Source organism: Limanda limanda, chromosome 17 (assembly GCF_963576545.1).
Source record: "Limanda limanda chromosome 17, fLimLim1.1, whole genome shotgun sequence".
In the NCBI taxonomy this organism is placed as follows: Eukaryota; Metazoa; Chordata; class Actinopteri; order Pleuronectiformes; family Pleuronectidae; genus Limanda; species Limanda limanda.
In genome coordinates, this window is record NC_083652.1 from 21063252 (window position 1) to 21132410 (window position 69159).

At 41.9% G+C, this 69159-nt stretch overlaps 10 protein-coding genes across 11 annotated transcripts; 6 read left to right on the plus strand and 4 right to left on the minus strand.

Annotated features, from left to right (window-relative positions):
• The first annotated feature begins 464 nt into the window (after positions 1-464).
• On the plus strand, positions 465-11329 carry hid1a (HID1 domain containing a). Of its 2 annotated transcripts, XM_061090342.1 has the most exons (20): positions 465-530; positions 1700-1849; positions 3217-3387; positions 4827-4956; positions 5716-5812; positions 5945-6061; positions 6378-6585; positions 6674-6730; positions 6814-6954; positions 7634-7724; positions 7816-7967; positions 8858-8936; positions 9079-9243; positions 9352-9579; positions 9664-9746; positions 9792-9825; positions 9916-9983; positions 10236-10327; positions 10425-10583; positions 10671-11329. In XM_061090342.1, exons 1-20 carry the CDS (start codon positions 465-467, stop codon positions 10732-10734), a joined length of 2352 nt encoding a protein of 783 aa, XP_060946325.1. In that variant the 3' UTR covers positions 10735-11329. The 2 variants fall into 2 exon arrangements, with proteins under 2 accessions (XP_060946325.1, XP_060946324.1); XM_061090341.1 differs by having other exon boundaries at positions 9664-9815; positions 9897-9983.
• A 1110-nt stretch (positions 11330-12439) lies between these two features.
• LOC133023791 (proton channel OTOP2-like) lies at positions 12440-16094 on the minus strand. The gene is made up of 7 exons (XM_061090862.1): positions 16042-16094; positions 15036-15430; positions 14820-14956; positions 14670-14728; positions 14149-14273; positions 12710-13515; positions 12440-12610 (listed from the first exon to the last, which is right to left on the minus strand). Exons 1-7 carry the CDS (start codon positions 16092-16094, stop codon positions 12440-12442), a joined length of 1746 nt encoding a protein of 581 aa, XP_060946845.1.
• Positions 16095-17092: 998 nt separating this feature from the next.
• Positions 17093-18574, plus strand: amn (amnion associated transmembrane protein). The gene has a single exon (XM_061090911.1). It carries the CDS (start codon positions 17159-17161, stop codon positions 18572-18574), a length of 1416 nt encoding a protein of 471 aa, XP_060946894.1. The 5' UTR covers positions 17093-17158.
• A 1054-nt stretch (positions 18575-19628) lies between these two features.
• Positions 19629-22274, minus strand: LOC133023579 (E3 ubiquitin-protein ligase TRIM16-like). Its single transcript, XM_061090645.1, has 6 exons — positions 21791-22274; positions 21473-21568; positions 21144-21377; positions 20723-20894; positions 20271-20345; positions 19629-20195 (listed from the first exon to the last, which is right to left on the minus strand). The coding sequence occupies exons 1-6, from the start codon at positions 22193-22195 to the stop codon at positions 19660-19662; spliced, it is 1518 nt and encodes a 505-aa protein (XP_060946628.1). The 5' UTR covers positions 22196-22274; the 3' UTR covers positions 19629-19659.
• Positions 22275-24831: 2557 nt separating this feature from the next.
• Positions 24832-30329, minus strand: ush1ga (Usher syndrome 1Ga (autosomal recessive)). Its single transcript, XM_061090850.1, has 3 exons — positions 30166-30329; positions 26164-26617; positions 24832-25632 (listed from the first exon to the last, which is right to left on the minus strand). Exons 1-3 carry the CDS (start codon positions 30327-30329, stop codon positions 24832-24834), a joined length of 1419 nt encoding a protein of 472 aa, XP_060946833.1.
• Positions 30330-33541: 3212 nt separating this feature from the next.
• On the plus strand, positions 33542-36114 carry LOC133023784 (proton channel OTOP2-like). The gene is made up of 6 exons (XM_061090855.1): positions 33542-33977; positions 34073-34209; positions 34288-34346; positions 34769-34911; positions 35007-35854; positions 35944-36114. Exons 1-6 carry the CDS (start codon positions 33542-33544, stop codon positions 36112-36114), a joined length of 1794 nt encoding a protein of 597 aa, XP_060946838.1.
• A 977-nt stretch (positions 36115-37091) lies between these two features.
• On the plus strand, positions 37092-40719 carry LOC133022980 (Golgi apparatus membrane protein TVP23 homolog B-like). Its single transcript, XM_061089897.1, has 7 exons — positions 37092-37141; positions 37342-37409; positions 37491-37635; positions 39240-39329; positions 39503-39631; positions 39738-39866; positions 39944-40719. Exons 1-7 carry the CDS (start codon positions 37130-37132, stop codon positions 39968-39970), a joined length of 600 nt encoding a protein of 199 aa, XP_060945880.1. The 5' UTR covers positions 37092-37129; the 3' UTR covers positions 39971-40719.
• Positions 40720-41234: 515 nt separating this feature from the next.
• LOC133023714 (5-hydroxytryptamine receptor 3A-like) lies at positions 41235-44221 on the minus strand. Its single transcript, XM_061090782.1, has 8 exons — positions 44126-44221; positions 43857-43901; positions 43667-43773; positions 43418-43587; positions 42260-42375; positions 41857-42067; positions 41613-41771; positions 41235-41527 (listed from the first exon to the last, which is right to left on the minus strand). The coding sequence occupies exons 1-8, from the start codon at positions 44219-44221 to the stop codon at positions 41235-41237; spliced, it is 1197 nt and encodes a 398-aa protein (XP_060946765.1).
• Positions 44222-50021: 5800 nt separating this feature from the next.
• Positions 50022-51167, plus strand: LOC133023780 (inward rectifier potassium channel 16-like). Its single transcript, XM_061090852.1, has one exon. It carries the CDS (start codon positions 50022-50024, stop codon positions 51165-51167), a length of 1146 nt encoding a protein of 381 aa, XP_060946835.1.
• Positions 51168-56424: 5257 nt separating this feature from the next.
• Positions 56425-57747, plus strand: LOC133023129 (inward rectifier potassium channel 2-like). The gene has a single exon (XM_061090080.1). The coding sequence runs from the start codon at positions 56425-56427 to the stop codon at positions 57745-57747; it is 1323 nt and encodes a 440-aa protein (XP_060946063.1).
• The last annotated feature ends 11412 nt before the right edge of the window (positions 57748-69159 follow it).

Sequence of the window (69159 nt, forward strand, 5' to 3'; positions counted from 1 at the left end):
TAACACGATATGATTTTCCCCAAAAGAGGTCGCTGTTTACAATATAAATATGCTATTAGACACATTGTAGCCGGATATGAAAATAAAATAATAGCGAATTGTGTTTGCAATAAAAAATACATCTAGAGTGTAACATACAGGAGTCAGCAGCCCGTGTCCCTATAAAGGCAGGACGGCTCTTTTATGGCAAAATGTGGATCAATTTCCAACCTGCAATTACACTAGAAACTATATATTTTGGTTTTGTGTATAGCTGTTAAATGTATAACAGCAATACGTTTAATTGAATTGAAGTGTTGACATCTTCCCAACCCGGAAGTTACACCACGGATCCTGCCCGTCCAGTCAGCCAATCGTGCGTAAAAACGCCTCCGCCAATGACTCAAGCGCAGGACGGAGGTGAGATTATCAGGGATCCTCGGCGGCGGCAGCAGGTCCTGTTGGCGTGAAGGGAAATCATCGCCATGGGCAGCACCGACTCCAAGCTGAACTTCAGGAAAGCGGTGATTCAGCTGACGACCAAAACACAGGTAATATGCAGCGGGATGAAGGAGCGCACTCAGAGAGGGAGAGAGAGAGAGAGAGAGAGGAGGAGGAGGAGGCGAGGAGCGCATCATCACCGAGGAGGAGAGGAAATAACGTTTTTCATGTGGATCAACAACACATATCCAACAGTGTCATGTTGCATTCAGCATTTCAAATCCTCATGCGTTTATCCCGCATGATATAAATAATAATAATAAGACGGATGTTACATATTTGCATCCACCGCGTTGATCGTGGTTGGATTATTAAATGTCGAGTCTTCCATGATCCGCCACAAAACCTTCAACGCAGCCCTGAGGCGGAACGTGTAGTTTGGGGCGACAAGATAAACGATGGCGTAGCTGAATCCACGCTGATGACGTGGGTCTGCTAATGGTCACACTTTGCAGATGCGGCAGGTGCACCGTGCTGAGATCAGTGTGCCAGATAAAGCTGTGCTCCTCACTGCTGCCAGGGGAGAGGGGGGGGGGGGGGGCTGTGTTTACATTGCCATTAGGCAGGCCAGGCCTCTGGGTGAGTCGTGTAACACAAGACCAAGCAACCATGTGTGCATCATCGGGAGAATGACGTGGTGCTGCATTGCAATGAGATGCAATCAGAATCAGAATCAGAATCAGAATCAGAAGTATTTTATTGCCAAGTACGTTCACACATACAAGGAATTTGCTCTGGTTATTGGTGCATACAATGAACATAGAAACATAAAAACGCAATAAATACAGCATACATAGGAGAGCAATAAAAAATAGGAAACCAGTATATATTTACTCACTGTTTACTTCTTATTTACTCACTTTTTAACCAATATTTATACAAGGTAACATTTATTTTGACATAAACATTTCTGAATAAAAATATATAAAAGATAAAAGATATAAAAAGTGAAGTAAAATGTGAAATGCTAAATGCAAAACAGTGAACAGTGTCAGATTGCAATATGCAATGTAATGCAGTATAATATAATATGATATGATATAATGTGTTCATTTAACACATCCTAGAGGTGTGGGGGTGGATTAAAAGTCAGAGTCAGGTGGGGGTCCCGGGCCATTGTATTTGAGAGCTCACTGACATGAAATGTTTACTCAGCTATAATGGAAGTGAAATGTTAGAATCATACAGTATATGTGTGTGTGTGTGTGTGTTTCTGCAGCCAGTGGAAGCCACAGACGATGCCTTCTGGGACCAGTTCTGGGCAGACACCACCACCACAGTCCAGGATGTTTTTGCACTGGTTCCAGCTGCAGAGATAAGAGCTGTTCGAGAAGAGTCCCCCTCAAATTTAGCAACCCTCTGCTATAAGGTAACAGCACCAATGACGTCAGTGCAATGTATTTTTCGTGGATGTGCTTACTTTAAAAACTACCTCGTGGGAGAATATTATTTTTGAATCAATGCAGGGTTGTGTGTGTTAGAGCACAGCACTGGCGTCTATCAGTGCCTCTCAGATGTGGGAACAAGTGAGTCAACTCCCCTTCCTCTCCCCTGGCTTCCTGTCTCTTGCTCCCAGCTTCCATTCTAGGCCGCCTGTCCAAATCAAAACAGACATTCTGGTTATACTCACAGCCTAATTAAATAAAGAGGAGGAGAGGAGAGCCCTCGAATCAGAGCCGATTCAAAGGGGTTTGTTTACCTAGTTCAGACAGAGGCTGCAGCCGTCTGCTGATTAAAGGCAGACGATTAATCACTTTCAACAGTGAATCTTAAAGGCTCCAAAACAAGAGCCCATGTCCTTATCTCATAGACAAAATATTTGAATTGTGAAAAGAAAAGTGTAGATATTTAGTGTTCTTTCCAGTGTAAATGATATAAGGGATAGACAAAAACCTTAATGAGGCGCTTGTTGGTAAAAATCAAGACTCTTCAGGTTTGTTGACAGTTGCCTCTGATCAGATGCTGCATCTTCGTTCTCCAAAAACAAAATAGTTAGTGTCATGTTAATGGATCATGAATGAGAGACAAGAGCCCAACGATATCTCTATATGACATTTGCCAATGATCCCTCATATGGATACAAACTAGAAATAAAAAGAAGACTAAATTTAACCAAATATATAAAACATCGATTAAGAAAGTAAACATAATTTATGTAACGTGAATAACATATCATACATAACAGTCTTATATGTCTATAGTTTTGATGGATAAACACGCAGAAACAATGTGTTGTTATGCTGTGCAGAGTAGAGACAACAGGGTGATGCCTCATTAACCAACTGAGAATGAGCTTGATGTTGCTGAAGCAAATTGGATTACAAACAATTCAATAAAAACATGAACATTTATCTGTCTTGACATGAACTAATCTCATTGTGTGTCCTGCTCAGTCGACGTGTTCCCATGCTACACATACTCATCAGACTTTGACTTTATCTGTGTAGCACTTCTCATACAACCAATGAAACACAAAGTGCTACACAAAATAATACAAATAATAAAAACTATATGCCCAGCCATCCACCCATTCCCATCCACGTACATGAGAAAGACAATATTAACATGAGCAAGTCAATAAGTGAATAAATATAGAATAAAATGATATTTCTGTAAAAACAGGCTTAGATGTATATATCAATAGAGAGATAAATTAATAAAATCCAAATTAAGAGCTAGGTCTTGACTTTGCTCCGATCCCCATGTTGTTCCTCACCGTGTTTCCTGACTCTTCAGGCCGTGGAGAAGCTGGTGCAGGGTGCAGAGTCCGGCTGCCCATCAGAGCGAGAGAAGCAGGTGATCCTGAACTGCACTCGCATCCTGACCCGCATCCTCCCTTACATCTTTGAGGACCAGGACTGGAGAGGATTCTTCTGGTCGACCGTGCCTGGCGCTGGGCGGGCCGGGGTGAGTGGGCACAAGAAAAGGGACACTTACTTCAACACAAACCAAAAAGACATAAATATAAATATTTATAAGCATCAAAACAAGGGGGGTACATCTCTTTTTCAAACATCAGTGACCTCCACCAAGCTAAAAATAAAAATCTGGATCTAGTCTGATTAAAAAGTGAGTTAATCAGGTGGAGGTATGCACTATACTGAGTGCCATCCCAGATTTCAGAAAGCAATAGATAGATAGATAGATAGATAGATAGATAGATAGATAGATAGATAGATAGATAGATAGATAGATAGATAGATAGATAGATAGATAGATAGATAGATAGATAGATAGATAGATAGATAGATAGATAGATAGATAGATAGATAGATAGATAGATAGATAGATAGATAGATAGATAGATAGATAGATAGATAGATTACTTTATTCATCCCCGAAGGGAAATTAAGTCGTCATAGCAGCTGGTATATTTGAATACAATAAAATACAATACAATAGAATAAAATAAAAAATATTGAGGTAGAAAGAATAAAAACAGAAACATAAGATAAATAGGTAGAAAAGGTGCAGTGGCAAGATGATGGTAATAGTACTGATGATATGATGGTAATGTTATTGTTAGACAGTATATAAAAATAGTACAGTATATATAGTATATAATATAACATAATATATATTTATATATGATAGTAATTATACCAATATAATAGCAGTATATAGTAATAATGGCAGCAACAGTATATATAATAATAATAGTAAATATAATAATAATAACATGTACACATGTATAAATATGTGTATATAGACTTGTATATACAAAGAATATACAAAGAGTATGATATAGTATGATATGATATATAGTAGAGGTATAAATATAAGTATTTGACTATACAATAGATAATATAATATACTATGAGTGTAAGAATATGTAGACAGAGTGTGTAAAAGACAATATTATTGTATAAAATGATATATAATATCAATATGGTTTATATTAACACAAATCACATATGATGTGAAGTAAGTGTTCCAGTATATGGAGCGGAGTGTTGTACAGGGTACATACACAGTGCAAGGAGACAGGTAATGCTGTTGTTTGCGCAATCTTACCTTGAACATAATGTGCTTTTGTTTGTTACAGAGACATAATAGCTCAGTTACAAAGGTTCTATGTTCTCAGATGCTTATTCAGTCCGGTGATGCAATGCAATGAATGTGCAGAGGTCACCAGCCCGTCCTTGTCATGAATACATCTGTCACTCAGCTCATTCCACCTGAAAAGAGATAGTTTTCAGGGAATATAATGCTGCAAGGTAATTTCAGATGTATGGAGACATTACTTCTCAGCCATAATGCCTTTTTCATTTATTTTTTTCAAGGAATTGCAAAGAATAATGTTTAAGATCTGGATTTATTCTCAGAAATCTATCCTCCCTTTATAGACGGATGAGCTGGACGACGATGACGGAGCTCGACCACTGGCCGAGTCGCTGCTCCTGGCCATCGCCGACCTTCTCTTCTGCCCCGACTTCACGGTGCACAGCCACAGGAGAGGCCCAGTGAGTACTCGGAGTCCTGAAGCAAAGTGTTATCTACTGTCATCAGCTCGTCACCATCAACGACATAACAAAAACTGCTGCTCACACGTCGAGACAACAGAGGGTCACACACATACACAAATATTTCCCTATTGTCTTGTCCCAGGTCCTAATCTTTCACCTGTTAGACACACTTTGTCAGCACTGTTTCCTTCTTCCTGCTCTAAAGTTGCTCAACCACCCCATTGACGTAGAAGTGTCACCAGGAAGAATTCCTCGTCCCTCAAGAAGAACACTGAAGCTTTGCTGATCACAGTGAATGTTTTTGAAGGTCTTAAAAAGTCTCACATTTCATAATCTGAATTTTAGGCCTTAAAAAGTCTTGTACTTCACCTTATCTTTAATTATGGGGGAAGTGGAATTACAGGGACTCTGAAATTCCTTCTTATGTGTCGTACTTGAGATAAGTGTTTCCTGAAAAGAAACTCTGGTCATTGATGATGCGTCAGTAGGAGGAAGTTTAAGTGGAAAAACAAGGGGATGGATAAAGCCTTTGTCTTTAGAGGCCGATGTGCTTTTTTAATTTCTTACCGACAGTCTCCATTTAACAATAATAACGACTATCATTCCTTTATCTTTCCAATATCTGGATATTTTTTGTTGATTTAATCTGGTAGTTTTAGTTGCAAAAACATATCTGTGCTTCAGTTAGACACAGCAGAAAACACACATGATGGCCCAAACTGTCATCCAACATTGTGTCATGTGGTTTGTCTCATCTAGGACTCGGTAGAGAGCATGCAGTCTATAGACAGCTGTGAGTACATCTGGGAGGCAGGGGTGGGCTTTGCACAGTCCCCCCCCCTCAACTACATCCATGACCTGAACAGGTGAGTCTGCTGGCCGGTGTCTTACCTGTGCTTCGAGTGCGACACCATCAAACTCTCCTCTCTCATCCACATGTTGGATTTAGAAGCTTTTGGTTTGTCCACCTCTGAATCTTTGTCTCTGATCGTCTTCAGGACCGAGTTGCTGAGATTGTTACTAACCTGCTTCTCGGAGGCCATGTACCTGCCTCTGTCATCGGACAACAGCGTCCTCAACCCCTGGGTGACTTTCTTCTGCTCCACGGAAAATAGGTAACGTGCAAAAGCGCTGGATTGGACAACATCCCTCAAACTGTCAAGTGGTTTGTTCATTTTGTTTCATCAGACTTTTGATTTAAAGAGATACAACCTGGCTTTTATGAGGTGATTATGTTGCTTCCACCACATTTGAGATCAAGTTAAGATGTGAAGATCTCAAGTTATTATATGTGTCTCTCTTTATGTCAAACTACTCTCTTCATAGTCAGAAACTAAAAATGTCCAATGTCTGTACTTAATCGTTATATTGTTTTAATGCAGGAATTATGCTGAGATGTATTTTCATTTCCCATAATGTCCTTGTCCCTAGACATGCTCTGCCTCTGTTCACCTCTCTGCTGAATGTGGTGTGCGCCTATGACCCAGTGGGCTACGGCATCCCGTACAACCACCTGCTCTTCTCGGACTACCGGGAGCAGCTGGTGGAGCAGGCGGTGCAGATCCTCATAGTGACGCTGGAGCACGATGGAGGGGTTTCCCACCGCCCTCCGTCGCCATCCAGCATCGAGGAACAAGAGGTACGACGCCAAGAACCCGAAAGAGAAATCCAATCCGATGTGGGATGTGCTCAGTGTCCTTTAAATTAATCTCTGTATCTTTGTGCAGTCGACAGGGCCTGAGAACCTGTTTGTGAATTACCTGTCGAGGATTCACAGGGAGGAGGTACTGATCATTTCTATTAGAACATGTAGATCGTCCCTGAAAAAGATCAATCGATAAAACTTTTTCTCTTCTCACGCCCACAGGACTTTGACTTTGTGTTGAAGGGCCTAGCTCGTCTGCTCACCAACCCTCTGACTCAGACCTATCTGCCAAACTCCACAAAGAAGATCCAGTTCCATCAAGAGCTGTTGGTTCTCTTCTGGAAGCTCTGCGACTTCAATAAGGTTGGAAAGACCTTAGAGTTTCTTTTGTAAAAATACATCAGAGTGCAGCTCGGGCCGCAGAAAAAAACTATCTATCTATCTATCTATCTATCTATCTATCTATCTATCTATCTATCTATCCATCTATCCATCTATCCATCTATCTATCTATCTATCTATCTATCTATCTATCTATCTATCTATCTATCTATCTATCTATCTATCTATCTATCCATCTATCCATCTATCCATCTATCTATCTATCTATCTATCTATCTATCTATCTATCTATCTATCTATCTATCTATCTATCTATCTATCTATCTATCTATCTATCTATCTATATATCTATGTATCTATCTATGTATCTATCTATGTATCTATCTATGTATCTATCTACCTATCTATCCATCCATCTATCTATCTATCTATCTATCTATCTATCTATCTATCTATCTATCTATCTATCTATCTATCTATCTATCTATCTATCTATCTATCTATCTATCTATCTATCTATCTATCTATCTGTCTGTCTGTCTGTCTATCTATCTATCTATCTATCTATCTATCTATCTATATATCTATCTATCTATCTATCTATCTATCTATCTATCTATCTATCTATCTTTAAATCAATTAGGCATTTAAAGTCTGTCCTTCTTTCTTCAATTCCCTCTCTTTTGTTTTTCCATTGCAGAAGTTCCTGTTTTTTGTTCTAAAGAGCAGTGATGTGCTGGATATTCTGGTTCCCATACTCTTCTACCTGAATGATGCCAGGGCTGACCAGTGTAAGTCTCATCCCACAGTTTTTCCTGCAGCACATTAAACACGGCCTCGCCTGTGTTCATTTTAATCTGTGGTGTGTTTTCTCTGTTGTAGCCCGTGTTGGACTCATGCACATCGGCGTGTTCATTTTGCTGCTGTTGAGCGGGGAGAGGAACTTTGGCGTGCGCTTGAATAAGCCCTACACCGTCCATGTGCCGATGGACATCCCGGTGTTCACAGGGACTCACGCTGACCTGCTCATAGTGGTGAGACACCTACGTAACGTTATCTTAAGAGACAAGCGATTCAAGAGTCTTTGAGGTCGTTGTACTGCTGCAGACAACAATACTGCAGAATCGCGATGGCATTTTGAAAATGGTATTATGCTGCTTTCAGACATGCATTGGAATCTGAACAATAACTAACGCAAATGTTAGTTGCTGTAGACATTTTATAGATTTTTTCTGCCAGCCTCCTCGTAAAATGTCAAGAAAATCAATCAATCAATCAATCAGGAACATTGCTGGAAAATCCCTTGAGCGTGTCGATGACGTTTCTAACACGGGACGGACATGAAACTGAAAGGATACAAATATCTTAGAATCAAAATAAATGCCATGCACTTGGAAGATTCATATGAATCAGAATCAGAATCAGAAGGTATTTATTGCCAAGTAGGTTTACACCTACCTGGAAATTGCTCTGGTTATTGGTGCATACAATGAACATAGAAACATAACACAATAAATGTAACACACATAAGAAACATACAATACAAAACAGTGTATAAAATAAAAATATATAAAAGATAAAAGAGTAAAGTAAAGTAAAAAGTGAAGACCTCAACTTTTAAAGACATCTTTGAAAACAGCTTCAGAAAAGTAAATAAAGAGAAAAACGCTACAAGTATAGAAATATACAAATATACAAATAAAGTATAGAAAGGAAATAAAAGAAACTATCTACATATATAAACAAATAAGGCATTATTTTTCCAAAAGGAAGGAACTGTATTTTCAGTCATGAGGTGTGTGATGCTCATAATGTCCTGTATCTCCCACCGGAGGGGGAGGGGTTTCAAGTGGTGACGCTCTTTATTGCTGGTGACTTATTAAAAGACGCTGTGCTCACATCTGTCTCTCTCTTTGTTTTGTAGGTGTTTCACAAGATTATCACCACAGGCCACCAGCGTCTCCAGCCCCTGTTTGACTGCCTGCTCACCATCATTGTGAATGGTGAATTTCTCTGGCGCCATCTGTTGGGCAAAGCTCAGATTTGATTTGCAACATCCACTATGATAAAGCTGTCCAAAAGTAGTCATCATTTCTACGTTTTTCGATTTTTACGTTTATTATTTTTCTTCTGCTTGTTCTGCAGTGTCTCCCTACTTGAAGAGCCTTTCCATGGTGGCAGCAAACAAACTGCTCCACCTGCTGGAGGCCTTCTCCACCGGCTGGTTCCTGTTCTCTTCAGCCCAGAACCACCACCTTGTGTTCTTCCTTCTTGAGGCTTTTAACAACATTATCCAGTACCAGTTTGACGGTGAGGGAAACCTGACCCAGTGAAAAGAGCATTGTTTGCTTTTGCAGATGCAGCCGTTTGTATAAATCCATCCTACTTATTCATTCGCCCCCCCCTCTCCCCCGCTAGGAAACTGCAACCTGGTGTACGCCATAATCCGCAAACGTAACGTGTTCCACCAGCTGGCCAACCTTCCAACTGATCCCGCTTCCATTCAAAAGGCTTTGCAGAGGAAGAGGAAGTCACCGGACGTCATTTCCCGCACGAGCTCCCAGGAGACGGTGTCCATGGAGGGCTCTCGTCCTGCTGTGCCGGCGGAGCCTGGTACTCTGAAGACCAGTCTGGTCGCCATACCAGGTACAGTCATAGATATTAATATTTCAATGTCAGTTGGTGAATTTATTGCATTTTTCACGTTTGTTGAAAACCCATTTCCTGCAGCCATTGATAAACTCACAGAGAAGTCCCAGGTGTCAGAGGATGGCACCATGGTGTCCATCCCAAAGGCCGACCGCACACACGCTGTCCACCCGGACCAGAGTGCAGCCGCAGGGACCAGCGACACGGAGTCCAACTCAGGCCGAGACAATGAAGTGAGTGCGCGTGTCTCTGTCTGTGTGCGTGTCCATTTAGGGAATATGCACGTTTGTAAATCTCTTTCTTCACATTTTCAGGATGTTTTCTACACTGAAGCTGAAATGGAGAGGAGACGTTTGTCGAGTGCGTCTTCAACGTCATCTTGGGCTGCGACACCAGACTGGGTCAGTTCCATCCCGTCCTCTCATCCTTGCCTTTGTTTTGGGATAGATCAGAATTATGCTGCTTATCCTCCACAAATGATCCGATCTGTAAAGGGTGACATGTGATTTCCACAGCTGAATTCATACGCATTTTATTTTTAAACCAAGTTCTTCATATGTAAAAGGAAAAGTGTGGACAAAGTTCTGATATTTTCCAGTTCCAAAAAAAAAAGGTTTTAGCAATTGATGCAGATTTTCCTCTTTTGACCTCAGGTTCTCTCCTGGAAGTGTAAGCTACCCTTGCAGACCATCATGCGTCTTCTACAAGTGTTAGTTCCTCAGGTGGAGAAGATCTGCATTGACAAGTATGTGAACACATCTTTTATCTGATGTCAAATCAACATCCTGGGCTGAGATTCAATTTTTTTTTTTTTTTTTAATTGTGCTCACTTTTTCCTGCAGGGGTCTGACAGATGAATCCGAGATCCTGAAGTTTCTCCAGCATGGCACGTTAGTGGGCCTGCTGCCTGTTCCTCACCCCATCCTCATCCGAAAGTATCAGGCCAACGCAGGCACGGCCATGTGGTTTCGCACTTACATGTGGGGTGTCGTCTATTTGCGGTGAGTCCCACGTGAGAGCTGGGTAAAAATCGTTGTCTCTTCACTCTGAAAACAAGTCATATCTTATTGTTTTTTTGATTTTTCCAGCAATGTGGACCCTCCTATCTGGTACGACACTGATGTCCGCCTGTTCGAGATTCAGAAGATGTAGACAGAAAAAAGAACTGCTCAACGCCAGGGGTTCCTCTTCCCTTCATTATCTGCTGGTTTCCCAGTAAACCTCACTGTGTTTAACTTGCCTCCGTAATCTTCGTTTTTCAAAATGCTTGTCCCGTACGCCACTGACTTGGGAAGGAGAGTCATTCAAATGAGTGAGGAGATAATGTTCAGAAAAAGAGGACAAACGATTGAAGTATCGGCCATTGGTAGTAACTGATTTCTTCAGACCTCAAGACCACAGAATGTCTATCAAGGCGCCGAGACGACTGGCGCTGAAAGCTGAGGCGCTTCTCTTGACAGCGTAGACGTGAACACGGAAAAGTGGTTTCACTTTTCAGTCAGACTTGTTATAGGAGATATGTTTTTTTCCAACCGAGGCTTGTATCATACGTATCCTGAATGGCACAGTAGTGTTGTTTCACGTTGTCGTACTTGCCATGCTTTAAAGTGAACTTGCACTCTTTATAAGTAGTCTTATTATGGTTGTGGTTTTAACGTGATGATGTAAATCTGAGATTAGAGACGATTCTACAGATGTTTTTATGTATATGAGAAGGTTTACGTTAAGAGTCGGCTGGATATGCTTATAATGCTTGATGTTGAAACTGTATTTTCCTTAAATTTTCCTGAAAATATATATTGGTAAGCATCTGAATTTTGTATTATTTACCATCAACCCTCAGTATGTAACGCACCACAGACCATAGAATAGACATGATGAAAAGAGTAATTTTTTCTCAAACATGGTTTCTGTCATTTTAGCTCAGTCTTACACTGATTTATGTTCAAGTGCAAATTTTTCCATTAAGTTATTTGATGCTCAATAAGGGTTTAAACATGATTGACAGCTGAGCCTGTGGAAGTTTTCACTTTGAAGTACCAGCTCCACACACTGACAATTGAAAGCCAGCTGACGTGACAGAATTCTCTCTGCAGCCTGACCTAAATATTGAGTGGGTATAATAATACTGCTGTGAATAAGCATTTAAGCATTGAATTTCAGCTTGAGTCGGACAAAGACTCCACAGGAACACAAATCATGTCTTTAGAGACATATCATTGAAGAGTCAAGGACGCTGTCAAAAATATGAGACAAAATTACTGTGATACTAGATCCTTATACCCCTCCATCAGAAAAATAAACTAAATATGTAGCTGTCACAAGCAAATATTTGAAGGGGGCACACAATAAAAGTGTTAAGAACCTATGGCCACCATTAGTTTTTGCAAAGTTCAATATCAGAAAGTATTTTGAACAAAGTTAAAGAACCAGTTAATACAATATAATATACATTTATATATTTTAATGTTTAAATGGGGAAGCAAATCAACAGTTAAGACTTAATTTTTGCTGATGGGAATTCCTCAATTCTCCAAGATTACAGTACAATGGAATAAAATAGTGTATCAAGTACCAAAAAATATGACGATATATAAATAAAGCGTATATCGAGTAAATGTAGAACCTGTGCTGAGAATTTACAATAGGAATAAAAGTTACATGCAAAGGTGAACTAAGTAATATTGCACATAATGTGCTGAACATGAATAGAAATATTGCACAAAACTTCATGTGCAATATCAATGACAACTAAATCCCATTTAATAATAAAAGATGCATTTAAAATTAGTGACATTTGTCACCTAATATACTTTTTATAAATTACTCAATTATATACAGTGAAAAATGCACAAAGCTACGAGATCAAGTAGACTTCAAACAGACTGGCCACTGAGTGCATGCGGTAGAAGATCCCGAAAGGAAGTCCAACGTTCACAATGGCGGCCCACGCTGTGAACCTGTAGAGTTTTGCCTCGGCCGGGTGATCGAACTGAGGACGAGCGCCGAACGCAGGCATGATCCACATCTGTCAGAGAACCGGTGAATGAGCCGGACACAGGAAAAAACTGGGTTGGTTGCATTTATACTCGATATTTTTTTTGAAACAAGCAAAAATACAACTTACCATGATGTTGGCGAGCAGCAGGAAGGCACACACTTCCTTCAGTATTCTCCTCTTCCAGTTTGGCTTGTCGTCACTCGAGTTCAGGATGTAGTTGGACTTGCTGCCCTCCATCACAACCATCGTCTCCATGTGTTGGTGGAAGCTGTGAGCGTTTGTGTGCAGAGCCGCCTCCTGCATCCCGTGGAAGGGCTCCCGGTGCAAGCCCTCGATGATGAAGTAGTTCTGGAGGCCGAGCTCGAGCACCATCAGCACGGCCCACGCCAGGTTGAGGGCGTTCAGGTAGCCCCTGGCTCCCGTCGCCACCACCGCCACGATAGAGAAGTAGCTGATGACCAGCTGTCCCATCGAGGCTCCCACCAGCAGCGCCTTGTCCAGGGTCCGAGTCGGGTTCTTCTCCGACACGTGCTCCCGGCGGTCCAGCCTGTAGACGACGCAGCCGATGGCGGCGGCGACGGACATCAGGCTCACTATCACGACATTGGTGATGAAATGAATCATCAAGGCCTCGTTTCTCCTCTCCTTCTCCTCTGCCAGTACGCCCACCTCGTACACTATGAACGTCACAAGTCCCGACAGAACCAGGAGAATTCCCGTCACGGGTCCCAAACACACATCCTTAGGACGAAACTTGACGTTGTGGTGGCCGTGGTCGTCCACGAGTCGACCCACGTTCTTCCACATGACGTACGCCATGGCAGAGGCAAAGAGGCTGTACTCGATGTTGAAGGGGTACAGGTAGTAGAAGGCCTCTTTGAAGGTGTCGCACATGGAGTGGCTGCATTTGCAACTTCTGTCCCCGTAGCTCGCTGAAATGTTGACGACAGGTTAGAGTTATTTTTCACGGAGTTGTGACGGGAATTTTTGTATTTAGATATGTTTAACGAATCAAATTACATTTATTTAGAAGAAGGTTACTGAAAGATGTATTTCTGTGATTCAAGGCTTTAAGTCAAGGGAGTTGCTAATAAACTTAGGTGTCGCTAAGCACACAACAGGGGTCACTGAAGGAGATGATGCTTCAGAGGCTCTGGGGTGTGACAGACCAGAGACCGGGGTCTTTGGAAAACAGGTTTACGGGCAAGAGCCTCTCTTGAGTCTGAGCAGAATCAACATGCCATTGTGTTGTAAAACTTCAAGGTAGATCATTTGTAGATTGAGGGAGACCAGTTGTCTGACCTTCCCGGTCAGGACATTCAGAGAAGCTGATAGGTCTGCTGTATTCTGATGTGTGAGGAGGAGTTTAACCAGTATAAATGTATGCATTTCCCATTGTTCATTGCCATTGCCTCATATCTGTCACCGTGGTATGAGCTTTGCGCCACGACTGCAGTTGTTGAATTAAACTTACAGAATGATAATTGTCTTGCTTGTCCTTGTACAGAAATTCCCATAACAGAGTGATCGCAAATGTATCCGATTACAAATGACAACACCGATACCTCTGTACATCTTGTGAGAGACGCTGGTATTTAAATCGGGAAGCTCAGTCTGGTGAATGGATTCCTCGGTCACTGCTGCCATCCACACGACCAGGTTCGTTGACAGTGTAAGAGTGAGCCCACAGCTGAAAGAGTCAAACACATCCTGAATCTGAAGGGCACATGGCAGCGTGCAAAACTCCACCAAGGCCCAACAGCCCCCTTAAGTAAAATTGAGCTGCACCAAATTTCACACACCCATAGATCTGTCCCTGAAATGGGCCTGTTCTATTTTGAAAATCAAGAACCATTAATTATTCCTTGTAAACTGTCTCTCTCCCTCTCTCTCAAAAATGGAAATATTTCCTGGATCCGACCCCTGATCAACACCAAAATTTAACGAGGTCTTCCCTAACCCACACTGCATCATTCCACCAATGTTCAAGGAAATCTGTTCTATTTTTGTGTAATCTTGCTTAAAAACAAACAAACGGGTGAAAAAATAACCTCCCTGGCAGAGTTACTGAGTTGACTGGACTTACCGAGTAAAATTTGTTTGTATCTGTACACAGTCTTTCGCATAAGTCCACAGGAAGTATGTCTACAAATAAATAAAAACAAATTATTAGGTTTTCACAACTCATCCAAAGTCTAATATTCCTTAATGTTCTTAATATTGAGTTGTAACCAACCTGGGAAAGCAAAAACACAGCTTGTACGACAGGGAAAGCGACTTTAACAGCCGATTCACAGTGAATGAAGCCCACATAGTTGACGATCTTGAATGAGTCCATGAGGAGACTGAGCACGCCGAACAGCACAAGTCCAACTGTGAAATAACACAAAAAAGGTGATCAGGCCTTGAAATGAATCTCATCTAAAAACTTGGGATCCCAGAGAGTTCTCACCTCTGAGCCACACCGGCCCTGCATGGCTGTCCTTGAACTGGGCTTCATCCTTTCGAGAGGTGAAGACGGTGTAGATGAACATCCACAGCATTGTGAGGAGGAGGAGGACGATGATGAAGATTTGCTGGTGCACGGTGGTGATGACCCCGCTGATCGCACTGCCGCTGACCAAAGCACAGCCCACTATCAGGATGTTCATGCAGATGATGCCCGACAGGAGCCAGCCGCCTCCGTGGTGGGCCCGCTCCATCACGGCCTCCACATGGTGGACGCACTCCGGCCCCGCCTCCACACTGGGAGTCTGGGACGAGCTGGGAAACTGTTGGATGTTTTCCAAATGTGCTGCCGTTGCTATGTTCGACGGATGGGCCTCCACGATGTCGTTTGGGGTTTTTCTGCAGAGAACACATTCAGGTGATTTTAACAGCTGAGAATTCCAAGATATTTGATGTTATTCACTTCCGGAGTAAGCACTGTGTTGGACCACAGAACAATTTATCAATCAATCAATCAAATTGTCCATATTCACAAATCACAATTTGTCTCATAGGGCTTTAACATGGTGTGACATCCTCTGTCCTCAACCCTCAACAAGAGTCAGGAAAAACTACTAAAAAAAACTTTTAACAGGGTAAAAATATGTAGAAACCTCAGAGAGACACATGTGAGGATCCGTCTCACAGAACGGACAGATGTGCAATAGATGTAAAGTGTAAAGAAGAAAATCATCAAGATAAAGGTTTTAGCAGCATTGGCATGGGTAAACATTTTGAAGCATAACTGAAGGTCAATACATTTATGGATTACTGTCAGTAATGATCAAGTATCTGAGGAGAAATACTGTGTATCAAGCAGTCCTGCTGCAATCATAGTCTATGGTCAGCAGCCAGCAAGATCATGATCCACCATCAAGATTTAAAGAGATAAGAGACATAACTTGTCTTAAAGGAATGCATGTGGAAATCTACTGTTTGTGTAGCCGTTGATTTAACAATTTTAAATTCACCCCGAGAAGAGTTTGTTGCAGGTCCGGAAAATCTGACGAGCTGTAGTTTTCATGATGGAGGGAGAAGATCACAGTGACGTCAGATGCTGGTTTTGGGAAACGTTAGAATTCATCTTTTGAGATTGACAGAGATGCTGTAAAAAAAAAGAACACTGTGTGATCCAGGTCTCTCTGCAGGTCCGACTGCTCAGTGAGCTGCAGCTCCTCCACACAAGCTGCAGACAATGAGGAAGGTCAGGTGATGGTAGTTTGGGCTGATTGGTTCCTTCACCTGTCGACTCTAAGGATTCACTGGTGTTAATGTGACAACAACTGTAATAGAGTCAGAGAACTCTTTTTAAATTCAGACTGATGCGTCTAATATCTCTTTGTATGATTTTAAACTGCAATTATACGAAAAATGTGGTGTCATTTCTGTTTTATTCACTCAACCACTTTTGATCTAGACTCTTAAGATGTTTAGTTTTTATACTAAAGTCACTTTTATATTTATATTTAACTTTAAATGAGAGACCAGGAGCCAAAACAATGTGTGTGCTTCCTTAAAAGAGCATGAACTAGTTTAAGTTTGTACTTCTACTCACTCATTTTCAAAAAGGTTTCCTTTAAATCATTAAGTGTTTGTAATAACAGTTTTGTCTGTGTTTTAAAAAAACAAAACAGCCTATATTTATTAAAATTGGGAGATTTTAAATGAGAAAAAATGATACCTTATTCTTTATTAATTAATCAGCTCATAGTTGACATAACAGGTCAATTTTAATTTCAAATGTTTTCCCCACCTTGCAGCTGTAGCTTCTGGACTGAATCATCTGAAACAACTGAATACAAGATTATAAAGCCTACATCAGTATAACATGGCTTTTCAGGATACAAAAAGAAAATATTCAGGATATTGATACGTATACATGCATACAAAATAAATGAAACACAAATAAAGACATAAAAACGTTAAAGTAGGTCTGTTATTGCAGAATTAAGAGTAAATCTTTGACAGGTCACCCGGCATGAAGAGGGACAGAGCTCATCAACTTTAAAGCTGCGTGCACTCGTGTTGGTCACACGGTTGGAAACAAAGGTCACCTGGTGCTGGCTCAGTCCGTCACAAACACTCAGGATGATGAAAACACCAGACCTGCTCCTTCTCCTCTGTCTTGTCTGGGCCGCGGACGCCCTGTACAAGCAGTGGATCCCCAACACCAACTACGAGAACAAGACCAACTGGGACAAAGGAGCGGTTCCGTGTGGCAGTGACCTGGTTCAGTTCTCGGCCCGGAGGAAAGTGTCTGTGTTTCTGGAGACCGCACACGCAGTGCAGGAGCTGAGGCTGCCGGTGGACGGAGAGTTCATCCTGAATGAAGGAGCTGGATTCTACGTTGGGTCGGGACAAGATCCAGACTGCGGACCAGGGGTCACGGCCCAGTTCAACGGTTCGGACTCCCTGCAGTGGTTTGACCCGGCTCTGTGGCAGGCCGCCGCAACACAGGATGAACTGCAGGGTGGGAGCTTCCTGTTCTCGGTCCACGAGGAGAGCGTCCCCTGCCAGTTCGATGAGGTGGTTTTCAAGGCCCTCTCCTCCTTCAGAGTGGACACCAGCTCCAGTCAGTCCAGCATCCCAGTGAGATCCGTGTCTGTGCTGGGGGAGACGTTTTCCAGCAGGTCTGAGTTCTCACAGTACCTCACCTCACGCTCTGGTCGGCTGCAGTTTCACGGTTCCTCCGCAGTCACCGCCGGGAATCCAGGCTGCGAAGATCCTTCTGGCTGCGAGTGTGGGAACTCTGCGAACCGTCAGCGGATCTGCAGCAGGGTGACGTGCTCGTCCCCGACCTGCGAGAAGCCTCTCTCCCCTGTGGGACACTGCTGTGAGTTGTGCGGTGCCATCATCACCATCCACTATGCCGCCAGCTTCGACCTCCAGAGCTACAGGCGAAGGATCCATCAGCTCTTTCTTCAATGGCCACAGTATGAAACCATCCAGCTGGGCATGTCTAAAGTCTTCAAGTCCCGGCGTTTGATGGGGGTCGTCCCTTTCGGCAGCGCACCTGAGATCCAGGTGGTCGTTACGGATGGAGAGACGGGGGTCCGGGCGGAGGCTCTGGCCCGGGAGGTCCTGGAGGACGCCCGAGTCCATGGGCCTAAACTCGGAATCGCTTCGACCGACCTTCAAGCCTCCTCTGGCATCAACCAGTCGGGAGGCAACACAGGGATGGTGGTTGGAGTCGTGTTCGGAGTCTTGATCATGATTACGCTCATTGTCGCCGTGGTCGCCCTGATCCGCAAGGGAGTCGTTCCAATGCCATCGATGCCGTCGGTTCCTTCTCTGAGGAGCTTCAGGAGGAGGGATGACACAGGCGACCTTGGGGGGTCTCTTGACCTTGGATTCGACAACCCGATGTTTGACGACCTCAACATGATCCCTGACCTTCCCGGTCTGCAGGGGAATGAGGTCAACTCGATTTCCATCACTCAGACAGGCGGTGTGTACTTTGTGAATCCAGCTTACGATGAGAACGAAACTGACTTTAATGCCTGAATCATTGAATGATGTACTTTAGACATGTTAATGATTTCCAAAGTGCTTTGTGCATTAACTTGAAGGTTTTACACACCCATCCATGGACATTGCATTCTCCCACGGCGTTATGATATAATGATTCAGCAATGTAAATAAACTTACACTGACAGTAATTGAAGCTTTTATTAACTGAATGAACTTGTAACACGAATAAAATCATTGTTGGAAGGAACATTTTGTATTTCTTTCTCCCAGCAGCAGTAAAAAATACCATAAAGCTGCAGCAAATACCTAACCTATCTATATTGCTGCACAGGGTTCTTGAGGTCATGAGGCAGAAATACCACTAGATGGCACTAAATTGAACTGTGTCAGTGACATATATGAGGAAAATGTACCTTGTTATGTAAAATCAGTGGTGTATAAAGTACTTGAAAGCCATACTTGAGTAAAAGTACAGATATCTTACCTGAAAGTGACTTCGGTAAAAGTAAAAGTCACCGGTCAGAAAATGACTTGAGTAAAAGTCTTAAATTAGCTCATATTAAAAGTACTTAAGTATCAAAAGTATCTGGTGTTGAAATGTACTTAAGTATCAAAAGTAAAAGTACAAGTACCTAAATTAAAAATGCAAAGTGCTTTTTATAGTAGTCCTATACAGACACAAAACAACCCAAAATGTTTCTCCTCAAGATTTATCTCAACTGACTTAAAAAATTATAACAACAATATGAATATAATGTATATAATGTATAATTTTACAAATTTTGAACCCTAGATGAGAGAGAGTGAGAGAGTGGGAGAGAGAGAGAGAGAGAGAGAGAGAGGTGCGTCGTGCGTAGAGGTGTGCTGCGCCAACCTCCGCTGCTCAAGTAACGAGCCAGATATTGGTGCTCAAATGTAACGAGTAAAAGTAAAAAGTCGTCAGGAAAATAAGTACTCAAGTAAAGTACAGATATGTGAAAAATCTACTTAAGTACAGTAACAAAGTATTTCTACTTTGTTACTTCCCATCACTGTGTAAAATCTATAAACATTAATGGCAATATCCTACCTGTACACGCCCACTGTGATGGCACCGGGTAATTCTTCTACAACTTGGGTCATTCTGCATTAACCAGGCAAACTACATTGTCTTTCTTTGACAGCCACACGATCACATACAGAGGCTCAATGAAATCCGCCCGGTACCTGTGGAGCAGCTCCATAGGACCACTCACATCATAGAAAGACACGGAGCCTTTGTGGAAGTCCACATACAGGCCGATTCGTTTGACCTCAGTGACCTCCAGGGACGTCTCCAGACCAGCGTGCCAGGCAAAGAAACCTCGGCTGTTCCTGCCCACGCACCAGGAGAAGTCGTTCCCGGTGATGCAACAGGTGCCGTGCTCCGCCTTCCGATCGATGCTCTTGTACGTGACCCCCACGTGAGACCCCTCCCCGCTCAGCTCTACCTCAAAGTAGTGTCTCCCCGAGTAAACGCTCTGTGAGGTCAGCGCCTGCCGCCAATACGCAAAGCGATCGTGGTGGTCCGGGTAGCTGTGCTGCCAGGGGCTGGTGTTGGTGAGCTTTCTGTTGTCCTCCGTTACTCGCAGGAAGTGGTGGGTGGTGTCGGGGTCAAAGGTCAAACCGATTGTGTCTGCAATAAGAGGGACCTGTTAGTTATGACTGGAAGCTGATGAACCAAATTGACATGATATATTATTGCATTTACATTTTAAAAAGTCGTCTCGGGTCTCTGGATCAGCCAGGGATGGAGATTGAGATTCCGGCTTCGGGGATTTAGTACCTGGTTTATAAAGATAGAATAAATACAAAATTAATCAATTAAATTACATATATAGCAAAACAGATTGTACACTCATGTCAACAGCTTTGTAAGGCTGTATCATAGACTATATAAAGTGAAGATGCATCTCCACTTTCTCTCGGTATCCAGATATGAAGCCAAATATTCCAGATACGAATGGAAATGCCTTCAGTTTTGTAAGTTGTTGATGATGGTGCCTCGGGTAAAAACAAAGAATAATGAATGTATTCCTCATTTTATTGCAAAGCACCCTGCACTTGAGCCATTTCATAACAGACACATTTTCCAGCAAGGCTAAAAAGACCAGGAGCAGCCGGATGATATAAGGTTACATGTACAGTATAATATACACTCACCCCCTTTAAAAAACATGCTCAGCTGGTCCCTGTAGGAGGAGAGAATCCCATCACACAGCTCCTGCGTAGGACCAGTCAGGACCTGGACGTAGGAGGTGAGATGGTCCATGCGGTTGATGTGCACACTGGGCAGACCCACATCTGAAGCTCCTTTCCTCCACTCGGAGTATTCCTAGAACAAGGGCAACGTGTGTCAGGAATTGTGATGTGAAACTAAGTTGTGCATCCAGAACTGTTTGTTGTTAAATAAACTGATATCCCTGTCTGCGTTTACACTGTCAACACTGGGAGAAGACTCTGCGCTGCGCTAATCCCAGATCATGTGATCACATTCATTTGACCAAAATGGGTACACACCATACTCAGCCATACGTTCCCTCTATTTGAAGACACCAAATCAAATATTAAACATTTTTTGTACCTGCAGGAAGTCGACATCGGACTTGATCCGGGACATTTTGTTCATTTGAGCCAAAGTCTTCATCAGTTTCGTTCTCTTCTGCTCCAGATGAGCCTGGATGCCATCCGCCTGCCTGAGTGCTCCTCTCTGCTCCTCCTCCAGCACCTCCATCACCACCCGTCTGGCCTCCTTCACAGCCGCCTGCACGCTGGCAAACTGCTGCTCAACGAATTCACAAACCTCCTGCACCGAGGCCTGAAGGTGAGGGGGGGAAACAGTTGTGAAACATGATAAAGAGAAGAGAATAACATCACTCGAACCAGGCCATTATGGTGAAATATGTAATGTACCTTTATTAGGTCATTGTTGCTCTGCAGCTTTGCAATGGTTTTCCCAGCTGCTGAGGTGTTCCTGTTGATCTCTTCTTGTTTCTTCTGCATCTCAGTCTGCAAACAATCATCACAAACAGATGCTGCATCAAGTTCTCAAATAGGATTATAAATTAACCATTGCAAGACCATTACTGACATACTCAGATTGAATGATAAAAGGGACATGGCTTAAAATAATAAACGCAATTTCTTAAATAGGACTAGTCAAAATGTTAAATTTCACAATATTAAATGCTCTGATTTGTGTGTCTGTGTGTGTGTGTGTGCGTTAGAGACCTCAATCTGTGTGCGTGCCTCCGCTACAGGTGCAATCTTGTGCCCTCTGTGCTCTTGTCTCTCACAGTCCAGACACACACAGCAGCCGTCCACAAGGCAGAAGCGTTCCAGAGGAAGATGGTGAACCTCACAAATCCGACAGTCGACGTCGTGCAGCGGATCCACCAGACGGTGGTTTTGAAACTTGGTGTTCTCCAGATGTGGCCTGAGGTGGACCTCGCAGTAAGAAACCAGACAGGTCAGGCAGGATTTTACGGCCTTGCTGGGGCCGTCCATGCAGGAGTCGCAGGGCACATCCTGAGTCTCACACATCTGGACGGGTGACTCATCCGTTTCCTCCGTTGTGTTGGCATTGTGTTGAATATCCTTCGAATTCTCCTCTTTGTTGCTGCTGAGCGTCGCCATGAGTGTTTCTCCGGTCTTGCTGCTTTGTTCTTGCCTTTCCTTAGTTCTGAAGACACTCGGAGTACATGTGGAAACAATTGAAAACCACACCTACGGTATTTTTGCACGGAGCCGTTATTTTCCCCCACAACTATGTGTCTCTGCCCTGTATGCAGCCTCACTAAGCTTACAACAAACAGCACGATGATGCAGAGGAAATGATGAGTTCATCAAGCAGCCGGGGAGGGGAATCAACATCCTCTCATTTACTTTTATCTTCACATTCTCTGCTGAAGGTTTTTTTAAACAAATGAAAAGACTGCCCCTGGTTTCTGATTCCGACTGGATATAACGAAATCTGCATTATTTATGGTTTTGGTCTTAAATTTGTCTTTCATTTGGGAGTTTAATAGTGTTTGTTTTCTTTTGATAACGCTGTTATGGAGCATACAGACAAAACCGCTTATCTACTGTACAACTTCCTGACTTCGTGCCGAGCAGCAATGACGCTGTGTTTTGTGTATCACTTTGGCATGTAGATGCCAAAACAAGTATTTTTCCGCTCTTTGTGTCTTTCTCACACACACACTCATACACACACACACACACACACACACAGACACACACACACTTCTGCCAAGAAGTGTAAAATGATTGCTTAGCAAACACAGACAGAATGTTCAGTGACCTGTAATAATAAGTTATGGGGGTGTATCTTTTTTTTTGTATTTAAAAAAATGTATTGTGTGTTAGGCAATGGTTCAACAAACATATAATGTTTAAGGAGCCAAATTCGAGCTGTAAAATAAATAATGTGTAATATGAATATACTTTTCTCATGTAAACTTATTCTCCTCCTAAAATACCAAGGAAACAACTCCAGTGACCTTGTCTATAGTGTTTACTCTTTAATTTGAGCTTCTTTACTGATGAAGTATAAGACATAAGTGCAGTACAGAAAGAAAATGTAAAAGTAAATTACTGAATGAAAACTGTATCTGTATCTAAAAACTAAATAAAATTTAAACAAATAACCTCTCTCTCTCTATCTCCCTCTCACTCTCTCTCTTTATATATATATAAAAATATATATATATATGCAAGCACAAGTGTAAATTATTTCGACAAACTAAGAAAATAATGGGAAGATTAATGGTCAAGGCAGACATGAGTGACATACAACGGTTTATAATCCTCCTACAGTGTATGAAGTGAACATACAAAAAAAAACATTATAAATAATCATTTCTATTATAAAATAATCTCAATATGCTGTTTTTACAGGCTTTTACAAAATCAGAAGAGTAATTTCAATGAACAGTTGGCCTGCTGAGACACAAAAATGCATCAGCAAGGAAACAGCGTGTGAAAATTAAAAATGCCTCTCAAAAAGTTATGGTGAAGGTTATTAATAAAGTTACAGTGAAGTCAATGTCGAATGTTATGTTTTGCTATGACAAAAATACACTTTTAAGCAAATGCACAGGCACAAGCAATGCAGGCACATGAGGTGGTAGGATTTACCCCACAGGGGCAAACACATCCAGGGGACACAGACCCCACAATCAACTCTTTGTTGACGCTGCCGCATGGCACACAACCACACGGCACGGCACTACACTCTGTAACCCTCTTTCAGTTTGTTAAACCACGCAGCACAGAGGCCTCCAACCAATCGACTTACAGAGATATTTTCAGTGATCCTCCCGAGGCCGACGCTGTACAAAGAATCCCGTTAACAATTTATCTCGCTCGTGTCTTCTTGCATTGACGTATTCATCTTGACAGTATCCTTTCTGCTTTGTTACCACTGGGTTAAAACGGGAGGTAAATCATTAAGTCCTCCCCGTGACATTCACTCCACAATGGTCCACTGACCTTTAAGGCTGGATAAGCACACAGCTGGAGAATCCATGTTTGTAACCGAGGAGGATTTATTTACACAACACATTTTCTCAGTGGCTAAACGGCAAGAAGCAACATGTCCAAAGTGGTCCATTAATATTTGGACAGTTATTTATTTTTTATTTATTGTCTCAAATCCAGGAAAAATGAATTTAAAACGTATCCCTGCAAGGTTATGACCCTGATATATTAACTTAAAAGAGTGGTTGAGAATGTTCACACCCATACAGTGATGAGTCTTTCTTCTTACATGCTGTCCTATCTGGAGGCTGTCTAGATGTTCTTCTCCGGAAAAGCCATTTTACCTAAATCCAAATCAAACACATGCTCATAATAAAAACCAGAACAAAGGTCCCACAATAAGTAAGAAGTCAGATGACTGTAGTGAAGCCTAGAGTGTGACTCTTCTGCTCGAAGCCAACCAAGCCCGAGAGAAAAACGAGCCTGACCCCAACCCGATTACAGACATGTGTAGAATAACGATGCAGATAGCCCAGGCATGAGGTGGTGCATCAAGAAATGTCAGTTTTCAAAAGCAAGGTGCAGCTGCTCGCATCTAAACATCGTAGATTCTTCGTCTATAGAAAGCTCCATAAGTCCCATACTCTTCACCTGAGGTGGGTTGAATGTTGGCACTCCCTCACGTATCTAGTTTCATATTAAATCCAGTGTGCTGGAGCACAGAGACAACTAAAAAAAAAAAAAAAATGTTGTTGTTCCTTACCACACCGTGCAAATGAAAATGTCATACGTCACAGCTGTGTATCCTCGATGCCGTCCGGCTCCTCTATGGTCTCCAGCCGTCTCTCACAGGCATCTAGGATCTTTTTCCTCGGACCTAAGGGGATGTGGATACTCTTGAGGTCGCGGTCAGAGCACAGCAGCAGCGCTTCCAGATCAATCTTCTCCCTCTTGAAGATGGAGTGAAACTCGCCCATGCTCTGTGCAGCCAGGAAGACTTCCAGAGTACTCGTCTCGGGCTCGTCATCGTCGTCCAGCCCTAACTCCACCTCGTCCCAGGGCAGCTCCTCAGCGTTCCTCTCCTGAAGGCTGCGTGCGCTGCCGATGCTGTCTTCATCTTGACTCGGGTATGGCTGCAGGCGACTGCGTAATCGCACGTTGCTGCCCGACTGGTCCGCACTGGCCTCATCCCGACCACTAAGGTCAAACAGCCCCCCACTCACATAGTTCCTCCTGAAGACCATGGTGCCCAGACCGGGCCGGTTGAACAGGGAATCATGTCCCGAGTCGGTGCTGATCTCAGAAAAGTCCACGTCCTGCCTGTGGAGATCCGGCTCGCTCATGGCACGTGAAATGGCATCGTCGTTGTCTCTGGGGAACATGTCGCGGACGTTGCGGCGGCCGCGGTCCTTTGTGTTTGCGTACGTCCCCTGTTTGACAAACATGACATCGTTGCCCAGCTGGAGTCCAGAGAGGGAGCGCACACTCTTTCGTCCGTCCTCATAGATTTTAAAGGTCCCGTCTCCTTGTTTCCTCTTATCCAGCTTCTTCTGGATCTTTGTCTTCCCTCGATTTGTGGCATGGAGAGTAGCCTGAGAGCACAGGAACACAACAGTGAATATTCCTAAAGCCAGTGATCTACTAACATCACTACAATCCTATTTTAAAAGCTTTGGGAGTAAATCCCATGTTTTTCATACTTTTCTCAAAGGTACTAGTTTCATGCTATGTATGCTAGGAAATTAGTAGCCACATTAGCGGCATAGTGCTAATATCCTTATACCTTATTGTTTGGTCGGTCAGTTGACCATTTTCACCCAGAAGGAAATATCTTGACAACTATTGGATCGATTGCCATGAATTTCTTCAGATGTGGAATTGTAATATCTTTGGGAATTCCTTCAATTTCAATTAGCAGCGTTGAATATGGATCGTGAACCCAGTAAAAACTATACCTGTGTGAACGTTGTGATGATGGTATCATTTAACAGTCATTAACAGTCATGCAATGGAAACGAGGGAAAGATGAGAAACTGAACAATGCGAACATGCAGGTGTTTTAGGGATAGAAGAGGTAAAACTCAAATCTATCAATGTAGATACAGTCTAATAAATCTCCTGACCTGTGAATATGGCACACTGACGGTAGCAGCATTGTAGTTGTACAGCTTTTGGCTAATAGAGCTGCTGTTGTAACTGGAAAAACTCATGACGTCAGATGCCGACGCCTCCGAGGTCTCCCGGTGGAACTTCCTCTCCATGCGTTTCTGGTGTTTCTTCTGCATCTTCATGCACTCTTTGATCCGCCGCTCGGCCTCACGGAACGCCCGATCCTTCAGCTTGCCGACCAGCTTGGGGTTGAGGCCCGTCTGTTTGGCCGCGATGGAATCCAGGTAGCGGACGCAGTCCATGTGATTCTTCGTGGCGGCCATGTCCAACGGCGTGTGGTAGTCGTTGTCCAGGCACCATATGTTGGCACCGAAAGACACCAGGAAGAAGAGGCAGTTGTGGTGACCGTTGGCGGCGGCCAGGTGGAGCGGCGTGTTCCCCCACATGTCACACTTGTCGGGGTTTCCTCTGTGGGCCAAGGGAAACATATTAGCAACAAACTCATCTCATATTTATTAAACAAATATTTTCCCTCTGTTTAAACTGTGAGGAACAATACGTATAAAGTTATCTCCCTTGGTCTGCAGTTTAGATGATTCACTCTATGTTTAGATGTGATTTTTTAATATGTTTTCAACACTGAGCTGCCATCTGTGGGGTATTGGAGCCTAATTAAAAACATGCTAAACACCACATTTCACACCTTTTCCAGAAAACAACCATAGGTCTTCTGTAAGAAACTCCCTTTTTTTAAAGACTTGACAGATAGGATGCTTTTACTGTGAAATCCGACACACTGAATCAACTGTTCTGCAGGGCCATTCCTGCAAACCTTGGCTGACGGGCCACGACCTCAGGGCTACCTCTGCGTGTGCTGCACTGTTGCTGCCGGCTGGTAATATGACCACAGGCTTACCAGCACCACTGCTACACAACCTGTATCCAGTTTCAAGGGGGAGGCCGAATAGGTTCACTCACTCAAAGAGCACCACTGAGCACAGCTCATGATGTCATGGTGAATTCCTCATGTCAGAACATAAAGTGTAACTGCTGGTTGGACGATATGAACAACAGATGTGTATGGTGCTTTGTTATTATCCTTTCCCATCATACATTGTATTTCTGACTTTTTTGCGTGTTGAGAAAAATCTTGTTAAAGATAAAATATACGGAAAGCATCTTACTGACAATCACTGACATTGAAAGGGAAACCCGATTTGTTTTCAGATTGTTTGCGGCCACTAGAGCTAAATATTAGATTCACAATTTGAACATATGTCTTTGTTTATTTACAGCTTAGAGACATCTGGTTGGCGCCACAGCTTCTGCATTTGCATGTTTACTGAACTGTCTTGTGTCTTCCCTCCGTCCTCCCGACGTTGCCACGTACAGACTTCCTGAATATTTGATACGATAGACGTGAGGCTTCTGTCGAGGTGCAGATTTATTATTGATGCATTTCGTTGCGAGCTTTTCACGCAGGGAACGTGTGACAGCTCTGCCGGACCCGACCTGGGCAGCGATTGGCAAAGCCTCACTCTGATTTCAGCTCCCTGCTCTTTCTTTCTCTGGACAGGAAGTGGTTGAAACGATAAAGAGAAAAAAATGATTTTCAGGCTCGTCCGGTGCTTGAGGGAGGAGGAGTGGCTGTTATCAGTGTGTGTGTAGAGATCAGCCCCGGAGGTGACAATAAAACAAACCCTGTGACACCGCTAACCCTGCAGGGAATATACATGAAGGGACATAAAATAATCCAGGCTATAACTTGATGAGAAAAGATAAACAGCAATTAGCAGCGTTCAATTTTTATGTTGAGATGAAATATTTATCACCCTCTGCTCTCAGATTAGACAATACGCTTGTCATCGTTAGGGGCCGTCGAACACGATAGCTTTATGTGCAATAATTTATGTGTGTCCTTGTAAAATGTTGACCTCAGCTGTGATAGGTCTGCTCAGCTATTATGGGCTGTTTGCATCTTCACCTTCTTTTTGACAGCTTGATGTTATACTGCCAGGCGCCCGGTACAATATATATGCCAAATATAGAACATGAGGGCTTCGTTCCCATGAATATTACACCGAAGCATTTAACTCATCTCCAATCCATCCCCTGGTCTCACGAGTCTGGTGCCTCTGTAAACATTATGGCCGCTATTTATGTTTAATTTTACTACCTGGTGTCATTCAGGAGAGCGTGTTGTTCTGCCATCTGTGTCCTTGGAAGCTGAAAGCCTCCAGTGCCTTGTTTACACTCAATCCGTGGGAAATGGTGAATTGACAAATGTCACCCACAGGACAGCTGCTGGGGATTTTGTTCTGCCTTTCTTTCCACCGAAGTTCTGATATTTTTTTGCGTTCAATGAACTAAACGCTGTTAAATGATGTTGCTTCACTTTTACAGTCTCTCACACACTTGACTCAATTAAGCTGACTCATAATGGGCCCCCTTTTGCTGGCAGGCAGGCAAACCAGGTCAGCCAGAAAACACGAGGAGCGGGCCGTTGTGTGTCTCCTTGTCCCAACTCTCCATATTAGCATATTCTGCTGATGAAAGGACTGCATGCTTTCATTCGGTAGCTGATTCAATCTCCCCATCAAACAACATGAAGTCATTCAATAGCCTATTTATAAGGGGGGGGAAAGGCAATGTAACAACTAAACCGGTTGAATGAGTGTCAACGTTTATGTTTGCTGATTCATTCAAACTTTTATTTTACATGATGTACGATTATGTTTACAATTTCTGCACAAAACTAATTTGTGCATTGTCTTGATTTGAGTTCGATATCTTTGGCTGTATTTGTAAGTTCTTAATTTGTAGTTATTCACAATACAGTTTCTGGTGAAAACTCTAAAATATTAGATAACGAGGGTTTGAAATTGACATATGCATGATTGCCTGTCTTTTTTTATGTATACTTATATGTATATTGGCCGATATGTCCTCACTGGGAATGTTTTTGGTAATATTTGTGTCAGATTGGCCCTCAAAAAGTCTCCTGTGAAAACATTGTATTTCATAATGAAACACACACATCAAGTCAGACACAAGTGAATTGTATTAGTGCACCATTGGAATAACGGTTCACTGTTTATTTGGTAAACTATACACAAACACCGATTGCTATTTGAGATTTACCTCATGTATAATATATTTAAAATCCTTTTTTATAGGCCAACAACGATGTTTTTTATTAATGCTGACTGCAGAGCATCCGCTGCACAGACCAGTCGACCTTGAGCAGTGGCATCATGTTGAATGGTATGGAATTGTTCAATGCTTCTAAAATCAATAGTGCAACGAAGCTGTGCTAATAACAAATCTTTTATCACAATGCATTTGTATTAATCAAAATCTATATATGACCCCCAGAAGGTGTTTGTAAGGGTTACACAACCAGCCGCCTATTGAAAAACCTAAATTATAATCTTATAAAACACTAATCTGTCCTAAATATTTACCCTAAGAATTTAGGACACAACGCTCTATGTAAGATTTACAATATATTGTAATGTTAAGCAAATAAATCCCTGTTTGTGGTTTTATGACTGCTATTATCGTGTGAGTGTTTTCTTGCCACTTTTATTTCATGTTCAAATATAATGTTGGCCCAGCATGAGCTTCCTGACCTGCCCCAATAGTGTTGTTATGACACAGGTACAAAACAAGTCTGTGTGCACATATCAGGCTCTGAGAAGGAACCCTCATTGTAAGTGGTGTATTGTCAGTGCATAGATGCATTTTCTTATTGTTTAACCCCAGACATATCTTAAAATATATTTAATATTTAAATTTTTTTTTATGTGGAGAACCCAAAAAAGCTCAATGTTTTCCTTTTTCTGCATAATCCACAAACACCACTGAGGATCATCAGTGTTAACATGAACAAGTGGCATCATTGAACTGTTTCTGAAGACTCACTGCAGATGGACTGAAGGGAGCGAAGGGATATCAGTCTAAAAAAAGGTTTTACGCACACCACACTCATAAGAGTCATAAAAGTGTCTACCCACCCCCTCGCCACGATGAGCCGCAGGGCCTCCAGGTTGCCGTGGAAGGCAGCCCACAGGGTCGGGGTCATGCCATCCTCATCCGGCGCGTTGAGATCCTTCCGCGTCGCCTCCTTCAGCAGGTCCAGGTACCCGTCCCGGGCCGCCTTGTGGTACCGGTCATTCATGGCGCACCGTTAGTCCGCCCTGCTCGACTCCTTTCCGCCTCATCCACACCATCGTCTTCATGCGGGCATGTGGTGGGGACAGACCGGCTGGAGTTCCCCCCCCACCTCTCACCCGCACCGGTTCTCCTCCAGAGTCGGTGGCTGCAGGACGGACAGGAGCGCCTCGCCGGTATCCAGGGACGCGGCGCTGCGCAGGGGGTGCAACAGCGCCCCCGGTGGTCAAATGGGTCCAGAACAGGGACTTCTCCAGAGTAGAAACCCCACAAAATACCAGAGGTGTCAAGTAACGAAGTACCAGTGGTGTATAAAGTACTTGAAAGCCATACTTGAGTAAAAGGACAGATATCTTACCTGAAAGTGACTTCGGTAAAAGTAAAAGTCACCCGTCAGAAAATGACTTGAGTAAAAGTCTTAAAGTAGCTCATATTAAAAGTACTTAAGTATCAAAAGTATCTGGTGTTGAAATGTACTTAAGTATCAAAAGTAAAAGTACAAGTACCAAAATTAAAAATACAAAGTGCTTTTTATAGTAGTCCTATACAGACACAAAACAATCCAAAATGTTTCTTCTCAAGATTTATCTCAACTGACTGAAAAATGATAACAACAATATGAATATAATGTATGTAATTTATAATTTTACAAATTTTGAACCCTAGATGAGAGAGAGATAGAGAGAGAGGTGCGCTGTGTGTAGAGGCGTGCTGCTTCAACCTCCGCTGCTCAAGTAACGAGCGAGTTTGAGAATGTAAGAAGTAGAAAGTACACATATTTTTGTTCAAATGTAACGAGTAAAAGTAAAGAGTCGTCAGGAAAATAAATACTCAAGTAAAGTACAGATTTGTGAAAAATCTACTCAAGTACAGTAGCAAAGTATTTCTACTTCGTTACTTCCCACCACTGCGAAGTACAAATACTTTGTTACCTTACTTAAGTAGAAATTTTGGGTATCTATACTTTACTGGAGTATTTATTTTTCAGACGACTTTTTACTTCTACTCCTTACATTTTCATGCAAATATCTGATCTTTCTACTCCTTACATTTTAATCTACAGAAGTCCTTTTAAACCCTAGTATCTATACTTCTACTTGAGTAATGAATGTGAATACTTTTGACACCTCCGCAAAATACAATGTCAGTTGGGAAGCGGGGTTAAAAGGGCGCCCACAACGGAGTGTGGACAAACTGGGTCATGACTTTATCTGTTAATGTTCTTCTGCATGTGCCCCCCCCAAAAAAATACATCAGCATTTAAATGTATGGGGATCAAACTGTATTTTGGGTTTTGTGTAGTTTCTTGATTTGAGTTCAATATCCTTGGCTGTATTAGTAAGTTCTTAATTTGTAGTTATTCACAATACAGTTTCTGGTGAAAACTCTAACATATCAAGTGACAAGGGTTTGAAAATGACATACACATGATCGCCTGTCTTTTTTTATGTATACTTTTATGTATATTGGCCGATATGTCCTCACTGGAAATGTTCTTGGTAATAATGGTGTCGGATTGGCCCTCAAAAAGTCTCCTGTGAAAACATTGTATTTCATAATGAAACACACACACATCAAGTCAGACACAAGTGAATCAGCATTTAAATGTGTGGGGATCAAACTGTAATTTGGGTTTCCAGAAAAGACAAACTCATTTTGTTGGTTGTGAAATTTGTAAATGTATCTGCACGCTCATCTTTGGGAGATCTGCTGGGATATTTCCATTTTTTCTAAATGTTATAAAATCTAAAAACACCAGATTTGTAGATTGCACCAAAGTTGTGAAATGATGAGCACTGACATTCGAGACTGTAGCAGTGTACAACTGTGATTAGGAAAAACAGAACGTCCTTTGTGTCATTGTTTTTTCCAAATCCTTTTTCCTTAAACCATTGTTCTCATGTAGATTTATGTTTCTGGGAGAATTACAACGAAACCTGACCGTGGACGAAAAGGATTTCATGATGCAACAAAAACAAGTACCTCCGCTGTGAGCCCCACCCTGATGAAAAAGATATAAATTTCCTTAGGTAATGACCTAGGCATATCTGAAGCAGTGGCTCGGAGACTGAAGTCCTCCAGACCAATTGAAACTTCCATAACAATAGGCACAGATAGTGGCTGGGCTTTTCAGGCACCACACCTCAGGCATGTAGCTGTCAGACTCAGGGGCACATCTCTTTAGTGAGCTGAAAGTATTCCCTCCAAGCACTAAATCAAGATGATTCGACAAATAATGCCTGCTACGCCTCGTTTGTGTAACACATGCACCTGCAGGTAGACACAACAAACACAACAGCTTGTATATTCTCAGCTGCATTTATTTTGTGCGCGCTGCTAAAAGTGACTGACATTAATAACTCTATTTGTCCAAAATCAAAAGATGTGCTGTTATTCTGGAAAAGAACCGGTTTCTTGTATTTTGGAAGTTGTGAGAAAAGGTTTTTTCCTAGAAACATCTTCTGAACTTCAAACGGTTATTTTGTGCATAACACACAGTGTTTGGTAATAATATGGTGTTTTTCATAACAGATTTATTTAGATTTACGACTCTCTCTACAGTAAAGCAGAGTTTTGGAGGCGTATAAAAGCTGTGGTGATTCAGTCTGCCTCCCAGGATCGGACTACACCAGGTAGGCTTACAGGTATCCTGAAACCTTTCCTTTATCTTTAAAAGTTCACTGCTACGTTGAACTGCTCAATTTTCGCCAGATGATTTTCCATTGTTATACTGCTGCTTCAAATGTCCTGATGTTATTCCTGATTTTAGCAGATATGGAGAGGTAACTTTAATGAAATTGATAGTTAATCCCAATAGACATGGTTGGGGATTCTTATTCCGTACAGCCCTGTTGAAATGCATTGCTTGCCAAAATAAGAGCCACAAAGGGAGGAAATTAAATCCCATATGTTGATTTGAAACTGCTGCATTGTGTGACACCTTTGTTCATTGACAATCAATTTCTCACACCCCAGCCACAGACTGTTTGCCCTCCTCCTGACTCACGATTACGTGGAATTCATATGAATTCTAGTGCATTACTTTACGACAGGGTGACCATTATGGTGATTATTTGTCCAAGTTTCACTTGGGCGTGATCTTCCTTTAAAAGGAAGCCAGCTAGTGGGTGTACTTGTTTAACCTGTAATGTCTTGCATGCAGCCAGATGCAAACAAGAGAAATCCCTCATTTGTGACTTGATCTGGGGGAGAAGAGACATGTGTTTGAACACTGGCCATCCCTGCGACTGTTTGACCGATGGCAATCCCTGTGAACCATGCAGGATGACGGCCAAAGACCGGGAGACGGAGGAGGCCCACCTGTCCAACAACATCAACATAGAGAGTCAAGCGGGGAGCACATGCGAACCCGAACTGAACATCCCTTCCAGTGTTGTGGGGAGGGAGAAGGGCCAGAACTGGGGATGGATGTTGTCTGGGATCATCTGCCTCAATGTTTTGATCCTGGGTTGCGCCTTGGCCAGTGGCACTGCTCACGACGATGTGAACATCAAAACGACCGACCTGCAGATTTACCTGATCGTCCTTCTTCTCCTCACCTCCCTTTGGATGGTTTATTACATCATCTTCACGTCCAGGAAAGAAGACGCTGTTTTTTACCAGGATGCCCATGCTGGACCGGTGTGGCTCAGGGGTAAATATCTCCACTTGCGATCGAATTGCGAGTTGTTTCTTTTAACAAAGTTAGTTTGAAGGTTTAAAAATGTTCCCTGTTCTTCTTTCCTTCAGGAGGACTTGTGCTGTTTGGTCTGCTCAGTATTATCATGGATATTTTTAAGATCGCCAGCTATGTGGGCTACCTCCACTGTGACTCGGCTATTAAGGTGGCATTCCCTGTGGTGCAACTGGTTTTCATACTTGTGCAGGTAAAACATGGTTTAATGTTGTAGATGTACAAATTTAAGGTTGTAAAATATGAAGCTAATTGTAAAATCAATTTGCAGACGTACTTCTTGTGGATCCACGCAAAGGACTGTGTGCAGCTGCAGAGGAATATAACACGGTATGTGATAAATTCCTTTCTCTTTGTCTTTGTGAATATGCAGGCATTTTTAAGGGGCTGATATTGATCAATTCAGTGCTTTAAATTTGGATCTAGTGAATGTAAATGTGATTTATGAGGAGACTCTTTGGCCTCGGTGGAAATATGTGCTGTACTGAGTTCCATTCCAGTTTTATTAATTTCTTTAAATGTGTATCCATTTGCTGAAGCTGAAAAACTCAAATTAAATCATTCATCGACTATCAGGATTGCTGGTAATTATTTTAGTTTTAGCTCAAAATTGCTATACACTAGCTTTGGTTCAAACTAAATCAGAGTATCGTGCTTATGAGACATAATGGCCCAGAAAACCTAATCGTTTTTTTTTTTGCTGCTGTTATTTTATATTTTTTTCCTCTGGTGTGTCTCCTCTTTTTTTCCAGTTGTGGTCTGATGCTCACCCTCTCCACAAATCTGGTCGTGTGGATGGCCGCGGTCACCGAGGAGTCCCTTCACCAAACAACGGTTCCGGATTATCCAGAGAATATCACAAAGCAGTCTAAGCGAAGCCAGTACATTGTTAAAGGTAATCGATTTAAGCGACTAAAAATAAATATATCAATATTGAAAAAGAAAACGACATAACCTTCCTCTCTCCCTGTGCTCCGTTTTGTCTTACAGCAAGTTACGGAGACAGTCAGTGCAAGTGCAGCCACACGTCATGTAGCATCTTCAAGGAGGCCTATTACTACCTGTACCCCTTCAATATCGAGTACAGTCTCTTTGCCTCGGCCATGGCCTACGTGATGTGGAAAAATGTAGGTCGAGTAGCTGACGAACACGGACACCACAAAATCAAATTCAGTCTGAAGGATATATTCCTCGGCCCCGTGACAGGAGTTCTCTTAGTTGTGGCAGGTCTGGCAACCTTCATCGCATATGAGATGGAAATGCAAAAGGAAAGCAGTGATGACGATGATAATGACAAGGCCATGATGATGCACTTTGTCATGAATATCGTCATCGTGAGCTTGATGTCCATTTCGACCGTGATTGGCTGCGCGATCTACAAGGCCGACCACAGGGAGCATGTTTCTGAGAAAAACCCCACGCGCAGCTTAGATGTGGGGCTGCTGGTGGGAGCCTCACTGGGACAATTCATCATCAGCTATTACACCATCGTAGCCATGGTTGCAACTGAGGCCCAAGGCCACTTGAACAGGCTCAACCTGGCTTGGGCTATCCTGATGGTGATCCAGGTCGGCCTGCAGAACTTTTTCATAATCGAGGGGCTGCATCGGGAGCCCTTCCACGAAGCGCACACACTCACTGTGGTTTCAAATCCATATGTGCAGCAGCAAGGCAAAGAGCTGAGCAGCCTGGAAGAATCAGATATGGAACAAAAGCCAAACCCTGCATCCACAGAGCACGGCCTGCACGGCCAGGCGGCTGAGCACAGACTCAAACTGTCATGGAAGAGACGGGTGCTGAAGGAGGTCTGTGTGTTTCTGCTGCTGGGAAACGTCATAGTAAGTACCACTCACCCTCGCTGCCTCAGGTTCACCGTTTCAAAATTCACCGAATACTCAACCTGCTCTGTGGTTCCTTTCTCTCACAGCTGTGGATCATGCCGGCGTTCGGTGCTCGTCCCCAGTTCGACCACGACACCGAAACTCAATTCTACAACTTTAACATGTGGGCTGCCGTGGTCAACGTTGGACTTCCTTTTGGGATCTTTTACCGCATGCATTCAGTCGCCAGCCTGTTTGAGGTTTTTATGACCTCGTAACACTGCAGGAGGAGCAAAGATGTCGGGCCAACTGTTTTGAAATTTAAAAACTGTTTTGTACAAATTGTCGATGTACTTTGTTCTGATGATGCTCTGTTATTTCTCTGTAATGACGTAATTAGTTCTCTCTGTCTGTGAAGTACTCACTCCCTTTGATGTTGCTCATTAAGTTCTAGCCTGTATATTTGACAATGAAAATGTATTCAGAATACTATTATCACACAAATATTGACATTAACCTTGTGCAATTTAATGATATCATGCTGTATTTTCACAAAATAAAGGCAAGCATTAAAATAAGCTGAAGGAAAGGAAATTATTTATTGCCATATATATTATTATTATAATTATTATAATTATTTTAATCATAATTATTATTATTAGTAGTAGTAGTTAGTATTATTATTATCATGCTGCTTAGTAAAAGGAAATTCAGTTTGCTGGTATCTAGTCTAGCCCACTTTAAAGACAGGTTTTTATTTTAGCTGAACACAATTGATCATGATGTATTGGCTGGTTTGTAGATAATTAATCTGTAACTATTTTAAATGACAAAGAATTGGTCACGTCTTCATCCTCGTACATTTTGTTTTTTTATTACAAGTAAAATTAATATATTTTTTGTATATATTTTAATATCTTTTTTGGACTGTTGGACATATTTCAGGAGAATTAATGGGCACATTCGATGATTTTCTGGTTGTATGAACCAAATAATATTGAATCCATCAAGAAATCACGCAGCAGATTAATATAAAGCTCATATGACAAAATGAACAAATACAAACAGCCAATTAATCAAACGCTGTAAATTAACATTTGACCAGATCCTCTGAGACAAACAACACGAGTGGCCCACTTATTTATATTTAAACAAATAATCCAAAAGTTGGTAGCGAAGGCTTACCTTTGAGTCAGGCATGTTTCAGGCCACACTCACCTGGGGGTCCTTAGCACACGGGTTTGTTTATATCCACGTCACCAGGAAGTACATCCTGAACCGTCCCAATTCAAAATGCAGAGACAGGTAATCGCACAGTAAATTCTATTAAGTGACAGTTAATCGTAACTTGTTTTGTTATAATATGGTGCTGACAGCCTTGTTTAATATCGCAGACTCAAACATTCACGACTTTATCGGATGTAAAAAAACGAATTTAGTTAAAAGAACAAGTAGCTCGGTTTGTTAGCATTAGCATCACCATGCTAATGTTTGTGAATCCCCAGGACTCCCAGGAGGCTCCTCTGTTCGGGGAGGACTTCGACCACAGCAGACCACGGTCCTCCAGAATCAAGTGAGTCGTTGTGGTTTAACTGTGTTTTTAAATGTTTCACTTCGAACTCTCCAGACTCAAGGGACAGCCTGTGTGTTGCAGACATCCTGTGGCTTCTTTCTTCCACCTCTTCTTCCGAACCACTGCCATTTTGATCTACCTGCTGTGTGACGTCATCAGCAGTCGTTTCATCGTCTCCATGGTCGCCATCATCCTCCTGCTGTCATGTGACTTCTGGACGGTGAAGGTGAGGATTCCAGGTTTTTATACCCTGGATATAATTATACCAGTGATTCTTTTGATTTGTTGATTAATAGTTTTAATCAACAAATCCCATTCGCATTATGAATCCATGCAGTCCAAAGCTATGCTCTTATAGAGTTCATACCAACGCCAAATCAGAATCAGAATCAGAAGTATTTTATTGCCAAGTACGTTAACACACCCAAGGAATTTGCTCTGGTATTTGGTGCATACAATGAACATAGAAACATAAAAACGCAATAAATACAACATACATAGGAGAGCAATAAAAAATAGGAAACCAGTATATATTTACTCACTGTTTACTTCTTATTAACTCACTTTTTACCAATATTTAAACAAAGTAACATTTATTTTGACATAAACATTTCTGAATAAAAATATATAAAAGATAAAAGTGAAGTAAAAAGTGAAATGCTAAATGCAAAACAGTGAACAGTGTCAGATTGCAATATGCAATATAATGCAGTATAATATAATATGATATGATATAATGTGTTAATTTAACACATCCTAGAGGTGTGGGGGTAATTACAAACACTCTTAAAGGTCGGTCCCCTAAACATGCTTGATTATTATTTTTTTCATAAAGAGCCATGAATTATTCTCTGAGAAATTGACAAACATGTTGCAAAGTTCAATAAAGTGGAAAAAAAAAACAACTCTTAGATCCGCCCCCTGATCCGGAGCAGCTCAAAATGTAATTGGCTCCTTCATCATCCAGACTGTATCCTTTCACTTTGTCCAGTTTAGTAACATATAATCAAACAAGCAAACACATAATTGACTAAAATGTAACTTATTTGATGGAGGTCACTATAGCTGTGACGAAATTAAAGAAAAAAAACGCATTAAATATTCACGATATATAAAGCTACTATGACAGAATATTTATATATCACGTTCAATATTCTGTTTGTTTTTTTAAATGACAAAAGATTAGTTGATTATCTTCAAATGAAGCCTGTTTGACTTAAAAATATGTTAGATTTTTTTCATCAATTGACTTCTAATATTTGATCCTATATTTAATTTATTTTCGTGTCCATTGATTATTATTTTTTTCATAAAGAGACATGAATTATTCTCTGAGAAATTGACAAACATGTTGCAAAGTTCAATAAAGTGGGGAAAAAACCCTCTTAGATCCACCCCCTGATCCGGAGCAGCTCAAAATGTAATAAGAAAAAAAAAATTAAAAAAATGAAATGTAATGTAATTGGCTCCTTCATCATCCAGACTGTATCCTTTCACGTTGTCCAGTTTACTAACATATAATCAAATAAGCAAACGCATAACTGACTAAAACGTAACTTATTTGGTGGAGGTCACTTTAGCTGTGACGAATATTTATAAATCACGTTCAATATTCTGTTTGTTTTTTTAAATGACAAAAGATTAGTTGATTATCTTCAAATGAAGCCTATGTTTAATTAAAAATATGTTAGATTTTTTTCATCGATTGACATTTAATATTTGATCCTTTATTTAATTTTTTTCGTGTCCACTGCTTATGTTTTCTTTTTTTAGTGAATCGTTAGTTTGTAATGAATATGATCTTTATGACAGTAACAAGTATTTTTCCAGAACGTATCTGGCAGGTTGCTGGTCGGCCTTCGGTGGTGGAATCAGGTGGATAAAGATGGAGGGAGCCACTGGGTGTTTGAGTCGAGGAAGGTAAGCAGAAGAGTGGGCTGGTGTGTGCACAGAAGATAACGATGGCAAGATATGGTGTATGTAGTTTGGTTTGGTGGGTCTATCACTATATAATAACTACATGGCCTTAATAGACAATTACAGGTTGTGTAACATAAAACAATTGCACTGTCCTCCTTGTTTCCTTTTGTTAGGCGACACACAGTGCGAACACAACATCCAGTGCTGATTCACGGATCTTCTGGCTCGGACTCATCGTGTTCCCCATCATTTGGTTCATCATGGTGTTCAGCGCCATCTTCTCCTTAAAGATTAAATGGCTGGTCGGTTCAGAATCTCTGTCTGTTAATTCCTCTCAGTTTAAATAGCTGCACAGACCTTTTTTGTTTATTCCTGTTTGTGATTTTTTAAAAAATGTTTCCCCCTCAGGTTATTGTGATAATGGCCATGATATTACAGTGGGCCAACCTGTACGGTTACGTCAGATGCAAGGTGGGCGGAGAGTCCAGCCTGAGAAGCATGGCAAAGAAATACATTGGGGTCCAGATTTTAAAACAGGTATGTCAATTTAATTCTAAGCTTATTCCTGCATATTTTATCCAACTAATTGTAACGTCTTTTTTTTCAAATCAAAGGCCATGAAGAAAGGCGAGGGACAATAACTTGAAGAGAACGTCCCAACTAATCTGCAGAAGAAGACTGGATGAACACATTGTGTTAACTTGATTCCAGTTCAAAGGTGGCTGGTCCTTTCTGAGGGTAAAGGGGTTTTGTATGTGTCGTTTCCTCTGAATCAATTGTTTGAAAACTTCAGGAATAGTTTCCCAAGGTTTTCTGTAAGTTCCAAATAAAATACAGTCTAGTTGCTTGAGAGATTTTCAGTGATGTCTTCTACCTGCAGTTTATTTAGTGAGGAAATCTCACTGACATCAAGGTGTCAATTGCGATCTCTGAACACATTACGTTAACACAAGATACCAACAAGACAACTCAGGCACTGAAAACAACCATCTAACACACACAGAGCCAGATGTATTCCAGCAGTGACATGTATGCTACTGGAAACATTAACATGAAGGAGGGTGATGTTAAAATGTGCAATTTTGAAGTTTTGTCTCTGTCAACAACTCAGCCTGTCGGGCAGCATCTATGAATGTGAAAGGGATATTTTGGGGACAAAGATAATTTTGTAAGTGGCTGCTAATCAAACACAGGATGTGGATATTAATACTGATGTAGGTATATCTTTTTTAAATCAATCTGTATTATAACTGACCTTGCTGGGTTATGTAGGGAGAAGGGTTTTGAATTGGTTTTCAGATTTGTACAAAAACTGTTTGTTTACTCAGGGCTTCTGTGTAAATGAGACAATAAAGTTTTTCACATTTTTGAAATGTGAGATTTATTAATGGCTCGTTTTAAATGAAGTGTATTTGAGCATCACTTAATAAGATGAAGCAGTTGTCTGCTGGTGTCGGAGATTAAGCATCAATTAAATAATAGAATCACATCTGTGTGCATCAGATAAATATGCTGGCTACAAATATTAGTTTTTGTTAGTATTTACAATTTCATTGCATGAAGCAGTTTTGTTTTTATGTTGGACTTAAAGTTTTTGATTCAACTTGAGCTGATAAAGCAGTTGTAGGTAAATGCATACAAAAATTTAACCACTAGGTGACAGCAAAGCATCACTTTAATTGTATAAGCCCGTTTATTTTAAGTATTTTTTTTTCAGTAGAAGAAAAATCAAAATAAAGGGTCAGATTTATCCCTCATTTTCAGAAACATGCTAACACATCAAACATGAATATGTACAAATCAGCACCACAACAAATGTGTGCTGGTATTTGCATCTCATTTAAATTCTTCCGTTTTATTAGATCTAGCAAAAGTACATTAGAGTGGAGGATGGTCACTGCAATATTAGTCCCAGAAATCAAAATGGTTCACTGTACATGGGTACTTTATCATCACAGCAGTCATTGCAACGAAGTATGTACCACCAAGAAATAAATAGAACCAGAAAAAGGTCTGGTCCAGCTTGTTGGCGAGCGCCTCGTATCTCTCACTCTCCTCTGCCTTGGCTTCCCATGCTTGCAGGAAGTTTACCACCAAACCGAGCATCTTATTGGACTCCTCCGAGCCACTCAGCTGAATCACACTGATGTCGGCTTTGGCCTCTGGAAGGATTGAAGTGGGATTAGGATAGATGGAATCTGTAACACACAGTTGCAAACAGCAAGAGTAAAAACACTACACACATTGTAGCACAAACTTAACCTATAATTGTTTCTTCCTCACCGTCATCCTCTTCGTCGTCCTTGTTCACTTTGTTCTTCGGGCCTGACCGCTTTGGACAGCAGCAGAAAATGAAGCCGCCATCTTTGGCCACCCGAGTCAGAATCATGGACACCAGCATGCTCAGCACCAAAAGCACCAGGCAAACACAGAAGTGGGTTCCTGCAGCACAGACAAATGTTTAGAGGCCCGGGCATTTTGTCGTGCATCGTGAGTGTTGTCTGCGTTCAAGTGGGAGGGGACTGACGGATGATGGGGCTGCACTGGCCGTCTCCGGGGAGCCTGTCGTTGAGGATGCCGAGGAACAGGGTGAAGCTGAGCACCAGGGTGACCTTGAAGGAGTTGCGTTCGCCGCATCCCAGTGGCAGGGCGAAGCTGACCACATCAGCCAGGACGATCAGGATACTGGGCAGCAGTAAGGTGATGAAGGGGTTGAGGTATTTGATGCTCAGTGACACCTGAGGGGGACGGAAGACACCATGTCATGGCTGTAGTGAGTTTATAAGGAAAGAATACTTTTCACCTCAGCCAAGGACGTTACGTTTTTCATCCCTGTCAATTTTTTTTTGGTACCACTGTGGCAGGAATCGTGTGTCAATCACTACTGTAGAATGGTTATGCTTGACCGGTCCTCATGTTGATGAACGTACCATGATGTAATTGCGGTCGTCTCTCTTTTTCTGCAAGACCACATAGTTGGTTTGCCAGTCTCCTTGGGTGCTATCAGCATTCCTCAGATGCCCCAGTTTCAGGATTGTACCACATCCTGAAAGACACAAAGTCTTCTTTAGCATGGTTTGCTCTGCACGATATTTACCCAGGTAGGAAATTCATTGGCAGTCATATAAGGTTGGATGAATTGAAATAAATTAATATTGAAGTTTATGCAAGAAGGCGCCAGTGCCAGACGCTTTTCCCTTCGCGAAATCATGCATCTGCACACGTTTTTAACTAAAAGACAAGCTGTCATCTTTTAAAGATAGATAAATAGAATGTGAGACGAGTAGGAGAGTCTTATGAATACACACATATTAAACACATGCTCCACATCCTCCATAGCAGGTAAGATTGTGGCCGATCCTTCTCACCCGGGTCACAGGTTCTTCCCTCCGGCAGGAGGCTGCGGGCCATCAGGACCAAAACCTCCCGCCACAAGACCAGCTTCTTCCCAACTGCAGTTGGCCTTATCAACAAGGCCCGGGACCCCCACCTGACTCTGACTTTTATTCCACCCCACACATCTTAATTTTGTCGGTATTGATATTACTCCAGGTATTCTTTTCAACATCCCAGTAATTAATAACGTTCCTTTTTTATAGTATTTGTGATATGCTTTTGTCCCACTCTGTGCATTCCATCAAATTGTTTTTTTAAATGTGTTAAATTAACACATTATATCATATCATATTATATTATACTGCATTACATTGCATATTGCAATATGACACTGTTAACTGTTCTGCATTTAGCATTTCACTTTTTACTTCACTTTTTATATTTTATATTTTTTATATATTTTTATTCAGAAATGTTTATCTCAAAATAAATGTTACTTTGTATAAATATTGATAAAAAGTGAGTAAATAAGAAGTAAACAGTGAGTAAATATATACTGGTTTCCCATTTTTTATTGCTATCCATGCATGTTGTATTTATTGCGTTTTTATGTTTCTATGTTCATTGTTTGCACCGATAACCAGAGCAAATTCCTTGTATGTGTGAACGTACTTGGCAATAAAATACTTCTGAATCTGATTCTGATCTTTGATAAAATATCGTATTAGCCTATGTTTATGTGACGAGCTTACCGTCGACGGACCAGGCTTGGATAGCGACAGGACACTCATCAGAAGCAAAGGGGTAGTTGAACAGATTGACCTCACAGTTCACCTCAGCGTTGATGATCACAGAGTGCTTCACCGTGCCGTTGCTGAACACCAGCAGATCAACGGAGCTGTGCTTCATAGTTGTCAATATTCTGTAGCGACCCAAGGAGAGGACAGGAACACGTCAGATGAAGTCATCTAACAAACAAACGTGGTTATAAAAGGACTCACCCGTTTGTCACATGGATCTCTGGGGTCCAGATTTTATCTACTGGCAGGATCACTTCTTCATAATCGTAAATCGACGTGTTCCACGCCAACTCAGGATCGATCCAATTCTGTGGTTCAAACATCTAAATGAATGGGACTGAACATGAGAATTTGTATTTTTGTATTCAGTTGAAAGGATCTCGGAGCTTACGAGACTTGCTTGCAGACGGCTGATCAGACGGAGATTCTTTGTGTCCTGGTAAAAGAAAGACAGTGAATGAAGTTAGGAAACGGTATAACAGATTTCCTGTAGGTAAAGATACATTCTCTGCACATTCAGCGGGTCTAGATTAACACAGCATAGATAATTAAGATATTTCGCAGGCTAAATCACATCCTCATAATTTATTCTGATAATCAAAATAATCAAGCTTGTAGTTCTGTGTAGTTCTGGCACTGAATGTACAACACAATACTTACAACTGACAGAGTCTGGTACTCAATCAAGGGGACACGTATCACATGGGTGCAGTTTTCATACTGTGGCTGAGAGGAAATGTTTTTATTTATCAACATGTCAGCCAGACATCGGCGACTTGTACAGAGGGATTCAGCATCTCCACTTCCTGAAATTGGAAAAAAAAAGGTTTGGAATACAGTCAGATATATAACATTTAATCTAAAAACAGTTTTGCTGTATGGAAGTTAGACTTACCAGCTGTCAGTAAAACCAGTAAGAAGGACGCCTTCATCACAAGGGTAAGAAATGTGAATGTTTCTGAAAACATCACTGCAGGAATCAGACTCAATGACAGGTGACTGCAGAATAACTGATCGCTGTGTGTTAGGATGTCACCATCCCTGTCTTCTCTGCCTTCAGCCTCACATCTCATTTAAATAGGCCCGTCCGAGAGAATCAAGCATACATTCAGAACACGAAGGCACCAGACAATGCGAAGGACTCACAATAGTGTGTAAGAATACCCTTGCGTAATTAATTACACGGAGTGTTCAGTCTTCCCCTCAGTGATCCTGTGTAAACAGTGAGAACAAAAAGTGGAATTGCTCTCACTGTGTGTTTACCTGGCCGCAGACACAGGGAGCTCCAGCTGCTTTTTGTTATCCAGGCATGGCTGCGGCCAATAATCGGAGACATGTGTGGACCTGAAAGAGCTGGGGCTCCAAGTGCTGGGTGCAGGACAAAGACTTGAGACTGGCGAGTTGAAGTGTAGTCGAGGGAAGGCCTTCTCACAGAAAGCCCATTTAACTGCATTGTGTTGACAGCTGTCTGGATTATGAATGCAGCTGTTTTATTCACATGTTGTTTCGGCCATTTGCACAAACAATTGTAATGCGTGACTTGCTATGTCACGTAATACCGAGAAGGATCTACCCACAACCTCAACTACACCTCCACAATATGAAGTCTGTGTATTCTGTGGGTGGTGTGTGTCATGTACTATGATGGAGAAATGTAATCCACCTACTTCTCTTACGAATGCCTGTCTGTCTGCATGTGGAACCTGTATCTCGAGAACCGTTCATCTCATCAGCCTCAGACTTGGCATGTGTGTTTTTAAAGGGTATAGTTTTAACCAAAAATGAGAATTATCTATTCCCCACAATGTTGTTTAGTTGCTGCAAAGCTTTATATAACGACCTGAATTACAAAGCTTTTATTTTGAAGCCGACAGTAGTAAATCATTCAAACTTATGAATATCTATGCCACGAAATAATAAAGCCATTCAGTTTCATTTGATGAAAAACATTGACGATTAAAATTGAATTGCCAATAAACCAGGTAGGATAAACACAAAGTTAGCTAACTTCACTCTTCAAATAGTCTGTTCATAAAAAGCTTTGCACACAACAATAAAAAAGTGACAGTATATTGTAGAACTGTTTGAGGAGAACTCACTAATGAAACTAGGAATAATTCTGATGCTTTCCAGAGCATCACCACAGGCCAGAGAGGCAGGTTTAAAACAGACACTGCACCAGTATTGCTGCAAAACAGAAAATAACATTTAGGCAAATGCCAAAAACAAATGCAGCAATCTTTGAACTGCAGTTAGTGAAGTTTATCTTGAACATGGGGCGTGGTTTTATACCTTGATTGACCCGTGATCATTATGAGTCCGAGCTGAGGTTATCACCCTCTGTTCTCCCCTCTGGAAAATTACTCTTTCACAAGATTTCCCAACAGCTCCTCAGTGGCTCCCAGTGGCTCCCAGTGGCTCCAGCTGAAGTCAGTGAAGTGATGAAGGCCAATTTTTGCCTCTGTTGACTTAACCTCAACCCCTAACCTGCATGACCCTTTAATGCAGCCAGAAAATTAAAGTTATTTTAGCTTTAGGTTTTTATCAAGTTCATTTATTTACCTGTGCGTCGACATAGCTGAAAGCAAGAAATTGTGTTACTGTGTGTGCACGTATACAAAATAACACAAAAAGGTGTAAATGGATTTATACCAAACTTGGTTGGATCGTTACAGAGGAGGGTATCTCTAGATGATTAACTTTTGGAGCTGATTGGTCAAAGGTCAAAGGTCGAGGTCAAGAAAATTATTGTTCGAAAAAACTCATTCCGAGGTTTTTAAAGGTATCTCTGTATCCCATAAGACTTTATTTTTATACACAACCTAAAGGTCCCTAAAATTATCACATGGTAGAAAATGATGTCATCATGACATCACTATGACATCAGAAAATGATGTCACACAGTGTAGTAATACAGAAGTTTTTCCACACAGTAACATTATTATTAGAGACATAATCTCAAGCTTCTTTAGACTAACCAATCATTTGTCATTATATGGTATGAATTACATCTTGATGATGTCATAATGAAATGGCATTAATACAATTTTAAAAAGTCTGCATTACCTGATTGGGATATTTACAGCGCATATGGAGGCGGATCTCCCGAAAATATTTCTTTCAAAATTGTTGATCTCCACATTTTGATTTATTAAGTCATCATGATATTGTTTCATGTCTTTAGCACTTAACATAACCTCACTGGCTATCATTGTGTTCCGTAGCAAAGAAAGGAGAGCCACTTCCTGTCCGTCTGTGTTTTTCGCTTATTCATTATATAGTCGCAGATGAGCTGTTGAGGTTATCTCTCAGAGGAATGTGTCTTATCTCTGTTTAACACATCAAATCTAACAAAAGAAAACCAATACATGTCGAATCAGGTCAGCTGGGACTGAAGGGAAGGTCAGCAACACCGAAACAACCTTGTTTCAGCATTGTTGACCTTTTTGTCACCGCTGAGGATGCTCTTATGGCCGTAATAAATGTGGTTTAAAAGTAAGTGGGGTGGCGGTTCAGTTGTGATCTTTCTTGTCTCGTCAGAACCAACCTGAGGACAATTGAGACACAGAAAATCCTTGTGCCAACGGCAGTGAATCTACCTGCTGGAGCAAAGGTTAACCTTCTGTCTAATGAATGAAAGAAATCTAAAGGAAAATTACTCAAATATATGTAGCTGCCATATAACCTTGAATTTCATCAACGCTTATCTGCCTTTCACATCTTGGCAGAACATCTGCAACGAACAGAGGACTTGATGTTTTCGTTCTGACGGAAGCTCTGAAATATTCCATGGGTCATAAATTCTACCCGAGCGTCCAATAGGCTTTCAGACTTTGAAGTTATTGCTGCGATATCAGGAGAAAAGGAGACTTTGCCTCAGGACCAGCCCCCCCCCCCGACACTCTGCAACCAACACAAGGTGGAGGTTACTTTGACTGCACGTCTCCTAATGCCTGGTACAACTAATGGGCTCATGCGACACCTGATATCCTCTCATTACGTCTCTCAGAGTAAGTTGCATATTGAAATATCTTTTTTTTATGATTTATTAAAAATTGAAAATGAATAAACAAGAGTACTGACAGCGATTTTCGATGTGATGAAAATAATTGTTTCAACAAACTTCATGATACATGTTTAAGCTATATATTTTTTTAACTCATATGTGATAAGACTAGCAGGTCAGAGACTTTATTTACAAACACATATTTAAAATACACATATTTTTCCCTGCTCATTTTGTGACTCTGTGTTGATTGAGTGCTGGTGGGTAGGTGGGGGGGAAGGACCCCAGTGACCTGTTGTTGTCCAGGTAATTACCCTCAATAATAATTTTCTGTGTAGAAATCAGGCTGCAGCATAACTGTCACACTTATCAGTCAAGTAGTCAACAGGTCATACGTGCGTGTTTGCAACAGCTGATTTTATTAATCTGTACACTTTCATCTACTTATCTATCAAACAGTACTTCTGAGATTACATGTTTGGATGGGGCTGTTTTGCTCAATCAATCTGATTTTATTTGCGTTGCCCATATTCACAAATCACAATTTATAATTTGTTTTGTGAACTTTTAAAGGAATTAAGTAAAAAAACTAAACTCTTGCAGCAGTTTTCTCCTTAAGATGACGGTGCAGATTTCGTTGTTTTCTTCCATGTTTCCTCTTCACCCAACAACAGGATCCCACTCATACAGTAAAATCTCATTAACGCAGACGGGAACTGTAATAACTTGACACTTATGGAAAAAACCCTGAAACCACAAGGTCACTTCGTAGTTACACTAAATTAGCACAATTAACATAAAACAGAGATAAACATCGACGACATGTCCTGAAACGACTCAATTAAACAATAAAAAGTTGAGATAAAAGATTGTCTGACCTCGTGCACGGAAGAATACAGCTTTGATAACAGCCTCAGTGATCACTGGGTATATGGACTCACCGTTCTGCGCTGATTAATACTTGGATAAGAAACCTTTCATTAGTAATCATTCAAACTGCTGTCAGATTACTGAAGAGTGAAAGTCCTGACTCTGTTGTATTGTGTTTGTCATTGAAACGAGGGTGTTGTGGTTAAAGTTTAACATGGGCAGTAACATAAAGAGGTGAAAGCTGTTAGGGGATAATAATTTACCCTCATTGGGACAAAACAAATAGATTAATAACTTCACTGAGGTTTCGCTTGATTAACCGGGACAAACTTTCTCAGAACAAGTGGAGTAATAACATTGATTGCATAAACACTTTGCCTGTTCACCAAGCAGTGTTTCCTTTTATCTGTAGGTTATTGACCTCAAGCTTGAAGTAAATACATATAGACATATAAGTGGATTTATCAAAACAAGTAATTCTGGGACTGGGACTTAAAAAGATGAGACGAGCTGAATAATAAGAGAAGAAAGATCCGTCTCGCACAAAGCTGGTACATGAACAAGGTCAAACATGAGGAACTTTCTTATTCCTGGAGAAAAAATATAAGGTTCTTAGGTTCATGTTACTGGGAAAACATAATATGATTTGGAATATGGGGAAAGAAATGAACACAAACTCACTTTTTTATCTTTTTAACAGACTCTATTTTTATCGTGATTTTTCCAGACTTATTGACCAATCAAAGCAATTCCCATTCACACACATATTCATACAGCGTGTTGTCTGTCATACACCATTTGTAAACTGTCGGATTTGTAAAAAAAAAAGTGTCTCAGTTGTTTCAATAGATACACAAAAAAGGGAGATACAAAAAATAGAAAAATACAAAATATGTGTTAATCATAAGCAGGAGATTAACATGATAAACATGTTTTTTGTTGGGCGGATTTCCTGTTTACATAGTTGGCAAACCTGATATGTAAAATGTGTCGAGCTTTACAGTTTATGGTTTTATGGTTCCATTCAGGTTTGATCCCAACTGTGATTTAAAAATAAGATAAGATAAGATAATAAGTCATTTACTAGTTCCACTGACTATGGGGACTTTTGCAGTAGCAAAGTCAAAAAGCGTAATAGGTAACAAGCCCTCGGTAAGTGTAAGGAATATTTGAAAAAAAAATATAGAAACTTATGAATGTATTTGAATGAATTCAAGCATGAACTTTAATGCTTCCACCACACTGAATGATAACGTGTTTGATGGGTCTTATTTGTTGTTGATCATTTTTTTATTGTGACAAGCAGAATGGAAAATGTAAATCACCTGCATGATTACATTTGGTTATAATGAGGACATCACGGTGTTAATGGAGACCTTTTAGCTCACCTGATCTGGACTGTCTCCAGACTGTAAAGGAACTCTTGGTAAATAATCAACCAGGAAGAAACACCCAGTTCTGGGCACTGCTGGAGTTACTGTCCACTGATAGCTGGAGGCACAGATTGACCCACGGCTCAATCAGGAAGGACTCAGTTGAAAAAACAAGTCTCAGAGACTTTTACATTTTGGTCACATGTAATGAGAAAGATGCTCTCCCCCTGGCACACGAGCATACACCTTCATCATAAACTTGATTTTCCATCTCATCCCTGTGTGTGTCTGCAGGAGACCTGTCACGATGAGCACAGCACGGGGCGAGCACGTCGCCATCGACACCAGCTACACCACCATCCACACGCTGGAGAGGCAAAGTGGGAAGGAGGGCAGGCGGCTCCGCTACATGCAGAAAGATGGCGGGTTTGCTGTGGTTTTCCAGAAGGCCCCCGGAGACTGGAGCCTATACCTGACGGACTTCTTCACCACCCTTGTGGAAATCCGTTGGAGGGTGATGCTCCTGGTGTTCTCCCTTTCCTACATCCTCTCCTGGCTCCTCTTTGGCCTCTGCTACTGGCTCGTGGCGTTTGTGCACGGAGACATCGACGACACCGACAACGAACCCTGCGTGTACAATCTGCGCAGCTTCACGGGAGCCTTCCTGTTTTCGATGGAGACCCAGGCGACCATAGGCTATGGCTTCAGGGGGACGAGTGAGAGCTGCATCGTGGCTATTATTTTGGTGGTGGTTCAAAGTGTCTTCAGCTGCCTCCTTGACACCATCGTCATTGGCGCCGTTGTGGCGAAGATGGCGTCCGCTCGTAAGAGAGCTCAGACAGTGGGTTTCAGCAGCTGTGCGACAGTCAACCTGCGAGACGGCGTGCTGTGTCTGTCCTGGCGCCTTGGAGACTTCAGAGGAAATCACATCCTAGAGGGGGTAGTCCGGGCCCAGCTAGTCCGCTATGTAACACAGCAACAGGGGTCGATTGTGATGTCCTATCAGGACCTGGACATTCAGAACAGGGACATTGTCCTCGCCACACCGACCACCATCATTCACAAGCTGGCGCCCGGCAGTCCCCTCTACAGCCTGGGCCCGGACGACCTGCTGGGGGACGTCTTTGAGCTGGTGATGTCTTTCACTTACACGGGAGACTCCACGGGGATGCTCCACCAGACACGCACCTCCTACACCCCGGCAGACATCCGCTGGGGCCAGCGTTTCGCGGACATGTTGAAGGTGGGCAGGAGGCACTACAAGGTGGACTTCTCTCTGTTCAATGTGACCACGTGGGTGTCGGTGCCCCTGCTCAGTGCGGAGGAACAGGACAGAGAGAAGCTTCCTGCGGAGGGCCGCGGGACGCTCCTACCGCCGGGCAAGAGGAACGGACCCACGCACCAGGTGAACCGGGACCCCACGGTGGAGGTGGTGCAACAAACCGCCTTGTAGCTAACACGTCCCCGTGCAGGCTGGACTGTTCCCAGAAGATTAGTTTCTGTCAGGACACCAGAATGATGAGATGTGCTGTTGTAAATATTTTTATATGTGATATTCACATGTTTTTTGTAAGCTTCAAATGAATGAATGAGTTGTGAGTAGGGTTGCAAAGGGGCGGAAACTTTCTGGTAAATTATCGGAAACTTTCCATGGGAAGTTTAGCTCAGGAATTTTGGGAATTTTGAAAAAAAAAAAAAAGTACGCAAATTAAATGCTGTGCAATAAAAACATCATTTAAAACTCTATTTTAAAGATGTATGGAATGCAGCACATGCTGCACGTTGAGTTTCAACCCTCCACTGTGCATTCTTCCATCACATGCACAGATAACTCCCAGCATCCTTCACTCTACAGCAGGGCTAGTGAGGCCTGCTGTAGAGTGAAGGACTAGTCAGGTAAGTTTCAATGATATTACTGGAAAAATATATTAGCATGCTGATTGAGGATTGTTCATCTGTTCATCTAGCCTATTTCCATTCATTTATCCATCAATTGTAAAATATGTTTACAGACGATTCCAATTGTTTGGCTAACAATTTATTTCTCTGGCATTAGTGTTTTTTTACAAACTTTTTTCTCATCTTATTCTACAGAACAATGCCACGTGCACTATCTCATGTGTGGAGGCATTTCACCCCATCCAATGTAGAAGGAAAGGCTGTGTACATTTGCAAATACTGTGCAAAGACCTATGTTAAGAATGACACAACGATGCAGAAGCATACAGTCAAGTGCCCAAAGTTTCCTCAGGGCTCAAATCAGCCTATGACACAACAAAATGTTTATATTTATGTCTGTATATGACAAGGTAAATACAGTTAGTATAAATTACCCACAACATTTCCAGTTTATTCCCGTTAATTCCCTTATATTCCCGTTTATTCCCGTAAATTCCCGTATATTCCCGTTAATTCCCGTTAATTCCCATGGAAAGTTTCCAACTTTGAATATTCCCGGAATTTTGCAACCCTAGTTTTGAGTCAAATAAAAGTGACATTTTCCTCATAAAAGTCTTGAATAACTTTATTTTTCTTCTCACGTGTGTTATAGTAACACTGTGAGGTACTTCATGTGATGCTGGTGCAGCTCTACACTGCCACCGTGTGTTCACTGAGTGTTTCCTTTAACTGTAGGTTATTGACCTCAAGCTTGAAGTAAATACATACAGACATATAAGTGGATTTATCAAAAACAAGTAATTCTGGGACTGGGACTTAAATAGATGAGACGAGCTGAATAATAAGAGATTCTTCCGCCAGAGAAAAAAGATCCGTCTCGCACAAAGCTGGTACATGAACAAGGTCAAGCATGAGGAACTTTCTTCTTCCTGGAGAAAAAATATAAGGTTCTTAGGTTCATGTCACTGGGAAAACATAACATGATTTGGAATATGGGGAAAGAAATGAACACAAACGCACTTTTTTTATCTTTTTAACAGACTCTATTTTTATAGAACACCTGATTTGGACAGTCTGCAGACTGTAAAGGAACTATTGGTAAATAATCAACCAGGAAGAAACACCCAGTTCTGGGCACTGCTGGAGTTACTGTCCACTGATAGCTGGAGACACAGATTGACCCATCGCTCAATCAGGAAGGGTTCAGTTGAAAAAACAAGTCTGAGAGACTTTTACATTTTGGTCACATGTAATGAGATAGATAGATAGATAGATAGATAGATAGATAGATAGATAGATAGATAGATAGATAGATAGATAGATAGATAGATAGATAGATAGATAGATAGATAGATAGATAGATAGATAGATAGATAGATAGATAGATAGATAGATAGATAGATAGATAGATAGATAGATAGATAGATAGATGGATAGATATAGATAGAGAGATAGACAGATAGGCAGATAGATAGATAGATAGATAGATAGATAGATAGATAGATAGATAGATAGATAGATAGATAGATAGATAGATAGATAGATAGATAGATAGATAGATAGATAGATAGATAGATAGATAGATAGATAGATAGATAGATAGATAGATAGATGGATAGATAGATAGATAGATAGATAGATAGATAGATAGATAGATAGATAGATAGATAGATAGATAGATAGATAGATAGATAGATAGATAGATAGATAGATAGATAGATAGATAGACAGACAGACAGACAGACAGACAGACAGATAGATAGATAGATAGATAGATAGATAGATAGATAGATAGATAGATAGATAGATAGATAGATAGATAGATAGATAGATAGATAGAGAGATAGAGAGATAGAGAGATAGATAGATAGATAGATAGATAGATAGATAGATAGATAGATAGATAGATAGATAGATAGATAGATAGATAGATAGATAGATAGATAGATAGATAGATAGATAGATAGATAGATAGATAGATAGATAGATAGATAGATAGATAGATAGATAGATAGATAGATAGATAGATAGATAGATGGATAGATAGATGGATAGATAGATAGGTTTGGCACTGCACAGCAACACTTATCTCCAAATTCTCCAAAATAAAAGTCAACTGTGCAGCTTTCCATTGAGAAAAACTTCATTTTCATCTTCCTCTCCAGCATCCAACACAAACGGCTGCGAGCCCCGGACAGGCGCTGCAGCTTCCCATTGGCTGCTGGCTGTGACAGGGGGTGGGGGACAGACCCACGTGTTTTCTTCTTTTTTTTTTAAGTCGCTCTTTGACATGTATGTACCTCAGTGCTGCTGGAGACGGTTATGGCAGAATTCACAGCGCCAGACGGGAACTCCAGAGAGCACAGTAAAAGACAAGCGGGAGTAAAAACACAGGAAGTGCGCATATTCTGCGCACATGGGACTTATTCCAGGAGGAAAGCGGCAGATTTGCACTGCGAGGACCAACAGGTAGGTGCAATGATTTCTCCCTATTTCTCATATAGTGAGAAATGTGTCCTCGGTCTGTGATAACTCGGGGGCAGGGTTGAGCATGTATTATTTACGGGAATTTGTTTTGAAATTTAAAAGGAACTGTTTCCTGTTTCATAATAATAACCATGACAACAACAACATCTTTTCTTATTGATTTAATATTAAAAGTAATAATAATCTATTGCTATTATTGTTATACTGGGACAACGGATACTGCATAATGTTGCAGTTCTTGATCTGAACTCATTATATCTTTGCATAAACTGATTTGATTGATGCTTGACTAAATCCTGAAAAATAACAAATAGAAAAAAAATAATTCTGTGAAACTCTTCCAAAGTACATGCACTATTAAAAAACAACATATTTTGCTAAAAGCTGAAAGCAAAACATGCCCGATCTGCTGAATGACCGTCCACACTTATTGATTTTGTGTAATAAAAAATAGAGCAGCTTTATGTAACCAGTTTCCATCTGCCTCAGCTGTTGGCACTAATTGAGAACACATGCAAAACAAACAATCACAGGTTGTGCAGCCTCTGGAAGCCTTCGCCGGTCGCCGTGCACCAACCTGCAGTAATAAGTGAGGCGATATGGTGAACAGGTGAAAAAAGCAGCCATAGTAAACAGTGGCAGAGACAGAGAGAGAAAAGAGAGAGGGACATCAGTTAGTGATGTGTTCAGTGTCAGTGTGTTACAGATTGGATTTTCACTGGAGCATCACCAACGCTAAGTGAAAGCTGCGTTCGATAAAAGATATTACACAAGTCCCCTCTGACCTGTCTTTCTTTCGGATGAAGAGGGGACATATTGGTGTGTACTTATATTCAGGGGCTGGTATAAATTCTAGGCTGTAAAACCGCACAAAAACAGACAAATACAGAATTTGCGATATCAGATGAAACTGCTGAAATCCAGAAATCAACATTTTTTGGCCTGCTCCGAGCTGGGAATGAATGGAGCACCGTAATTCCCAGTGGTGAATTAGACAGGTTGCTATTTGTAGTCAACCCATTGGTGACATCATCAGTTGTGAAAAGCAAAGAGGATGCAGGAACACATCCCTGTACATCTTACCTCTCGTCACGTGATCAAAACAAGCACAACAATAAGGTGATGGACCAAAATGACCAATGTCCACACGGCGTCCTCTTTAACAACTGCGTCATGTTTTCAGAGCTTAAATCAAAGACACAAGTATTTTTTATATTATTTTTTACCGAAAAAAGGCTCCTGCGCTTGATTTAATTTAATTTATCCGTTACTTATCAATACATTTTCACTTTGACACAATATAGAGCTGCTAAGATGAGAGGGAGAGTTATTTTGGCACCAGCAGATCATGCCTGGCTGACCATGGCGTTTTGTAGCCTGTGGTGTTGCATTTTAATGGACCTTTCGGGCCGCCCACCCGCACACACCAACACACAAACAAACCAGGTCAATAGCTCTTCTAATTTAGCTGTCCTTGTCGCTCTATTACATATGATGCAATCTGTGACTTTCCGAGAAAGTGTCCCATCCTCTCCGAAAAGCTGCTGGTTGTTAATTAGCTACGGCCGTGCAATGCGTATGTTGTAGCGTGAAGTGAAATAATTGGTGAGCCGGTTTTAGATGTAACATTTCTAAGCATTGTATTCTCTCGTATGTGCGTTGACTTTGGAAACACATCCGCACATAGCTGTTACTTGTACTTTAACTTTGTTCCAGTGGCTCACAGGATCAACACGAACTTGATCTGTAATTTGACTCAGCTCCCCATTGACTGACCTGCGTAATTAATACTTAGATTAACCAGAACAAACATCCTCTCCTACTTTGTCAGCTATCTGAGCGCTTGAATAATATGTCTTATCTAATACTGATAATGCAAACACAAGGGTTTCCTGTGCTTTCTGAGTGCACTGTATAGGCTGTGTATGTTTTCAACAAATGCAATAATCGTGTTGTTAACTTTAAGTGTGCGATCCATTATTTAAACAGCAGGTAACCACACACTGACACCTACTGATCTCTGCTCTGGTTCCTGCCAATTACTTTAAAACTTTTTGTCTCTCTCTCTCTTTGTAATTACCACAGCCCACTCCACTGATGAGGTCCAAACCAGCCGCCAGAGAGGAGTGACCTGCTCTCACCCAAGGTGCATGCCTGCAGAAGCACACAGGCCCAGTCTCCGCCGATCCCCAGCAGTCCGGCTGTTCACATTTTCCGCTTGAGTTTGTCCCCAGGATCATTCAAAACTGTTTCTCCAACGCTTCTACCAAAAACTTAGACTGTTTTCCAAAGCAGAACCGGCCCAGCCCTCCCAGGCGGAAGTAATGGGGAGTGTGCGAAGCCACCGCTACAGCATTGTGTCCTCTGAGGAAGACGGCATGAAGCTGGCCACTATTGCCGTCCCGAATGGCTACGGAAACGGCAACGTCAACAAGGTGCACACATTGCGCCAATGTCAGAGCCGCTTCGTCAGGAAGGATGGTCACTGCAACGTGCAGTTTGTCAATATGAGTGAAAAAGGCCAGCGCTACCTGGCAGATATCTTCACCACCTGTGTGGACATCCGCTGGCGCTGGATGCTGCTCGTCTTCTGCCTTTCTTTCCTGCTGTCGTGGTTGTTTTTTGGCTTTGTCTTCTGGCTAGTTGCCCTCTGTTATGGAGACTTAGAGAATGAGACTCAGAGGTGTGTTTCCAACGTGGACAGCTTCACCGCTGCTTTCTTGTTCTCGGTGGAGACCCAAACCACAATTGGCTACGGTTATCGCTACGTGACGGAGGAGTGCCCCGTCGCTGTCTTTGTGGTCGTCTTCCAAAGTATTTTGGGCTGCATCATTGACGCTTTCATCATCGGTGCGGTCATGGCCAAGATGGCCAAGCCCAAAAAGAGGAACGAGACCCTGGTGTTCAGCCACTATGCAACAGTGGCCATGAGGGATGGCAAACTGTGCCTGATGTGGCGAGTGGGGAACCTGAGGAAGAGTCACCTGGTGGAGGCCCACGTCAGGGCTCAGCTCCTGAAGTCCCGCACCACCGCAGAGGGAGAGTTCATCCCCCTGGATCAGGTAGACATCGACGTGGGCTTCGACAGTGGCATCGACAGAATATTCCTGGTGTCTCCGATCACCATCGTGCATGAGATCGACGAGGACAGCCCGTTTTATGAGATGAGTAAACGGGAGTTGGAGACGACAGAGTTCGAGATCGTCGTGATTCTGGAAGGCATGGTCGAGGCTACAGCCATGACCACTCAGTGCCGGAGTTCCTATGTGGCCAGCGAGATTCTGTGGGGCCACCGCTTTGAGCCGGTGCTCTTTGAAGAGAAGAACTACTACAAGGTGGACTACTCACGCTTCGAAAACACCTACGAGGTGCCCAGCACGCCCGAATGCAGCGCTAAGGAGCTAGCAGAGAGGAAGTCCAACGAATCCAGCTTGAGGAACTCCTTTTGCTACGAGAACGAGGTGGCTCTTGAAAAGGTTGAGATGGAGGAGGACTTTGAGGAGGATGTGAGCAGGCAGGTGAGCGGTGTGGAGGTCGGCGCGCCCGAGGACACAAACACAGATGCTGTGTCAGACTCCGAATGCAATCTGGACTCTTTACCTTTAGAATCAGAATCAACACCTCTGACGGCAGAATCAGAAATATGACTGCAGGGGAAGGAGGGCTAGAACACTACCACAGGGTATGTTGAACTTCGGTCCAGACTGCTGTTGTCAATAATGCATGACACTTTGAAAAGACTGTGATTTGAGTTTGAAGTTCTCTATGCAGAATCTTATGCACAAGACACCAACAAAGTACAATCTATGCATATGGTCAAAATGGTGGATAATGAAGTGGCTGCATGAAGATAAAATGGGGTTGATGCCTTCACTGTACACACTGTGCGGTCTGTTTCCGTGCATACTGGCCTAAATGGTTCTAGCAGAATAGCCAATTGGGTTGACTACATTTGTTAATTTATTTATACGTCCAGGATGCACGTTTTGCATTGAGCATCCTGCATGTAATAAACCTTTTTTTTTGTGTCATAAAAGTCACACACTATTTTTTTCTGGCTAAAATAGTTTAATATATTTAATTTCCACTGAAAAAAAACTGGGAGTTTTCAGATTTGATTTCAAATGGCAACTTAAATGTATGCATTTTGAATCGTTTTGAATTAAACAATCGTTTTAAAGGCGGAGTTGAATGACTTGCACAAAACAGGCTGCTGTTTGTTAATGAGCTGGTCTCTTAGCAAACTGTGCGTCTAAATGTCCTTCGGTGTGATGGTCTGGGTGTGTGCTCATGACGCCACGCTCCTCAACCCGATCATCTCTTCTGAGTAAAGCATCTATTGCAACGTGTGCCTTAACAAAAGTCTCAGTCCCGGCGGAGGCAGTCAGGAGGTTTTCGGCTTCGACCGAGCACACACTGCAGTAGATGTCATGGCAGGAGGCATTCAGAGGTGATTGGCAGAACGGCCCCACTTCTCACAGGTCTCCATGTTCTAATGTGCAATACAGTCCGGTGGTAGAATGTGACAGGAGGCTCGAGCCGAGCGGAGGTTATGAATGTTGATGATAAGTGCTGCTAAGATACACATATTGTGTGTATAGAGAGAAATCTAGGAGCCAAAATGTATTATTTGTCTTTTAAAGTATCCACTTTGACGATTGCAGACGCAGCCTATGATGTTATTTTTAGATGTAGACGAGCATGATTCTGTCAGTGTGTTTTCCAGAGCTTTAGTGCACTTTCTTCCTCACCAGAGAATTTTACCCCCCAACAGAAACTGCTGTTTTAGTTTTTTACCCAAAGCCAAATGTGTACATATATATATATATATATAATTATAAGAGACAAACAAACTAATCTGCTAGTGGATTTGAAACCTGAGCTTCTCCTCATCTAACAGTGACCGGCTGTTGCACCAATGATTTACTTGAGTTGATTTTGCTTTTTTTAACGTAGTCTCTTCTGCATATAAACATCAGTGTTCTTGGCGTGGTAGAACCCTTTCACTTCACCACTGCAGGTCTTGTGAAGTTATTTGTCGTTGCTGAATGCGACCATGTCTCATTAAGGATCAGGTCGGTCGACTCATATTTCATTTACTGTCACAAATCCATTTTTTTCTCTTTGGGTGTTGCCGTGACACAGTCATGCTCGGATAACGTCAGTGGGAAGCCATATACTGTGCTGCTTCTCTGGGAAGGAAATCTGTTCTCACATCGGCACTTCTCCTGCTTTATGTCTTCATTTTTCTACCAGGGTCTTCCCACCTTCCTGCACAAACTAGAGTCTGTACAGATTTTTTTTTAAAAATCTTTTGTAAGTAATAATGCAAATACTGTATATTGATATTGCAGTTGTTGAAAACTGTTTCTGTTCTTCTTTTTTTTCCAATAAAAACGTAAAACGTGTGTGACTTTTGAACTGGTTTGTTTAGCTCAGCGACGTATATACAGGTCAAGGATTTTCACAGGATTTGCATCTTGCCCGAAAATGTCTGACACCTGCAGCTGGTGAACAGAGACCTGCTCAGTTTGAAGCTGTGGCTCAAATTCCACACTTCTACCTGTCAAAGCTCACACCATCATTTACTGTGAAAGTCCTCAGAGACCCTGATACTATATCAGTCTGCTCTGCTGGAAATGATTCGCCGACAGCAGTGGAAAGAACACCTCATCCTATTTATCTCTTTCAGTAAACTGTGGAAAATAAGTGTCTACTGGGCCATGAGGTGCCCTGATGAATGGTGTGAATGTGTAGATTTAGCTGGAATATAATCTGCTAGAAAGACTCAATCCTCCATGTATTTTTTTTGTTTTCACAAAATTCTCGCTTCTCTCAGAGATTTCTGAGAAGAGTGAAATATTTGTGGTTGGCGATATTACCATAAAACCATGCAGACTAACAAATTGCATAATAATCGAAAAGAGAGGAAGCAGCCAGCGTTGTGTGAATCAGCCACCAACTCCTCCAAATATGCAAAAACCACTAGAAATGGATGACCCTGTGTCTGCAGTATAACACATCTGTCAGCATATTTAGTTAGTTTCCATCCAGGGCTGTGTTCCGCCAGCATGAGACGTAGTCGGGGGACCTATCGATCAGACGCGTCCACAGGGAGGCAGTGAGCCGATTTGATCTGGTTCTCCATAGGAAGTGGGTGCTGCCTCTGGGCTTTTTCCACATTAGCCAATGAAACGGCTACAAAGCTCCTGCTTGGAGTGAAAATCAGGACTTTTTCTGTTTGAAAAAAATAAAATTTCTCACTAAATATGTCTTTCACAGCGTAAAATTTTAGTTTTTTGAAGGCTCTTCGTTCGTTTTGATGATTTATCTCTAGATTCCTTTTTAAAAGATTCCTCTTGATTTCAGCCCCATCACCTAAAGTCCTGCAACCTCTGCGGTGACATTTAACCGCGGCTGGATGGCAGCTGTACAGTGGCTGCACCGTTTGAAAGAAATTGACAGCCCGTGTTGGCCCGCAGAGCTCCCGTCAATGTCCATGATGACGTCTCTCTCGGGCGAATTCCCCTGAACTGGCTTATCAACAGGCTCGACCTTCACATTAGCTCGGTGAACAGGAACATAAACAGTTAGAGCAGCATATGCCACATAGCACTTGATTTATCTGTTTAACGTTAAATAAGGTAACAGTTTCCGTACACATATTGGCCATCGGACATATTCCATGCTCGGGACCTCAGCGTGAACCGATATAAAGTAAAGATATGACCAGTGGACGGGTAGCATCCCCCTGGTGAAAGCACAGGGACACCCCTGTTTAATCTCAGTGACTGTCACTTAGGGAAAGTTTATACTCATAATTTTTACAGAGTGTTATAATCACAGGCACATTTACGGCTCAGGAGGAAGTGAGCGTCCTCCTTCCTGAGCATATTTAGAAAGAGTGTTATATCAGAAGAAATGATCTGACCCTGGTCTTATATGGGACACATCCACAGCCTGTCGCTTCATAAATAGCTGCAACTACATGTTCGGCCTGAATTCATGGCTTGTGTGTGCCGCGGAGGTAATTGAAAACGTTATAACTGTAAATCAGATTGCAGATAACAACAATCAAAGGTTTAATACTTAAAAATGTAAAAAAAAGACCAGCTCAGGTCACCAAGGGAATAACACATTTATAAAGGGAAAAAGAGAGAGAGAAAACAGAAAGGCCCGATATAATGGCAGATATTTATTTAACATTTTCTAATAAAGCAAACGACATCACACGCATACATACACGCATACAAAGGGCAAGAAAAAAGAACACAAAACATAACAGTGACATTTGTGAAAAGCATAATGTCACTGATGGTGAACTTCCATTCATAAAGGCTAAAGACCCCAAATATTGTCTGAATTCCCTCACTGATCATCTTCCGGGTGATTACTTGTGCAACTGGTTAGTTCTGTCTCGCCTGATGAAATGAGTTGTCGAGGTTCACATTTGCTAGTTTGTGATCCTGCCGATTCCCCATCGGAAGATTCAACAGCTTTTTTTTTTTTTTTAATATATGTTTATTTGTTTTTCCACAGGTAATACAGCACAAAACAAAACAAAAACAAGACAAACATTTGGCTCACACACATATTCAAATCCATACAGGCAGAAGATTCAGGGGTCACGTCCCATACAGGTGCGAAGAAATTAAAAACATAAGTAAAATAAAAGTACATAGAAATAAAAGTCAATCAATTAACTGGTAAAACAGAGTGCCTCTTTTGGGGCAGATCATTCTGAGCTATGATATGAACCCTCTTGTGAGAATGGTGGAAGCATTCAGACCAACATATGACAGAAAGGGTTCCCATGTTTTATAAAAGGCATCATCATTGCTATGAAATTTACAGTTGTCGAGCTGCATGTTTGGTAGTTTGTGATTCTGCCGATTCCCCATCGGAAGATTCAACAGCTTTTGACAGATGTGTCGTTTCTGTTACGATACGTCACTTCGGAGAAAGCGATGCAACGATCTTGGCAGTGCAATGAGGCCGTAGTAGCAGTGACGTCCACGAACTGTAACCTCTCAGTCAAAGTGACTGATTGCCTCGACGTGTCTGGAAGTGGGACAGCGAGCTTTTCTCCGAGGATTAGAGCCCATGCAAGTCTGTGGAATGCGCACGACGGTGGCTGTGACCTTGCTTTTATAACATCTCCTGCTTCATGTCCTTCTCGTAGCAAGATGGTAATTGACAAAAAGCTGAGGCCCGGGATCAAAGACAAGTATATTATAGAAATCATAAGTAATTATTTGTGCCCTCTCACTTGCGGCGTCATCGAAAGCCTTTCCAGCAAAACTGCGTTACACATCCTCCTAGAATCTAGTGGGATTTAAACAAGGTAATTATATAATTCTGATGACGATTGCGTAATGCCTGCCGTGGGTTTGACGGTGCAGCAAAGACCTGCTGTCTCACGCAGCAAGCCAGTCGATGCACGATGGAAGCAGGAGGACAAAGGACTCGTGGCGCCCGAGGACCAAACACGCTGATGTTCATCTGATGTCGTGGTGACCTGCAGCCTGCAGGTGATCATGATGCGTCCGACGCCATCGCTGCAGAAATGCAAAACCAATTAACGTGGAGAAATGCAACCTGAAGTCAGGAGTGGTGTCTCAACATGAATTCAAGACCCGGTGGTGGATGCAAGCAGCCACACATGGGTTCAGGGGCTCATAATACAGCCAAATATCGTATATGCAATTTAAGTGTTTAGGTAAAACAAATTGTTGTTTTGCATGCAAAGGTCATTGAAATAACCTTTTTTTTGTTGTAATCCCACATGATTCTGTGCAATTGATCAAATTAGAATTAGCCGATGAAGCCTGATTTGAGATATTACAATGCACTCAAGTAAATTATCCAGTAAACAGAATTGTTTTCCTGGACTCATAAAGGTTAGTTAACGTTTAACAGCAGCGGAGTATCAGATCACAGGTTTCATCAAACAAACAACAGCTGACACACTTGCCAGTATCGTCTAGAAGGGTTAGGGGGGGGGGGGGGGGGGTGAGCGTGTGTGTGAAGGGGATTTCTGGCTAGCGACAGTGAAACCCCAGAAGAAATGTGTCTCCTCATCATACAGTTATTTTTAGTGTCAATTAGTGGTTTACTTGCTGTATTTTGTAAATGGTAATTATTTTATCCGTCACTTTTTTAAAAATAGATTTACAAATACTTACATGAAAATGTCTTCTTTGCCCTGTTTCCTCTGCTTACATTTCATTCTAGCTTCATATTTATGAACTATAATAACCTGACATGACCTCATAAACACAAACACTCTCTCTATCTCTCTCTCTTACACACACACACACACACACACACACATCCAGGCACACACACATCCACACACCTCCTCACACTCATTTCGGCGCTGACAGCTGAGTGTCTCATGACACTCAGGGGAGGAATAGGAGAATCCAGCAGGTACAATATGTTGGACAGGATTCAGGATTTTTCCATTCCCCCAAGCCTGCTGAAAGTGAATATTTATATTTATCCTCGGCGGGTGTGTCTGGTCACATAAGCACCAGCAAAAAGACATTTGGCACATCTCAGCTTATACGTGCAAATGTCCATTGACAGTCTTGCACATTGTTGTTTCTTCGTCAGTAAGCGGCCGTGTGTCCATGCCACCGACCTATATCCGTCTGGCTCGGGTTCTTCTGACCTTGACAAATACACTCAGAGCCAGGAAACAAAAGTGATACCTACTTTATTTTCATTGTTGGCTTTTGGCCATGGCGCACCTCGCACTGAGAGAATTTGGCTCGCCCCGGTGTCACACTGTTGCCTATGGAGGTGCAACAGCATGCTAGCCACAGCACTGCGCACTAACTCTCCCTGACCTCCATTCACGATACCTGGCTCCATGATAACATAGATGAATATAGATGAACCTGCAGAAAAACATTTAAAACCAGTAAATATCACTTATATTTACAGCTCTTCCGTCTGTTTTAGATATTTCTTGTTTTTTTCTCCGGCATTATTCTGTGTTTGATAATCCTGCAGAGGCCTTTGTCAAGTGTTCCCTCAAAAAAAAACAACCTCTTCAGTGAGCGAAGCCTGGGGGAGATGATGAAAAATAAAGTAATTATATAAAAGTGTTCGTTGGTAAACAACCAGGATGGAGAATTTAAAGCACAGGGGACACTTGAGAGGGGCTTGTTTATGAGGACAGCTGAGGAGATATGGATACCTCTGAACTGTGTCCAGCCCTTCAGTGATGAAGGTTACCGCCAAACTGGTCCCACCAGCCATTCATACATTCCCACTTCGTAGACTGACAACACTGCATTGTCTGCCAAACTGTCCTGGCTGTATTTCCTTGTTTTTGCACAAGGATTACTCTCTTTAAAAGGTTTATACAGTAAATTCAGGTTGAGAATTTAGATGTAGGAAGACTTTTATACACTAAGACACATTCACAGAAAAGATCCACTATTTCCCTTCATTCACCCACATCTTCTCAGCCTTCCCTGGAGATTCACTCTGACCACGAGCCTGATTCTGTACCGTGCACTGCTGCTGGCTCCAAGTTAAAGACTTCTTACTCTTTGCTGTGCACCTGCTTTTGTGAATGGAGCTGATCTTTACTCAGACTGATTAGTACACCAGCCCTACTCAGGAAGAAGCAGCCTCCGCACACGAATGAGCAATAAGAGTGGAAAAACCACAGCCAGGGTTACTATAACGATATCTGGGCAACCAGCGACATCATCTCCTGCCTCTGGAGGATGGACAGGGATAGAAAGAAACTTGGAAGCAAACTCTTGTTGTTTGCTCGGTGTCCAAAGATAGATGTGGATGATGATCGAATGACATGATTATTTTTGGGGCTCATATTGACAAGCAGATGCACATTTCTTCATGACTAAAATGTTTTACATAGCTTTGCTCGATATATCTCTGTCTCTCCTTTTGATTTTATTTATTTGAAAGGAATCCTGCATGTAACATAGAATATACGTTTTGTCGTTTGATGAATTATATCAGCGAAGAGTTAAATGAGGTTATTGATTCTCAACACGTCAAAGTTGAATTGCCTCTTGGTTTTGAGACCTTTTGAAACTGAAAGTAGGAAATTGGAGGTGTTAAACCTTAAAGGTTCAGTGTGTAGAATTTAGTGACATCTAGAGGTGAAGATGCATATTGCAGCTTAACACCCCTCACCCTCCCCTTCAAAACATGATTGAGAACCTGTGGTAGCTTTCAGGTAGCAATGGTGTCAGAGATATAGATCACCATCTCATCCAGCTCATACTGTACCTGTTCCTCATGGGAGGGAGGAAGTCGGAGGTCCAGCGACTCACTCACCAAGACACAGAAAATCAGGGCACATGGCAAAAGCGATCATCCTCCTCCCCACTAAAGATTTAATTCACACAGAACAGGATTAGAGGATCCAATCAGTGGTGACATTGAGCCTGGCACCCAGAGGAACGGGACACCGGGGAGGCCTAATCACCCGCCCGGCCCCGCTCTGCTGCACCGAGCCAATCAAATCCCCTTCAGATGAGGCAGATGGTCGATATCATCTCCGTTTTCCAGGTGAGATTATCTCCCCGGCTTCAGACCTTACAGGTGAATGTTTTCCTGTGACATCCGGATGCGGGATGCTGAATTTCCATGTTGTTAAACTATACCTGAGACCCAGAATGTACAAGGATTTAAAGCCATGTAAACTTCAGGCTGACAAAGATTTTGAACATTCAAGTCAAATCTAAAATATCCCAAATTGGCAAAGTAAAAGTTTTTATTGACTTTACAGCACATGATCTTTCAATTAAATTACATTTCACTGTTAATAAGCAAACAGCTACTTCATTCTAAAAATAACAAGTGATCTCCTCACTCTGCTCAGACGGCAATTTCTCCCTGCAAGAAGATTACTCCTTACGTCACAACACAATTTTCTCCCCTGTCCGGTCTGAGATTACAGAGGTGGCTTATGCTTGGTTTAAGCAGGTCCGCCATAAGGGAAACAATGCAACACAAGCCCTGCAGGAGATGACATGTGACGTCTGATTAGAGAGAGAGAGAGAGAGAGAGAGAGAGAGAGAGAGAGAGAGAGAGAGAGAGAGAGAGAGAGAGAGAGAGAGAGAGAGAATAAGAGTGGGTCAAGGTTGATGGGCAAGTTTCTAGTGATCCGAATCAAACACAGAGGTTTAGGTCACACATTATTATCATCAGCCTTATCAGCTTAAAAGTAATCTGATTGCTCCGGAATATCAGTGCCTCAGAAAAGCATGAATTGTCCAACATGTGTAATAGACAACACTGACACCGAAACAGCAGACGCACACAAAAAACACACAACATCTCTCCTGGTGCGGTGCCAAAGAAAGGAGCTGGTCTCCAGTGTGGCCTAATTAATGCGATGTACAGGGCCGACAAGTGTAACGGAAGCCGTCTCTACTCCGCCAGGGCGCCGGAAACAGGGCGGGCCGCCCGTGTCCGCCGACAGTAACGGGTAACAGGAGAAGAGCGGCACGCCACCGAAGAACCTCCCTGCCCCGGAGTGAGGGCTCAGCGTTACCCCTCCAGAGCTCAGGTGAACAATTTTGAGTTCTGATCTTTTGACTTTCCTTGTCACTTACACCACCGGACGTGCAGCGCGAGGACCTGGCGATTAGGAGTCAAGCTGCGGGTTCCAACACAGGCCAAATAACACAAAGGATAAAATAAAGGAATTAGGGGTGGGCAAGTTAACTAGTTAATTACGAGTTAACTCATCACTTATTTAACTCAACTAATTATTTTATCTCGCATTAACTCAGGTTTGATTATTTATTGTTTTATTGTGAAAGTCAGGCTTTTATTTTGTGAAAGTCTGTTGCTGACTGCTGCGGAACCGGAAAAAAGAAAATAATTGGCGGATAAACAACCGTGGATAAGGGTACGGAGCTTTTACATGGCCATTTTCATTTTAAAGTTCTTCCAGACGGCGGAGTCGACAGAACCAAAGTAATTTGTAGCCACTGCCGAGGTGAATTTTCTTATCACTGGAGTACTTCCAGTCTAAAATATCACCTGAATGCAAAACACACAGTTGATATCAACAAATCACTCAACGAAACTTCGGCAGACTACGTTAGACGCAGGGAGGAGTATACATTTGTCATAACAAAGAGGATAACATTAATGCCCTGGCAGTGGCATTGAGCTTTAACTTTGTATTTGCTTTGATAACATTGTTAAGTTGAGATTTACACTGAATATTTTATTTAACTGCTACTGTATTAAATGCTGATGTTAAAAGTGTTTGCACAACAAATGTTATGGCACTTTCGTTCATATGGCAGAACATTGAAAATAAAATTGCGCTATACACTACTTTTTAATTCATTATTGGATTTTGCGTATACAAATGCGATTAATCGTGATTAATCAGGGAAATCATGCGATTAATCGCGGTTAAAACTTTGAATCGTTGCCCAGCCCTAAAAGGAATGTTTGGAGTGATTTTCTTTTTTCTTAAAACCATGATTACTGCCATGTTGTGGCCTTGTTTGCTTGTATACATTTTTCACAGTGCAATGAACGGAAATGATTCAGTTTGATCCGACCTGAGACCGCCTCTGTTGGTCGGATTAAATTGTGCTATGACCGCAGTCCGAGGCACCTTTCACATCTGTCATAGTTCGGACTAAACTGGAAAGTCTGAAGGTTATAGCTCCCTTAGTGGACCTTCAAAGGCCTCAGGATGAGGACTGTCCGTCTGGCCTTTCCACTTCTCCCGCTCTGAACTTAATCCTCAACGTTCTCTAACCTCTGCCTCGACAGTCGGCCTCAGACACACTTGTGGTTCCTCTCTACGGTCACATTGTCAATTTGAAAGTGTCCCAGAAGTGTAAAACCAAATCTTTTTTTCCATCGCTCTGCATCTTGTCATTGAACAAATGTAGCCAGGTGACCCATATGATGCAAAGGCATGGCAACAGTGGCTGCAGAGAGATATCCTCAGAGGGGCCGCGTGATCGAGCTTCATGACCGAATCAGGCTGCATCACACTGAGAAGACTGCAGGAGGTTTATATATAAAATGATGTCTCAGCGGCCAGGTTCTTTTTTAGGGCCTGGTTGTTTTGCATTAACAGGCACAGACATGCAGCGAGGCAGCGTTGATGAGAAGTGTCTCTCTACACTCACTGTCACTGGGGATGAGCATGTTTCCATTAGACCAGCTGGGTTCTAAACGCATCCTCTCTCCTCCAAGAAAGCAGCCCGGGTTAGGGGGCCAGTGCTCTTTCACTTCTCCTCTCCTGCACTGCCGACCTCGCTCCCCCGCCAGGAGGAACCAGGGCCCATGTGATGGCAACACAGACAACACTCCTCTGCTGACGTCACTCCAGTGTCAACAGTAACAGGTGGGCAGAGGCAGGGGAGACACTGTTTAGGCTTAAGGGAATCAATCCCCCGGGGTCAGTGTATATGACTGAATTATGAGCACTATATGTTTTCGCATGAGATTTTTTTTGATTGGCCGTGCTGAGGAAATAAAGCCTCTCAGCTGGTGACCTATTTATTGGTTAAAAGCAGAAAAACATGCTACTATTATCCCTATGATCAAGAGTCTGTTTGTTAAGAAGAAATTTGGAAAAAAAGAAAAATTAAATTAGAGGTAAGCGAAAGAAAGGGTAAGAGCGGGAGACAAAACAGAACCTTATCATTCACAGCTCTTTATAAGATTTTAAGAAATAAGTAAAGTGGCTACCGTGTAATACGGTTGCACTGACAGAGGTGGTCTCACCAGTATTTAAAGGCCCATTCCTAAAAGCTATAAATCCACCTAGAAAATTGGCTCGTACCCTGAATGCCTCAAGTTGAGCTCTACAGGCATAATTGGTTTTGATGTTAAACGTCAGCGTGCTAAAATGCTTACCGCAACAATGCTAACATGTTCATATTTGAAAGGTATGAAGTTTGTATAAAATAGGCCGACAGCTACGCCTGTTCTAGATGACATAAAGCATCCTTCAAAATCCTATTAACATTTTAACATTTTAAATGACACTAACAGACCATTTTCACAGTGATGTTCACAAGGTT

Excerpts from the sequence above, each read along its gene's own strand:
- LOC133023129 (XM_061090080.1), top strand. The coding sequence starts at position 56,425 with ATGGGGAGTGTGCGAAGCCACCGCTACAGCATTGTGTCCTCTGAGGAA.
- LOC133023579 (XM_061090645.1), bottom strand. The coding sequence starts at position 22,195 with ATGGCGACGCTCAGCAGCAACAAAGAGGAGAATTCGAAGGATATTCAA. Across the intron at positions 21,378-21,472 it reads GCAACAATGACCTAATAAAG|GCCTCGGTGCAGGAGGTTTG; the intron begins GTACATTACATA and ends CCTCACCTTCAG. Across the intron at positions 20,895-21,143 it reads CCGATGTCGACTTCCTGCAG|GAATACTCCGAGTGGAGGAA; the intron begins GTACAAAAAATG and ends CCCTTGTTCTAG.
- hid1a (XM_061090341.1), top strand. The coding sequence starts at position 465 with ATGGGCAGCACCGACTCCAAGCTGAACTTCAGGAAAGCGGTGATTCAG. Across the intron at positions 5,813-5,944 it reads TACATCCATGACCTGAACAG|GACCGAGTTGCTGAGATTGT; the intron begins GTGAGTCTGCTG and ends GATCGTCTTCAG. Across the intron at positions 9,244-9,351 it reads TATCCAGTACCAGTTTGACG|GAAACTGCAACCTGGTGTAC; the intron begins GTGAGGGAAACC and ends CTCCCCCGCTAG.
- amn (XM_061090911.1), top strand. The coding sequence starts at position 17,159 with ATGATGAAAACACCAGACCTGCTCCTTCTCCTCTGTCTTGTCTGGGCC.
- ush1ga (XM_061090850.1), bottom strand. The coding sequence starts at position 30,329 with ATGAATGACCGGTACCACAAGGCGGCCCGGGACGGGTACCTGGACCTG. Across the intron at positions 26,618-30,165 it reads CGGCTCATCGTGGCGAGGGG|AGGAAACCCCGACAAGTGTG; the intron begins GTGGGTAGACAC and ends CTTGGCCCACAG. Across the intron at positions 25,633-26,163 it reads TCAGTGTGCCATATTCACAG|GCTACTCTCCATGCCACAAA; the intron begins GTCAGGAGATTT and ends CTGTGCTCTCAG.
- LOC133023791 (XM_061090862.1), bottom strand. The coding sequence starts at position 16,094 with ATGAAAACTACAGCTCGTCAGATTTTCCGGACCTGCAACAAACTCTTC. Across the intron at positions 15,431-16,041 it reads TGCAACAAACTCTTCTCGGG|AAAAACCCCAAACGACATCG; the intron begins GTGAATTTAAAA and ends TGTTCTCTGCAG. Across the intron at positions 12,611-12,709 it reads TGCTGCTCGCCAACATCATG|ATGTGGATCATGCCTGCGTT; the intron begins GTAAGTTGTATT and ends GTTCTCTGACAG.
- LOC133022980 (XM_061089897.1), top strand. Across the intron at positions 37,636-39,239 it reads GTGACTTCTGGACGGTGAAG|AACGTATCTGGCAGGTTGCT; the intron begins GTGAGGATTCCA and ends GTATTTTTCCAG. Across the intron at positions 39,632-39,737 it reads CCTTAAAGATTAAATGGCTG|GTTATTGTGATAATGGCCAT; the intron begins GTCGGTTCAGAA and ends TTTCCCCCTCAG.
- LOC133023714 (XM_061090782.1), bottom strand. The coding sequence starts at position 44,221 with ATGTTGATAAATAAAAACATTTCCTCTCAGCCACAGTATGAAAACTGC. Across the intron at positions 41,772-41,856 it reads CCAGTGCAGCCCCATCATCC|GAACCCACTTCTGTGTTTGC; the intron begins GTCAGTCCCCTC and ends TCTGTGCTGCAG. Across the intron at positions 41,528-41,612 it reads GGACGACGAAGAGGATGACG|ATTCCATCTATCCTAATCCC; the intron begins GTGAGGAAGAAA and ends TGTGTGTTACAG.
- LOC133023780 (XM_061090852.1), top strand. The coding sequence starts at position 50,022 with ATGAGCACAGCACGGGGCGAGCACGTCGCCATCGACACCAGCTACACC.
- LOC133023784 (XM_061090855.1), top strand. The coding sequence starts at position 33,542 with ATGTGTTTGAACACTGGCCATCCCTGCGACTGTTTGACCGATGGCAAT. Across the intron at positions 34,210-34,287 it reads TGGTTTTCATACTTGTGCAG|ACGTACTTCTTGTGGATCCA; the intron begins GTAAAACATGGT and ends ATCAATTTGCAG. Across the intron at positions 35,855-35,943 it reads TGCTGCTGGGAAACGTCATA|CTGTGGATCATGCCGGCGTT; the intron begins GTAAGTACCACT and ends TTTCTCTCACAG.